This window comes from Notamacropus eugenii, chromosome 2 (genome assembly GCF_028372415.1).
Source record: "Notamacropus eugenii isolate mMacEug1 chromosome 2, mMacEug1.pri_v2, whole genome shotgun sequence".
Taxonomy (NCBI): domain Eukaryota; kingdom Metazoa; phylum Chordata; class Mammalia; order Diprotodontia; family Macropodidae; genus Notamacropus; species Notamacropus eugenii.
Genome location: NC_092873.1, coordinates 386131214 through 386203302, shown reverse-complemented (window position 1 = coordinate 386203302; position 72089 = coordinate 386131214). Strand labels below are relative to the sequence as shown.

At 40.1% G+C, this 72089-nt stretch overlaps 2 protein-coding genes and 1 pseudogene across 4 annotated transcripts; all 3 read left to right on the top strand.

The window, feature by feature from the left end:
• The first annotated feature begins 4432 nt into the window (after positions 1 to 4432).
• Positions 4433 to 13695, top strand: LOC140524087 (intelectin-2-like). Its single transcript, XM_072638591.1, has 7 exons — positions 4433 to 4481; positions 4935 to 5030; positions 6763 to 7011; positions 8653 to 8810; positions 8913 to 9033; positions 9419 to 9522; positions 13465 to 13695. The coding sequence occupies exons 1-7, from the start codon at positions 4433 to 4435 to the stop codon at positions 13615 to 13617; spliced, it is 930 nt and encodes a 309-aa protein (XP_072494692.1). The 3' UTR covers positions 13618 to 13695.
• A 7777-nt stretch (positions 13696 to 21472) lies between these two features.
• LOC140529038 (intelectin-2-like) lies at positions 21473 to 30219 on the top strand (annotated as a pseudogene).
• Positions 30220 to 35259: 5040 nt separating this feature from the next.
• LOC140529037 (intelectin-2-like) lies at positions 35260 to 50616 on the top strand. Of its 3 annotated transcripts, XM_072647432.1 has the most exons (8): positions 35260 to 35332; positions 41842 to 41906; positions 42350 to 42451; positions 44226 to 44473; positions 46112 to 46270; positions 46373 to 46493; positions 46879 to 46982; positions 50337 to 50616. In XM_072647432.1, exons 1-8 carry the CDS (start codon positions 35280 to 35282, stop codon positions 50487 to 50489), a joined length of 1005 nt encoding a protein of 334 aa, XP_072503533.1. In that variant the 5' UTR covers positions 35260 to 35279; the 3' UTR covers positions 50490 to 50616. The 3 variants fall into 3 exon arrangements, with proteins under 3 accessions (XP_072503533.1, XP_072503535.1, XP_072503534.1); XM_072647434.1 differs by lacking the exon at positions 35260 to 35332 and having other exon boundaries at positions 41758 to 41906; positions 42356 to 42451; XM_072647433.1 differs by lacking the exon at positions 35260 to 35332 and having other exon boundaries at positions 41758 to 41906.
• The last annotated feature ends 21473 nt before the right edge of the window (positions 50617 to 72089 follow it).

Here is a 72089-nt window from a genome sequence, read left to right as displayed (position 1 = left end):
AGAATTGACTAGTGGCTGTCTCCAGAGTTCCCAGCCCACAGTTGGTAAGGGGGATGGAACACCTGGCCATAAGATGAAAAGAGGGGTCTTTTGCTAGCATTAAGGCAGCACTCTATTACTTTAGATGCAGTTTGCAGTCCTGGGTGGCAGTCCCAGTGAGAGGAGGTGTACTAGCACAGCAGAGCTTGTAGCCACAGTGGAGGGGGGACCCTCCTCAGAATTCCAGAGCAGAAAAGTGTGCCTGTGGTCAATCACAGACCAGAACACAGGCCAAAAGAGTAGTAAATACCTCTCATTAGGTCATACCACCTTGAAAGAACTTCTGAGAATTTATGGGTTCCTAGAAGTATCTTTGAAAACAGCTGCACAAAATCCCTGAAAATTTGGAACAGTGCACTCTCCAACATGGAAATACAACCTACTTTAACAAAGATTCAAAAGTCCTGTAATAGACTGGGAATGTGAGCAAACAATCAAGAAAACACCCACTTTGACTGTGGAAAGTTACTATTTTGAAAGTGAAGATCAAAGCACAAAATCAGAAAAACAGAACAATGTCAAAGCTTCTACATCCAAAGCCTCCAAGAAAAATAGAAATTGGTCTAGTAGATCCAGGAGAGAAAATTTAAAAATTATTGGATTGCTTGAAAGCCGTGATAAAAGAAGGAGCCTAGACATCATCTGTCAAGAAATTGTCAAGTAAGACTTCTAGAACTCAAGGGTAAAATAGGAATTGAAAGAAATCTAAAAAACATAATTCCACCAGAGACTGATTTTGAGGACACATAAAGCCTTGCGGATATCAGTCACTTTCAGAAGAGTCTAGCAGTATGTCTTCCACTCCATCTCCTAAGACATTTGGAACCCATCTAGCTTTGTTAACATGAATTGGCAAAACATGGAATTTGCACCCTAAAATCAGAATAGTTGGTATTAAGGTGTGGTTAGCAGCACTTTCAACATGTAAAGTCCAAATATTCCTGGTTTTGGATTTTTTCTGGGTTGTCTTTCTATACCAGTTTAGGAATGCCAGAAAGTTGGAGACCTGGATTCCAGACAGCTACATCTGGTCAACTGAGAGTGAAATTCTATCTTATCAAGTTTCTGAATGGTCCTTTACTCATGCATTATGCAAGACAAGGTCAAGCTACTTTGGCTAGTAATATTTTTAATCTATTTCATTTAGTCAAATTCTATTGGTTGATGTACTTCAAATAATTTTAGCAGAATGCTTCATTTCCAATACTATATTATGATACTAATTTTGTTGTAGGCATGTAAAATCTGTTTATAGGGCATTTAATTCTTTACTGATGGCCTCCATATCATAAGAATTCACAATGCCCCTTCCAGTGCCCATATCCCCCAAAATAATGTCTAAAAGATATGTCCCAACACAAGAGTAGATAATTAGAGCTCCTCTCTGATGAGTTCCACAATTCTGTTGCCCAGGTCCTACAGGAAGAATTACATCTAGATATATTACCCTGAGAGGCATTCAAAAGGAAAGGTCCACTTATTTATGGCTGGAGCCACTAGGACGAGAATGGGCTCCTGCCATGACGTGAATAAAGCAAGAGGTGCCATAGAGGAATTGTTTGAATTGTCAGGGTGGGTAGTAGTTTTGCAGGAAACTTGTTGAAAGAACTGCCTTTGTTATCTTTATGTATTATTTATTCATTATATATTATTTTTATTAACTTTCCCTCCATCTGTGACTCAATTTAACAAAGGTAAGAGCTTTGGAACAGGAGGGGGATGGAAGGTTCCAGTATTATGAACTTCATTGGAGTTAAGTTTGGTTTTATGATAATATAATAGCCATCTGATGTTAGTTCATTCAGTTACACAATGTTGGGAAACTTTTAGACCCCAAGCTTTGGAACTGGCCTTATTCAGAGTAATATTATGTAACTTGGGAGCAAATAGAAAACAAGAAAATGATCCTGTGCAATTGACCTCAAGAAACAGTTCTAAACGAATCAGGTGCAGTCTAAGTGCACAGAACATTCCCAAGAGTGATATAATTGGAGGGAAATATGAATTTACATATTTAATTCTAGAAATTTAAGGTTTCAAGGCAAAGGATTGATAGTATAATTATTCCCACACAGAGTTCCATATTTATTAGTTTAAAAGACCAATATAAAATCCTAATATTCTCTAATAACCAAAAACATTATTGTTGTTATGTCATTTTCATTCACTTCCAAGATTTCATGAACCCCCCATTCAGGGTTTTATTGGCAAAGATCCTGAAGTAGTTTGCCATTTCCTCCTCCAGCTCTTTTAGAAGAAGAAGAAACTTAGGCAAACAGGTTAAGTGACTTGCCTAGGGCAACACAGCTAGTAAATGTCAGAGGCCAGATTGGAACTGAGGAAGATGAATCTTCTGCATTCCAGGAGCAGCACTCTATCTACTACATCACCTGTACTTAACACCAACGAGACTGTAAACCACTAAAATTAGTATATCTTCCAGACCTTGTTTGAATCCTTTATACAACCTTTTAGCCATTATTTTCAATGTAGGAATTTAGACACCATCCAAGTATAAATCCTGCCACTGTTAAACAATCACACATGTTACTACAGAAAAAGATATGCAAGGATGGGTGACTCTGTGTCTGAATCTCTGAGGTTCAGTTGCTCAAGGTAGCAGAGGGGTCCCTCCTTGAGATGGTCCCTTTTGCCTTTCCTCAGTGTTCAGGGCACTTCCATTAGGATCCCAGTGGTGGCTTGACATGTGCTGCAGGGGTCCAGGTGGGCTTCTCTGCCACTGGAGGAGCAGTGTTGATTATGAATAGCACTTCATGGGTTCCTTCTGACAAAATAATTTTTTATGGAGCTAGCAATAAAAATAAAATTCACTTGGAAGAACAAAAAGTCAAGAATATTGACTGAAGGGTATCAAGGAAGAAAAAATATGAAGGAAGGAAGCCCAGCAGGACCAGATTTCAAACTACATTACAAAGTGATGATCATGAAAACAGTTAGGTACGCAATATACAGGAATAAATATTCATAGTCATCTAGTGCTTGATAAACCCAAAGATTCAAGTTGGTGGAAGGGGCAAAATCTTAGTATTGTCAAAATTGCTGTGAAAACTGGAAAGTACTTTGGGAAAAACTAGAACAGAGCAGTGTCTCTCATTATATACCAAAATTACATATGTGTTTAATATGCAATTTCTCAAAATGGATCAAAGATTTAAACATAACTGGTCATACCATAAGTTAATTGGGAGAGCCCACAAAAACATACCTGTTAGATCCGTGGAAAATAAGGGAAGAGTTACTGACCAACCAAGAGATAGAGTGGATCATGAAAGTAAAATGAATCATTTTGATTATGGGAAATTAAAGAGGTTTTGAACAAAGAAAATCAATGTAGCCACAACTGAAAAGAAAGCAAGAAACTCAGAAAAAATTTAAAAGGTTCTTTGATAAAAACCTCACCCTTCTGCATCCTGAATTCTAATAAGTTTGATCCTATGAAAATCCATTCAAGTTTCTCTCTTTACCTACTGCCTCCTCTAAGTACAATATGCTACTTAGCATAAAGGAAAACCCTGAGGGTAGACAGTTTCTGGCTTCCCCCACAAGACCATACTAGTTCCCCTAGAGTGGAGCTTTGGGACAGATGCCTGCCAAAGGGGATTAGACATGCTGGACAGAGTTATGTCTGGGAAGCCCAGAGTTAACTCTCTTTATTGACAAGTTTCCAAGGGGTGAGGCAGCAGCACACTTTGGGGCAGAGCTCCATAAAAAGGCTCAGTTTTTTCACACCTAACAAAGGCTAGAAGAGGGTAAAGCAGAAAACATTAGTCTCTCTGAAGCTGTGAGGAGGGACCTGGCTAAGAAGGAGGAGGTATTTGGGCTCCGGTACTGGAAGGACACAGATGGTGATGGCCTAGGTTTCAGGTCTGGCTTAGCTCCAGGGTAAAAGAGAGTGTGAAGCAGAGGGTCCAGGCAGGGAGATGCTCTAGACACTTACAGTAACTTCAGTTGGTAAATCTTCAGTCTGTGCATTTATTCCCTGGAAATCTGCAAACACCAAAAATCAGACTGATTTATTGTTTTGTTGATTGTGTAGACTTGTAAAAGTGTTAGAGAAAAAGTGAATAAGGCAGACTAAACTTCAAAGTATGTCTGGCATATGTAATATGAACATCATATTATGTATTCTAGACATAGTTTTCAGTATGCGTATTCATACAGACACATAGAGACACATACATATATTTCCTAAGAACAAGTTCTTAAACATTTATCAGCACACCTGTGTTATGGACCAGTATGGGAGACCAAGGGCTTTGCATGCTCAGAACTTGCTAGTCTGGAGTGAGAGCCTAAGAAGTAGTTTGGGACATGGGAGATAATGGTGTGTGGCCTCTCTTTGTTTTGACAAATATTTGTATTTAGAAAGAAAATGATCTGGCTTTGTACATTATTGTTCCTGATCCTGGTGACCAAAAAGGGTAGTGCTGATAAGTTAAATTTTCTGCTAGTAAATTTCCCTCTTCCCTCCATGGTGGGTTTATTGAAATCATTAGAGAGGCAATGACCTGGAACTGTTCTGATTGTGATGGAAGGGGTTTCTTAACAGCACAGTCTTCATTGCCTATATTAGATTTGAAACAGACAATTTTTGAGTCCTGGGATAAGATGGGGTGGGGGGAAGTTGAGGTACCAGTCCAAAAGTATGCATAATCTTGTATGTGACCTATGTTGTAGATGAGGAATTTGGCTTTTCTCACTATCTGACATTTCTTAAAGCTTCATGGGGCTGGATGCCCCATGAGTTGGAAATGAGGGTGATCCCTGACCTCTTCAAGAAGTACAGATGAAACCAGTACCTTCTGTTGTGGAGGGAACTTGCACAATTTGTTACAGGAAACCAAAAGCATTCTCTGCATGTTTTTGAGACTCAGGCCTCCCTCTGATCTTAGAAGAGACCTGTGCTTCTTCCCCTGGATTCATCCCTCGAAGCTGCAAGGAAATCAAAGAAAGATGTCCAGAGTCAGATGGTGAGTGAAGACAGGTCAGGATGGTCCCTGGGTGAATGGCTCCTCAGTAGTGCAACCTGAGCTATGCTTTAACCCATGTCAGTAAAACTGACAACCATTTGTTTCCCTGAGGGTCAAGCACTAGAGAAGCTGCAACAGACTGAAGCCAGTAATGCCAGAAACTGCTTGATCCTCATGTTTTGTTTTCTTTTTCATTTTATTTCTTTCCACAATCACCTATCCATTTGTCCTCTCTTTCTTGCTTACTGTCATTGTCGTTGTTGAGTAGTTTGTGTCAAGTCTAGCACTCTGTGTCCCTATTTGAGGTTTTCTTAGCAAAGATATTGGAGTGATTTGCAATTTTCTTCTCCAGCCTATTTTATAGATGAGGAAACTGAGGGTTAAGTGATGTGGCCAGGTTCACAGAGCTAGTAAGCATCTCAAACCACTGCCCTTTGGTTGCTCTAGATCCATGAAATTGAAGAGCCAAGGGTACAGCACCAATGCAATTTTCACAGCACCTAAGGCAGTCATGAATGTGCTGGCACAATTCTGAATGGAGAAAGACAACACACTCTCCATGTAGAGGACAGACTCAAAACATTTATTCAAACACCAGAAAGCCAAATCCATCATAGTAACAAAGAAATCTATACACAATAACGATGCAGAGGGTAACCCATCCCCAAGCCTTCCCTCTGTTGGGCTTCCTACAAACCAGCTTCCTTAAACAAAATGCTCTTTTCTCATTCACAAGGAGCAGCTTGCTTGCCTGTGTCCTTCGCAACTCTGATTGCTCTCTGACTAACTTCCTCTCAGCTCTGCTCCATTGCTTCCTGTTTCAGCCTTTCGGCAGACTCTTCCCACCACTGTCTCATGTGACTCAGGCTTGCCTGTGACCCAAGCAGGTCACCTTGGCCTAGTAATGTATGGGAAAAGTCTCCCCATTTAAATGACCTTTACAGAGTGTCACCAGTTCTTCTCTGCCGTGTTCTCCACACAGCACCATCATTCCAGGAGAGAGCCTTTCAGGTTAGGGTCCTCTGAGTAAAGTTAAGAGAGTAGAAGATTCACAAGTCTGTGATCCCAAATGGAAGAAAAACTAGAAAGTCAGTCATCATGCGTCATGGGACCCTGCCTCTCAGGGTGAGTATTAAAAGCTCTGTGGTGCAGAACTTCACATTTACAAGGCCTGAAGTGTTGGTTCAGGCTTCAAATCACTAATATTATTCAGTCCATTCTTTGCTGACTTCTATAGGAGTGGGCAAGGGAGAACATGTGTGACATAGTGGAAAGAATTGTGGACTTAGAACCAATTAATGTAGGTTCAGAGCTTTGTCCTGACACTAATCAGCTGTGTGACTATAATAAGCAGGAATTTCTCTGAAGCTTAAGTTTAAAATCCGTAGAAGGAGAATCACAATATATGCATTCTCCATCTCACTGAATAGTGTCTAGGAAAGTTATTTGCAAAGTCTTAAATACTGTGCAAATGGGAGCTATCATGAGGCTGACCATAGTCTTAAATAAGAGATTTCTAGTAGGAACTCTTGTTTCTATGCCCTCCTTCAGCCTCAACTCAGAAACATTCTCCCAGCTTCAGGAAAAAATGAGTTTCTCTAGTAAAGAATATCCCAAGGCTAAGTCTGGGTGAATCCTAGAAGGTGATTCCTCTGGTTTTCAGGTGTTTTCAAATCTCTAAGATTACTCATGTATTGTCAGTGAGTGAGCCTTTGTGGTTTTTCCTCTGCAGATGGCCTATACTTCCTTCATACTGGGAATGGGAACATCTACCAGACCTTTTGCGACATGAGGTCTGGGGGAGGTGGCTGGACCCTGGTGGCCAGTGTGCATGAGAATCACTTGGCAGGGAAGTGCACCCAGGGGGATCGTTGGTCCAGCCAGCAGGGTAACAGAGAAGACTACCCTGAAGGTGATGGGAATTGGGCCAATTATGCCACCTTTGGATCTGCAGAAGGTGCTACCAGTGATGACTACAAGATACGCCCAGAGTGCCTGCTAGACCTTCTCTGACTATCAAATATTTCTCATTTGAATGAGTGAGAATTACCTCTAGAAGGTCCCTGAGTTCTTGTCCCCTGGAGTTTGTGGTCCTTTGATTTTTCATCGAATGAGTTTCACTTGATAGGACTAAACTACTTATGTTTGTGAAGAGAGATTTGATGTGTTTGGTTTGATTCCAGCAGCTAGAAGCAGGAACAGCAGGTGTTACCTGAAAAGTGGTCACTTTAAACTTGATGTCAGAAAACTAAGAGCTTTCTAACAATTGGAATTATTCAAAAGTGGAGTGGGCTGCCTTGATCATTGGTGAGTTCCCCTTCATTGAAGGTCATCAAGCTAGACACTACCTTGCATATATGTTAAATACTGATTTTTCTGTGTACCCATTAGACAAGTTGACTGTTGAGGTCTATCCTGTCTTCGAAATTCTGTGTTTTGTAAGCTTTGCCACACATGTGATCAGTGTGACTCCAACACTCACATGCTAATAATAAATAAGGGCCTTTAGTTTCAGTTCTGGTCTTAATGTGTCTTCCCAGAAGGCTGTTGAGAAGATGAAATTGATTATCATTTTTATTGATGCTATTTACTGTTAGTTCATTTTATCCTCTTACTGTGTGACACCGTAGTTCTTTCCTTCTGAATTTACTGCAGAAGTTCAGCTGTTCTGTGATGAATCAAGTTTAGACATCCAGTTATACTAATGACTATTTTGTTCTTCCCTCAAGGAATTATGCTATCCTTGGGAAATGTGAGTGGACCCAGAAAGTCTCGTATAGAATCTTTACAACACCAAGCTATCCTTCAAGGATGTCTGGTTTGCTTTCCAAAAAGTCTGGTTCACTGCCATTGAAACTTCCAGCTTGACTTAACCAAATACTTCTTAGTCACAGGAGGATAGGAAGGGTTGTTGCTAGCCCCTACTCCCAACTTCTATCCAATCATATTGTCCCGCCATAGTTCAGCTATCTAACTAGTCATGTTACCCTCAACCCCATCATGTCACCCAATCTTTTCTCTTTTTATTGTAACCCTATAGAAATGAGGTAAGTTCTCATCTTTGGTCAACTGAAGAAAATCCATTTACCCATTCTATTGGCAGGTAGCCTCCCTACTTTTTTTTATGGAGAGCTAAAACAGGGTAAGTGTTCACATGGTAGCCAGAGGAAGTAATACAAGGGCACTCTCAAGATTTCTCTTAACAACTTTGAAACTGAATGTTTGCCATGGGATACTCTGTCACAGGACCACCCTGTGTGGTGTTACGTCATCATAGAAGGTGCTGTGTTCTATGAGCAAAGCAGAACTGAAGTACCTTAAAAGAAAATATGAGATACAGAAATTTAGAGCATCCACTCCAGGCATTCAAGTAGACTATTTGTGCCTGAGCTGTGGTAGAGCATTGTGAGCTCATATTAGTCATATCAACCACAGTTCGACATATTGTAACTTGATCCTAGTATATTGAGTTTATTTTGGTCCTCTTTTAGAATGAAGGACAACCACCAGCATCCCTATTTTCAATAAAATGTTGCCTTGCTCAAAGAGAATATGACTCAGTCTACCTATGTGGAATTGTACTTATGGTACCATTGGGCTAAGTTGCCTGTTGCCCTCTAGTACCCAGGTTACTATGACATCCAAGCCAAGGACCTGGCCATCTGGCATGTGCCCAACAAGTCTCCCCTGCAGCAATGGCGAAATAGCTCCCTGCTTACATATCGTACATCCACTTACTTCTTCAGTCATGAGGGAGGGAACCTGTTTGGCCTTTATCAGGTAAACTGAGTTGTGGGCACCAGATGAGTAACGAGCATGGGAAATGGGCTCAACAAGATCCCCAACACCTGTCCTCATGATGTTGCTTTATGTCTCCTGAAGAAGCATCCAGTGAAGTACAGGACTGGTAAGTGTTGGACTGACAATGGCCCAGCTGTGTCCGTCATCTATGACTTTGGTGATGGAGAAAAAACTGCCAAGTATTACTCTCCAGTGGTCCAGAGTGAGTATTTTTTATCTGAGCTCCCCAAAATAATATTACCTCCTATCCTCATCCCTGTGAGCTTTGTACTGTAATGGTGACATGCCTGTAAAAGGAACATCATCATTTTCCTTCATTCCTCAGACAAGTAAGTGAATGTCACTGAGGCCCAGTTGGAATCTCTTGTGCTATCTTTGACTATTCTTAGTCCCATCTGTCTGTGTCTGTGGTTGTAATGCATGAGTCCCTACTCCCAGATTAGCTTGTTCTAAATCATTATAGTGTTAAGGCATAGTTCGGGTTTTATGGTACACCACTCAGGGAATTCCAGGCCTGCTCCTCTGAAACTGGTTTCTGAATTTTTGTCTTTCACAATGACCATCCAAATTCTCTTGTGTATTACCAGATGAACTTGTTGGAGGCTTTGTCCAGTTCCGGGTATATAATAATGAAAGAGCAGTCAATGCTCTGTGTGCTGGAGTGCGAGTCATTGGATGTAACACTGACGTTGTCAGTCATGGGACCATCAGAGGGTTGGAGAGCAGCCACTGAGGAATCTCTGAACCTAGTGGGGTGAAATTAGAGCCATACACCATCTCTCCCTCTTTTCAGTCCATTGAAGAGAGAGTCCCAGTGAAACAGATAGAAACACATAAAGAGAAAAATACAGAGAAAAAGGCTTGAGCCGATGCAATTAATGATTGCAACAACAGTACAAGCTCACATTTATATGATGTTTTAAGATTTACAAACTGCTTTATACATATTGTTGCCTTTAACCTTCAGGACGACCCTGTATGGTAGGTGGCATTGCCTCTTTACTGATGAGGAAACTGAGACTGAGAGAGTTGTGGAGACCTATGCAGAATCATAGAGCTAGGAAGTGTGTGTGTGTGTGTATGTGTGTGTGTGTGTTTATGTGTCTGTCTGCATGTGTGTATGCATCTGTGTGTGTGTTTGTCTGTGTCTGTGCGTGTGTCTGTGTGAATGTGGATGGGGCAGGTAGGAGAGAGAAGAAGAGTAAGGATAAACTTCAGAAAGATAGCAGTGAGAGATAAGTAGGGGAGTAAATCCATGTTCCTGGGAGAACTCATAGCTCTGGACACAGGTTCTGATGCCTTTGATCTCTTCGGGGGAGAGGTTGCTCTCTGTGTTACCTGCTGGATGGGAGCCCTCCTCTTTGGGGCCTCTCCACTGTCCTGTTTCATGAAATCCCTTCTATACTACTCCTGGACTATGGAAAGACTGTGAAGCACTCTTAGTGAACCAGCAGCATTCCATTCTTTTTGTGACAAGCAATTCCCTTCAACTCAATAAACCTCTGATTTCAACATAGTAATACAGATCTATGCAATTAGCTTTCTGGGCTAATTATCTCCTCTCCAACTAGAGAAGTCAGAGAGGATAATTTAGATGAGACAGTCTTTAAATAAAAGGTTTCCCCTCTCTCAAGCTGCAAATGGTGCTAAAGAACAAGGCAGACAAGAACAGATAGGTCATTACCAGTCAATATGCATTGACCTTTCCTCCAATCACTTCTCAGCATTAGAGTTTCTCTCCAATCAGTTCCCAGAAGCAAGGAATACCTTCCCCACCCTACCCACTCCCCACCCCATCCCATCCTTATATCTGCAGTGTAGACTCTAAGTAATTTTTTTAGTTCTGTTTAGTTGTACTTCTCTTTGTCTCAATCTCTTCCCCACTTATTCTGGTCTTTGGACTCCTTTCTTCTGACTGACTGTTCTCAAAGTTAGCATTTATTTAGGTTTTTTATTCCTTGTTTATCCTACTTCACAGCAATGTGCTTCCTAGCGTGAAATGGTTTGTATCTTCCTAATGATTTAACAAGTCAAAACCCATGTTTCTATGAAGCATGAAACGGATAATTATCATTCACTCATTCAAAATAGCTTTTTTGCTGTTTTCCAGAAATAGAAAGAAATGTCCTAGAATAAGTCATATTCAGATTAATTGCTGACAAACATTGCACTGCAGTCCTCTTTATACCACTGTGTTCTTGCCCTTTAAGTTGTTTTCAAGGACATCCTCTGATAATGTTTAATATAAAATTTTGAAATAATCTCTTTGTTCTCTCTGAAGCAAACTCAGAGAATGCTTCTTCCTATGTCAGCAAAAGCCAGCCAAGGCTGACTCTACAATCCTTAAGGAGACCTTTAACCTAAGACACTATATCTTATTATCTATAAACTTCTTAGGTCTAATTTCTATTGAACTTTGTTTACCCTTTCCTATGTCAGTTATCTGTTTAGGGCAGGAATCCTGCCACTTACTAGTGGTGGGATTTCCTTCTCTATCACCGAGACATATGTTTACCCAGCTGGAATCCCAAGGCCTGACCAACATTGCTTTGTTAATTGTCTTGTCTTACTAAATTTATGATTTGTTCAACTAGGAGAGTTCCTTTCTCACGGCAAAATGTATATAAGCCAGAAGATTTCTGCACTGGGTAGCCAGAACATTTCTGGCTCCATAATGCATTATGTTACCGTTGTCTTTAATAGGGAATTGATTAATTAATTAATTAAATTATAAAATTTATGCATTTAGCCTGTTGCCTTTTTTCTCTAACCAAGTTTTCAGGTCAACACCTCTCAATACATTTATATAAGTAACTTCCTGCCCTTTCCCCTTTGGGTTCTGTTCGTCTAACAAAAATGCCCATTTTGGGCCTTTTAGACACAGTGTCCCTATAAGAAAGGACCAGTACCTTCTACTGCAGTGGATTGCATCATTTAGTAGGAAACACTCATCACTCAAGGTATATCAACTGATCTACCTATTATCAGGAGGATTATGAATATATTTTCAGCATTAAATGGGAACAAGAATTCTGGGACCTTTAAGCTCCCTTTCAGCTCCTATATTTTCTGCTTCCTCCTGCCTTCTCGCTAATGGTTTCATTCTAAGAATGTAAATCCTCTATCCTGGCAAATGTCTTCATCCATCCAACTCTATGACTTTTAGCTTTTCTTCACACAATGAATTCCCACTTCTCAATCAGGGTGGTAATAGGATGTCAAAATTTCAAAATGTAGTCTTCAAACATGAAGTTGAGACAACCAACTGTACCTGAGTTTGGAAGAAGGAAAGAGATGCCAGGTCCCCTTCCAGATCTCAGAGGGCTCTAACACTGGGGCACAAACTTTGGTCATACTGAATCACAGTTGAGAACCATAACTTCTGACTTGGCAATGTATCTTTCTGGGCATCTGCAAACTACTCATAACTCCAGATTTTGGGGACACACCAAAGTCAGAGTGTACATATATACATATACAGCAGAGAATATATACAGAGCATAAGTGTGAGCTCAGTGTCCAGACACAAGATGAGAACTATTGAAGAGACTAATGCTTTCAGGATTTTTAATTTTCCTTTCAAAAGTATCAGATTTGAAGATTGCATACTTCTGTGGTTAAGTTTTCTTTTAAACTTGGCAGATGATGGAAATAAAGCTTCACTGGAAATTTATTCTAAACTTTTCATCTCAAAATTGTTAACTCCTGATTTCCATTTTGTATCAGTTTTGTTCAAAGTCTTTTAAATTTGTTGCCCAAACTTTTGATTTCATCTTTGTGGGAATTCCTAGTGTAAAAATAACCTTTCCTGACTCAGATACCTCTCTATAGTTTAAAATCTGAAAGCATTACCTGTGAACACTGAGAGTATAAACCCTCTGAACAGTTTAACACATCAAGTAAGTGCCAGAGGCAGGACCTGAACCTCTCACCCCAATGCCAGCCTTTTGTTCAAACTGCTGCTGTTGCTTCTGGGCAAGGTAGTATGCTATAGGAAGAGAATAGGTTGTTTTTGTTTAAAAAGTGCTTACAATCTTGGGAAAATAGTAACAATGCAAGGGAGCATGTGGTAATTTTTCGTTTTGACTTTAACCTAGTATAAGGTGTTCATTTAAAAAATAATTTTCATTTCATTTCATTTGTATTCTGAACTTAAACACCAAATAGGATATCTAATACAAGTCATTCTACAGAGAAGGAAATTGAGGTCCAGAAAGAGGAAATTGACTTAATTGAGGTCACAAACACAATAAGAAATGGAGTTGAGATTTTAACCAAGTTTTATAATTCCATAATCCAAGGGCTTTCTCCTGTGTCTGGGAGAGTCATTAAAACGATTAGCTACATGGGTAACTCGTACTAACTGAAAGAATCACCAAGGTCTGGGTTGTTGGGAGAGTCTTCCCATAAGTGGCAGTATTTGAACTAGGTCTTGAGGTAATCATTATATGTAATCAAGGAGGAGAGGTGTGGGTAGTACAGGCATGGGGACAGCTAGCATGTTCAGGAGACTAAGGATCATTTTTTAAGTTCCGTAACATATCTATGAGACAAAGGGATTCCATGTATTTCCTCCCCTTAAGTAAGATTCTCTTAGTTAATATAGTAATCCTGCTGTCTTTCTCCTTTGCAGCACTGCATTGGTGGAGGAGGATTCTTCCCCAAAGGGAATCCCAGGCAGTGTGGGGATTTCTCTGCCTTTGACTGGGATGGCTATGGAACTCATGTTGGTTATAGCAGCAGTGGAGAGATAACAGAGGCTGCTGTGCTCCTGTTCTACAAATGACCATTGTGCCATTCTAGGACCTGATATTGGCAGATTCAGAAATGGGTAGCCTCCCTCAAGAACTGACATGACATGATTTCACTGGGCATGGAGATTAAAGAGAAAAATAAATTCCACTAAATCATGACTCTTGATTCTGGGGCCTTGATCCAATCTCAACTTCTCTGAGTCTTCTTTTCCTTATGTATACAGTGAGGGAATTGGATTAGATATCCTCAGAGATCCCTCTAGCTCTAGACCTATGATCCTATGACTGTGGCTGGATAGTTACAGCATCTATTAAGGACTTACTGCATACCAGACACTGTGCTAAGGACTGGGGATACAAATCCAGCTGCAAAACAGCCCACACTTGTAATGGGAGTAGGGGTGGGATGAGGTATAATAAATAAAGTGAAAGTAGAAGCCAGTGGGGTGGGAGGCTAAGTTTTGCTGGAAAGTGATGTGGAGACTTGGTGCTAGGCAAAGTGAGATGAAAGCTTCCACATCAGAGCTCAGAGTGAGTGTAGAGCCAGAGTCCAGGGTTCTGGTTGGGGGAAAGGAGGATGATGGTCACATTGGAAGCCTGATTTGGGAAAGGTAGCCTTTGATGTGTCTTCTGGCTCTCCATCTTTGAGTTCCTTACATTAGTGTATCTATTCATAGCTCATTCTTTGAGGTGAGAGACTGGATTTCCTTTCTGTCTTTGACTCCTCAGAGTTTAGGCCAATAACTTGCACACAGTAGATGCTTAAACAGTATTTATTGGACTTTATTATATTTTTCCTCTCCTGCTATTCCCCAATATCATTTCTTCTTTCAAATTTGTGTAATTTCATTATAAAACCTTGACCTCATTGTCAATCTTCAGGTCATCCTCCCACTTTCTCCCATGGCTCTAGCCCTTGGCTTCAAGTCAGTCTCTCCACTTATGACTCAGCACTTAGGTGATGCAATGAATAGAAGACTGGGCTTAGAGTGAAGAAGACTTGAATTCAAATCCAGCCTCAATACACTTACTAGCTGTGTTAGCCTGGACGAGTCACTGTACCTGTTTGCCTCATTTTCCTCATTTATAAAATAAGCTGCAGAAGGAAATGACAACCTACTCCAGTATCTTTTCCAAGAAAACTCCAGATAGGATCATGAAGTGTCAGACATGACTGAAATGAGTGAACAGTAACACTCATGATTTGCATCCTCTCCAGAGGTTTTAGGGTTTATGTACCAGAACTCTGTAATATGCTGGTTTTATGATTCCCTGAACTCCAATGACTTCTTTCTGCACCCTAATGTAGCTACTTGCTGCCATGGCCATACCTTACACCTTACTAGGAGTAGCAAACACATTCCCTACAAATTCAAGAACTTTGTCATTTCTTTGTAATACAATTTCCTCTCTTTTTGTCTTCCCACTTAAATGAAACTTACATATTTCACCCTCACTTTGAACATCTCGGACCTTTACTGCTCCCTATTCTTTCATGTTCTCTATTTGCCCAATTCTGGTTCTTTTGCCTCCTTCCCTAGTCTTGACTTGTTTGTCATAAGATCAAGTATTTACTGAATTTACCAAGGTAGTTCTGATATTGACCTATTTCATCTGTATATTCTTCTTATCTTCCTTCTGTTCTATTCTGTGCTAAGTTCTCTCATTTCTGTTTTTCCCCATATCATTATCTCTACCCTTCTGCCTCCCTCCCCAACTCTTTTAAAATAAAAGCCCTGCTTGGTCACAAATAAATAAAGTCAAACAAAATAATCTCATACATTAGTTGTGTCTGAAAATGTGTATCTCATCCTTCACATGTAATCTATCATCTTGCTGTAGAGATGAAAATATGGAGAAACTGTCTGCTGGCAGAGATGAATCTCTCTCTCCCTTCCTCTCAGGCCAAATGATGAGCTCTGGTGATACTTCTGACTACTCACAGCTCACAAAGTCATAATCCATTCTCTTCCATTTCTAGTACTCATTTGTCTAAGATTAAGGAAGAATAGACACAACATACAGAAAAGGAACAGAGGTAGTAATGCATTTGTGACCATATGGGGGTCTATGCAGGTGGGAAGATGAGATAGCCACTCCTGCTAATACTACTTCTCCCATTGCATCCTGGGACATCTCCAGTCATCCAGATGAATATCAGGCCAGTGGATCCAGATGGCTCAGGAGAAGAAAGAGAGGTTGGTGACCCTGCACAGCCCTCCCTCACTCAAAGCAAAGTCAACTGCAAGTCATGTCATCATCTTGATGCCATGGTCCTCTTTGAGAATGAAGGACAAACACAACAACAACAAGAACACAACTTCTCTCAGTGTTTCTTTCTTCTGAAATGAGAGGAGAGAAACAGAAAGAGAGAGAGGAGTAGAGAGAGAGTGAGTGAGAGAGAGAGAGAGCAAGAGAGAAACAGAGAGAGAGAGAGAGAAAGAGACAGACAGAAAGATAGAGAAACAGACAATGATAGAGAGAGAGATAGACATGGACATCCACACACAGAGACAGAGAGAGAGAGAGAGAAAGAGACAGAGACAGAGATAGATCTTACTTGTTGATGCCTTTTGTATGAACATTCATTTCCACCATATCACCATAACACAACAAGAAAATATCCAAAATATACTTGCAGGTGTTGTGTCAGGGGGCATCTGTCCCTCCACCATACACTTCTGGAAGCAGGCTCACCAAATCTGGTGAGAATCTGGCAGAGTAGTCCAGGGAAGCCTCATAGAACAGTCTGCTCTCTGCGCTCTATGTATGTAGGGGGTCATACCATCCTGAATGCGCTGATCTTGTCTGACATTAGAAGCTAAGTAGGGTCTGGGAGACTGTCTGGGAATACTGGGTGATGTAAGCTTTTTTTCTTTTCCTCCTTTTCCTGGAGGTCCAGTCATGCCCGCCCACATGGATTCTCTGGTCAGACACCTCCACACTCCCTCTCTCTGGCCCTGGCACCTGGGGTCCCCACGTCCACGTGGCCCCACCTTCCACCCAGACGTGCCCCAAGCCCTGCACTCCTTTTCTGGATGGAGTTCTTCACTCATTCGATAAAGCCCCTCCCCTCTCACTTCGGGCAGCTAGGTGGTACAATGGATAGAGCACCTGTGTAGGATTCAGGAGGACCTGAGTTCAAATTTTACCTCAGACACTTGAGATTCACTACCTGTGTGACCTTGGGCAAGTCACTTGACCCCAATTGCCTCATCCTGGGTCATCTCCAGTCATCCTGATGAATATCTGGTCCCGGGATTAAGATGGCTGTGGAGGAGAAATGAGGCTAGTGACCTACACCAGGAGACAGATAAGGGATGTGCTCTTGTTACTACACCTACTAAATACAAAGGGACTTATTGGTAGGCTAGGCAAGGGAGGCAGACAGAGACTGGAATCCTCCCCTACACACTTAAAAAGAAAGCCATTAATCTTTTAGTTCCAATTAGGGGAGAAACATGGCATGGAAGGGAACCAGGTATTACAGGTGCTTCTTGCATTTATTGAATCTGTCACATAAAGCAAAGTGTCTAAGAAAGAACAAAATGCAATTGGTTATGTTATTCCCAAAATCTGCTTTCAGCAGAAGTTAGTCCAGAAATTTTCTTGTATCACTGGGTTAGTCCACTTAACTGCTGTTTATCTAAATTTTGTCAGCTATAAAATTAGGATGAGAATAACACCCACCTTACAGCTCTAGACAGAGGATGAAATGAGATGTTTGTAAACCTCTTAGGTAAGTGCCTGCGACCTATTAGTTGCTTAATGTATGCTTGTTTTCTGCTTTCCAGGGTACCACACATCTGTCCTAATTTGTAGAAGTTTTGGAGAACTAGACCAATATTTTTGTGAGCAAATAGTAATTTAAATAGTAACGCTGTATTGTTGTATATGGTTAGATATAATTAGATTATTAGATTCTGTACAGAATGAGAAAGGAAATGGTACAACTCAATTCAATGAGATGGCCTGACCAGATCTGGTGCATCATATTTTGTTGCATGTACATGCATGTAAGGGTGTTATCAAACGAAAACATATACAGAGCAGGCTAAGGAATCATAAGATCATAGATTTAGAGTTAGAAGGGCGCACACAACACTTCACTTTCATCTTGACTTCTTGTCTCTTAACAGTTCCCTCTTTTCCCAAACAATTTCCCCAACCCTGGCCTCTTTTATATACTTAACTTATACTTGGATTTCTTGAATGTAATGATAAAACAAAGAGCCTAGACATCATCTGTCAAGATATTATCAAGTAAAACTTCTAGAACTCAAGGATAAAATAGAAATTGAAAGACATCTAAAAAACATAGTTCTACCAGAGACAGGTTTTGAGGACACATAAAGCCCTGTGGATGTCAGTCACATTCAGAAGAGTCTAGCACTTTGTCGTCCACTCCATCTCCTAAAACATTTGGAACCCATCTAGTTTTATAAACATGAATTGGCAAAACATGGAATTTGCACCCTAAAATCAGGATAGTTGGTATTAAGGTGTGGTTAGCAGCACTTTCAACATGTAAAGTCCAAATATTCCTGGTTTTGGATTTTTTCTGGGTTGTCTTTCTATACCAGTTTAGGAATTCCAGAAAGTTGGAGACCTGGATTCCAGACAGCTACAACTGGTCAACTGAAAGTTAAATTCTATCTTTGCAAGTTTCTGAATGGTCCTTTGCTCATGCATTATGCAAGACAAGGTCAAACTACTTTGGCTAGTAGTATTTTTAAGCTATTTCATTTAGTCAAATTTTATTGGTTGGTGTACTTCAAATAATTTTAGCAGAACACTTCATTTCCAAAACTATATTATGATACTAATTTTGTTGTAGGCATGTAAAATCTCTTTCTAGGGCATTTAATTCTTTACTCAAGGTCTCAATATCATAAGAATTCACAGTGCCCCTTCCAGTCCCCTATCTCCCAAAACAATATCTAAAAGATATCTCCCAATACAAGAGTAGACAATTTGAGCTCCTCTCTGATGAGTTCCACATTCTGTTGCCCAGGTCCTACAGGAAGAATTATATCTAGATATATTATCCTGAGAGGCATTCAAGAGCAAAGGTCCATGTCTTTATGGCTGGAGCCAATAGGATGAGAATAGGCTCCTGCCATGATCTTAATAAAGCAAGAGGTGCCATAGAGGAATTGTTTGAATTGTCAGGGTGGGTAGTAGTTTTGCCAGGAAACTTGTTGAAAGAATTGCCTTTGTTATCTTTATGTATTATTTATTCATTATATATTATTTTTATTATCTTTCCCTCCAACTCTGACTCAATTTAACAAAGGTAAGAGCTTTGGAACAGGAAGGGGATAGAAGGTTCCAGTATTATTAACTTCATTGCAGTTAAATTTGGTTTTATGATAATATAATAGCCATCTGACGTTAGTTCATTCAGTTACACAACGTTGGGAAACGTTTAGACCCCAAGCTTTGGAATTGGCATTATTCAGAGTAATATTATGGAACTTGTGAGCAAATAGAAAACAAGAAAATGATCCTGTGCATTTGACATCAAGAAACAGTTCTAAACGAATCGGGTGCAGTCTAAGTGCTCAGAACCTTCCCAAGAGTGATATTATGATCAGCATAATTGGAGGGAAATATGAATTTACACATTTAATTCTAGGAATTTAAGCTTTCAAGGGAAAGGATCAATAGTATAATTATTCCCACACAGAGTTCCATATTTATTAGTTTAAAAGACCAATATAAAACCCTAAATTTCTGTAATAACCAAAAGTATTATTATTGCTATGTCAGTTTTCATTCACATCCAAGTCTTCATGAACCCCCATTCAGGGTTTTCAAGATCCTGAAGTAGTGTGCCATCTCCTTCTCCAACTCTTTTTGAAGAAGAGGAAACTAAGGCAAACAGGTTAAGTGACTTGCCTAGGGCTACACAGCTAGTAAATATCTGAGGCCAGATTGGAACTCAGGAAGATGAGTCTTCAGGATTCCAGGATCAGCACTCTATCTACTACATCACCTGTACTTAACACCAACGAGACTGTAAACCACTAAAATTAGTATATCTTCCAGACCTTGTTTGAATCCTTTAAACAACCTTTTAGCCATTATTTTCAATGCAGCATTTTATACACCATCCAAGTATAAATCCTGCCACTGTTAAACAATCACAAATATTACTACAGAAAAAGATATGCAAGGATGGGTGACTCTGTGTCTGAATCCCTTAGGTTCAGTTGGTCAAGGTAGCAGAGGGGTCCGTCCTTGAGATGGTCCCTTTTGCCTTTCCTCAGTGTTCAGGGCACTTCCATTAGGATCCCAGTGGTGGCTTGACATGTGCTGCAGGTATCCAGGTGGGCTTCTCTGCCGCTGGAGGAGCAGTCTTGATTTTTAATAGCACTTCATGGGTTCCTTTCCACAAAATAATTTTTATGGAGTTAGCAATAAAAATAAAATTCACTTGGAAGAACAAAAAGTCAAGAATATTGATTGAAGGGAATCAAGGAAGAAAAAATGTGAAGGTAGGAAGCCCAGCAGGACCAGATTTCAAACTACATTACAAAGTGATGATCATCAAAACAGTTAGGTACACAATATACAGGAATAAATATTCATAGTCATCTAGTGCTTGATAAACCCAAAGATTCAAGTTGGGGGAAGGGGCAAAATCTTAATATTGTCAAAAATTGCTGTGAAAACTTGAAAGTACTTTGGCAAAACCTAGAACAGAGCAGCGTCTCACATTATATACCAAAATTTAATATGCAATTTCTCAAAATGGATCAATGATTAAACATAGCGGGTCGTATCGTAAGTTAATTAAGAGAGCACACAAAAAATATATCTGTTAGATCCATGGAAAAGAAGGGAAGAGTTAATGACCAACCAAGAGATAGGGTGGATCATGAAAGTAATATGGATAATTTTGATTATGTGAAATGAAAGAATTTTTAAACAAAGAAAATAAGTGTAGCCATAACTGAAAAGAAAGCAAGAAACTCAGAGAAAAATTTAAAAGTTTCTTTGATAAAGACTTCATTCTGCTGCATCCTGAGTTGTAATGGGTTTGATCCTATGAAAATCCATTCAAGTTTCTCTCTTTACCTACTGCCTCCTCTAAGTACAATATGCTACTTAGCATAAAGGAAAACCCTGAGGGTAGACAGTTTCTGGCTTCCCCCACAAGACCATACTAGTTCCCCTAGAGTGGAGCTTTGGGACAGATGCCTGCCAAAGGGGATTAGACATGCTGGACAGAGTTATGTCTGGGAAGCCCAGAGTTAACTCTTTTCATTGGCAAGTTTCCAAGGGGTGAGGCAGCAGCACAGTTTGGGGCAGAGCTCCATAAAAAGGCTCAGTTTTTCCACAGCCAACAAAGGCTAAATCTCACTCAGAAGAGGGAAAAGCAGAAAACACTTTTCTCTCTGAAGCTGTGAGGAGGTAACTAGCTAAGAAGGGAGGAGGTATTTGGGCTCAGGTACTGGAAGGACACAGATGGTGAAGGCCTAGGTTTCAGGTCTGGCTCAGCTCCAGGGTAAAAGAGAGTCTGAAGCAGAGGGTCCAGGCAGGGAGATGCTCTACACACTTTCAATAACTTCCAGTTGGTAAATCTTCAGTCTGTGCATTTATTCCCTGGAAATCTGCAAACACCAAAAATCAGAGATTGACGTATTGTTTTGTTGATTGTGTAGACATATGAAAGTGTTAGAAAAAAAGTGAATAAGGCAGACTAAACTTAAAAGTATGTCTGTCATATGTAATATAAACATTATATTATGTATTCTAGACATAATTTTCAGTATGTGTATTCATACACACCCATAGAGACACATACATATATTTCCTGAGAACTGGTTGTTGAACATTTATCAGCACACCTGTTATATGGACCATTATGGGAGACCAAAGGCCTTGCATGCTCAGGACTTGCTAGTCTGGAGTCAGAGCCTAAGAAGTAGTTTGGGACATGGGAGATAATGGTCTATGGCCTCTCTTTGTAGTGACAAGTATTTGTATTTAGAAAGAAAATGATCTGGCTTTGTACATGCCTGTTCCTGATGTTGGTGACCAAAGAGGGCAGTGCTATTAAGTGAAAATTTCTGCCTGTTAATTCTCCGCTTCCCTCTGTGGTGGGTTTATTGAAATCATTAGAGAGGCAAAGATCTGGAACTGTCCTGAAGGTGATGGCAGGGGTTTCTTATCACCACAGTCCTCTTTGCCTGCATTAGATTTGAGACAGACAATTTTTGAGTCCTGGGATAAGATGGGGTGGGAGGAAGTTGAGGTACCAGTCCAAAAGTATGCATAATCTTGTATGGGACCTATGTTGTAGGAGAGGAATTTGGCTTTTCTCACTACCTGACATTTCTTAAGGCTTCATGGGGCTGGATGCCATACTGAATGAGTTAGAAATGAGGGTGATCCCTGACCTCTTCAAGAAGTACAGATGAAACCAGTTCCTTCTGTTGTGGAGGGAACTTACACAATTTGTTACAGGAAACCAAAAGCATTCTCTGCATGTTTTTGAGACTCAGGTCTCCCTCTGACCTTAGAAGAGACCTGTGCTTCTTCCCCTGGATTCATCCCTCGAAGCTGCAAGGAAATCAAAGAAAGATGTCCAGAGTCAGATGGTGAGTGAAGACAGGTCAGGATGGTCCCTGGGTGAATGGCTCCTCAATAGTGCAACCTGAGCTATATTTTAGCCCGTCGCAGTAAAACTGTGACAACCATTTGTTTCCCTGAGAGGCAAACACTAGAGAAGCTTCAGCAGACTGAAGCCAGTGATGCCAGAAACTGCTTGATCCTCATGTTTTGTTTTGTTTTTTTTTCATTTTATTTCTTTCTAGAATTGCCTATCCATTTGTGCTCTCTTTCTTACTTACTCTCATTGTTGTTGTTGACTTGTTTGTGTCATGTCTAGCACTTTGTGTTCTTATTTGGGGTTTTCTTGGCAAAGATATTGGAGTGATTTGCAATTTTCTTCTCCAGCTTATTTTATAGATGAGGAAACTGAGGGTTAAGTGATGTGGCCAGGTTCACAGAGCTAGTAAGCATCTCAGACCACTGCCCTTTGGTTGCTCTAGATCCATGAAACTGAAGAGCCAAGGGTACAGCACCAGTGAAATATTCACAGCACCTAAGGCACTCATGAGTGTGCTGGCAGAATTCTGAATAGAGAAATACAACACACTCTGCATGTAGAGAAGAGACTCAAAACATTTATTCAAACACCAGAAAGCCAAATCCATCATAGTAACCAAGAAATCGATACACAATAACAATGCAGAGGGTAACCCATCCCCAAACCTTCCCTCTGCTGGACTTCCCACAAACCAGCTCCCTTAAACAAAATTCTCTTCTCTCACTCACAAAGAGCAGCCTGTTTGCCTGTGTCCTTCCCAACTCTGATGGCTCTCTGACTAACTTCCTCTCAGCTCTGCTCCATCTTTTCCTGTTTCAGCCTTTCAGCAGACTCTTCCCACCACTGTCTCACGTGACTCAGGCTTGCCTGTGACCCGAGCAGGTCACATTGGCCTAGTAATGTATGGGAAAAGTCTCCCCATTTAAATGACCATTACAGAGGGGCACCAGTTCTTCTCTGCCTTGTTCTCCACACAGCAATGTCCTTCCAGGAGAGAGCCTTTCAGGTTAGGGTCCTCTGAGTAAAGTTAAGAGAGTAGAAGCTTCAAAGGTCTGTGATCCCAAATGGAAGAAAAACTATGGAGTCAGTCAGTATGCCTCATGGGCCTCTGCATCTCAAGGAAAGTGTTAAAAGCTCTGTGGTGCAGAACTTCACATTTACAAGGCCTGAAGTGTTGGTTCAGGCCTGCAAATCACTAGTATTATTCAGTCCATTCTTTTCTGACTTTTATATGGGTGGGCAAGAGAGAACATGTGTGACACAGTGGAAAGAATTCTGGACTTGGAACCAATATGTAGGTTCAGAGTTTTGTCCTGACACTAATCAGCTGTGTGACTATAATAAGCAGGAATTTCTCTGAACCTTAGGTTCAAAATCTGTAGAAGGAGAATCACAATATATGCATTCTCCATCTCACTGAGTAGTGTTTAGGAAAGTTATTTGCAAAGCCTTATATCCTGTACAAATGGGAGCTATCATGAGGCTGAACATAGTGTTAAATAAGAGATTTCTAGTTGGAACTCTTGTTTCTATGCCCTCCTTCAGCCTCAGCTCAGAAACATTCTCCCAGCTTCAGGAAAAAATGAGTTTCTCTAGTAAAGAATATCCCAAGGCTAAGTCTGGGTGAATCCTAGAAAGTGATTCCTCTCGTTTTTAGGTCTTTTCATGTCTCTAAGATTACTCATGTGTTATCAGTGAGTGAGCCTCTGTGGTTTTTCCTCTGCAGATGGCCTATACTTCCTTTATACTGGGAATGGGAACATCTACTAGACCTTTTGTGACATGAGGTCTGGAGGAGGTGGCTGGACCCTGGTGGCCAGTGTGCATGAGAATCACTTGTCAGGGAAGTGCACCCAGGGGGATCGTTGGTCCAGCCAGCAGGGGAACAGAGAAGACTACCCTGAAGATGATGGGAATTGGGCCAATTATGCCACCTTTGGATCTGCAGAAGGTACTACCAGTGATGACTACAAGGTATGCCCCCAGTACCTGCTAGACTGTCTCTGACTATCAAATATTTCTGATTTGAATGAGTTCTTATCCCCTGGAGTTTGTGGTCCTTTGATTTTTCATGGAAGGAGTTTCACTTGATAGGACTAAACTACTTATGTATGTGAAGAGAGATTTGATGTGTTTGGTTTGATTCCAGCAGCTAGAAGCAGGAACAGCAGGTGTTACCTGAAAAGTGGTCACTTTAAACTTAATGTCAGAAAACTAAGAGCTTTCTAACAATTGGAATTATTCAAAAGTGGAGTGGGCTGCCTTGATCATTGGTGAGTTCCTCTTCATTGAAGGTCACCAAGCTAGACACTACCTTGCATATATGTTAAATACTGATTTTTCTGTGTACCCATTAGACAAGTTGACTGTTGAGGTCTCTCCTATCTTCCAAATTCTGTGTTTTGTAAGCTTTGCCACACATGTGATCAGTGTGACTCCAACGCTCACAGGCTAATAATAAATAAGGGCCTTTAGTTTCAGTTCTGGTCTTAATGTGTCTTCCCAGAAGGCTCTTGAGAAGATGAAATTGATTACCATTTTTATTGATGCTATTTACTGTTAGTTTATTTTATCCTCTTAGTCTCTGAAGTCCTGGTTCTTTGCTTCTGAACTTATTGCAGAAGTTCAGCTGTTCTGTGATGAATCAAGTTTAGACATCCAGTTCTGCTAATGACTATTTTGTTCTTCCCTCAAGGAATTCTGCTGTCCTTGGGAAATGTGAGTGGACCCAGAAAGTCTTGTATAGAATCTTTACAACACCAAGCTATCCTTCAAGAATTTCTTGTTTGCTTTCCAAAAACTCTGGTTCACTACCATTGCAACTTGCAGGTTGACTTAACCAAATACTTCTTAGTCACAGGAGGAAAGGAGGGCATTGTTGCTAGCCCCTACTCCCAACTTCTAACCAAACGTATTGTCCCCCAATGGCTCAGCTATGTAATCAGTCATGTTACCCTCAACCCCATCACGTCGCCCAATCTTTTCTCTTCTTTACTGTAACCCTATAAAAATGAGTTAAGTTCTCATCTTTGGTCAACTGAGGAAAATCCATTTACCCATTCTATTGGCAGGTAGCCTCCCTATTTATTTTATGGACAGCTCAAACAGGGGAAGTGTTCACATGGTAGTCAGAAGTAATACAAGGACACTCTCAAGGTTTCTCTTAAGAACTTTGAAATTGAATGTGTGACATGGGATACTCTGTCACAGGACCACCTTGTATAGTGTACCCTCATCATACAAGGTGTTACCCTCAATGAGCAAAACAGAATTGAAATAGCTCACAAGAAAATGTGAGATACGCAAATTTTGAGAATCCAACCCAGATATTCAAATGGATATTTGTGTCCGAGTTATTGTAGAGCATTCTGAGCTCTTATTAGTCTGATCAACCACAGTCAGACATGTTGTAATTTGACTCTAGCATAGTGAGGTTATTTTGGTCTACATTGAGAATGAAGGACAGCTACCAGCATCCCTATTTGTAATAAAATGTTATCTTGCTCAAAACGAATATGCCTCAGTCTACCTTTGTGGAAACTGACTCATGACAACACTGGACTAAGTCAACTGTTGTCTTCTAGAACCCAGGTTACTATGATATCCAGGCCAATGACCTGGCCATCTGGCATGTGCCCAACAAGTCTCCCCTGCAGCAATGGCGCAGGAGATCCCTGCTTAGATATCGTACATCCACTGGGTTCTTCAAGTATCTGGGAGGGAACCTGTTTGGACTATATCAGGTAAATTGGGTTTCCTGTGCTAGATGGGTAAGGGGCGTCCCTGGGATGTGGGCTCAACAAGATCCTCAGACATCCGTCCTCATGCTGTTATTTTATGTCTCCTGAAGAAATATCCAGTGAAGTATGGGACTGGTAAGTGTTGGACTGACAATGGCCCATCTGTGCCCGTCATCTATGACTTTGGGGATGCAGAAAAAACTGCCAAGTATTACTCTCCAGTGTGCCAGAGTGAGTATTTTTCATCTGAGCTCCCCAAAATAATATTACCTCCTATCCTCATCCTTGTGAGCTTTTTACAGTAATGGTGGCATGCCCGTAAAAGGAACACCATAGTTTTCCTTTGTTCCTCAGACAAGTTAGTGGATGTCACTGAGGCCCAGTTGGAACCTCTTGTGATAACTTTGACTATTCTTAGTCCCATCTGTTTTTGTCTGTGGTTGTAATGCATGAGTCCCTGCTCCCAGATTAGCTTGTTCTAAATCACTGTAGTGTTTAGCCATAGTCTGGGTTTTAAGGTGCACCATTAAGGAAATTCCAGGCCTGCTCCTTTGAAACTGATCTCTGAATTTTTGTCTTTCACAATGATCATCCAAATTCTCTTGTTTCTTACCAGAGGAATTGGTTGGAGGCTTTGTCCAGTTCCGGGTATATAATAATGAAAGAGCAGTCAATGCTCTGTGTGCTGGGGTGCGAGTCACTGGATGCAACACTGAATATGTGAGTCCTGGGACCCATTAGAAGGTTTGGAGAGCAGCAATTGAGGAATCCCTGAACTTAGTGGGGTCAAATTAGATCCATATAGCAACTCTCCCTCTTTTCAGTCCATTGAAGAGAGAGTCCCAGTGAAACAGATAGAAACATACAAACACAGAAATACAGAGAAAAAGGTTTGAGCCGATGCAATTAATGATACTAACAACAGTACAAGCTCACATTTATATGATGTTTTAAGATTTACAAAGTGCTTTATACATATTATCTCATTTAACCTTCAGGACGACCCTGATAGTAGGTGGCATTCCCTCTTTACTGATGAGGAAACTGAGACTGAGAGAGTTGCTGTGACTTGTGCAGAATTATAGAGCTAGGAACTGTGTGTGTCTGTGTGTGGGGCAGGTAGGAGAGAGGAGAGTAAGCACAAACTTTAGAAAGATACCAGTGAGAGGTAAGTAGGGAAGTAAATCCATGTTCCTGGGAGAACTCATAGCTCTGGACACAGGTTTTGATGCCTTTGATCTCCTCAGGGGAGAGGTTGCTCTCTGTGTTACCTGCTGGGTGGGAGCCCTCCTCCTTGGGGCCTCTCCACTGTCCTGTTTCATGAAATCCCTTCTATAACACTCCTGGACTATGGAAAGACTGTGAAGCACTCTTAGTGAACCAGCAGCATTCCATTCTTTTTGTGACATGCAATTCCCTTCAACCCAATACACGTCTGTATTCAACATAGCAGTACAGATCTATGCAGTCATGCTTTCTGGACTAATTATCCCCTCTCCAACTAGAGAAGTCAGAGAGGATAATTTAGATGAGACAGTCTTTAAATAAAAAGTTTCCACTCTCTCAAGCTGCAAATTTTGCTAAAGAACAAGGCAGACAAGAAAAGGTAGTTTATTACCAATCAATATGGATTGACTTTTCTCCAATCAGCTCTCAGCAAAAGTTTCTCTCCAATCAGTTCCCAGAATTAAGGAACGTGTTCCCCACTCTACCCCATCCCCACCCCATCCCATCCTTATATCTGCAGTGTAGGCTCCAAGTTATTTTTTTAGCTCTCAGTTTAGGTGTATTTCTCTTTGTCTCAATCTCTTCCCCACTTATTGTGGTCTTTGGACTCCTTTCTTCTGACTTACTGTTCTCAAAGTTAGCATTTATTTAGGTTGTTTATTCCTTGTTTATCCCACTTCAAAGCATTGTGCTTCCCAGTGTGAAATGATTTGTATCTTCCTAATGACTGAACAAGTCAAAACCCACGTTTCTATCAAGCATGAAATGGATAATTATTATTCACTCATCAAAATAGTTTTTTGCTGTTGTTTCCAGAAATAAAAAGAAAAGTACTAGAATAAGCTATATTCAGATTAATTGTTGACAAACATTGCACTGCAGTCCTCTATATACCACTGTGTTCTTGCCCTTTAAGTTGTTTTCAAAGACATCCTCTCACTACGTTTATATAAGTAAGTTCCTGTCCTATCCCCTTTGGGTCCTGCTTTTCTAACAGAAATGCCCATTTTTGACCTTTTAGAGACAGTGTCCCTATAAGAAAGGACCAGTACCTTCCACTGCAGTGGATTGCATCATTTAGTAGGAAGCACTCATCACTCAAGGTATATCAACAGGTCTACCCATTATCAGGAGGATTATGAATATATTTTCAGCATTTAATGGGAACAAGAATTCTGGGACCTTTCAGCTCCCTTTCAGCTCCTATATTTTCTGCTTCCTTCTGCCTTCCCCGTAACAATTTCATTCTAAGAAAGTAAATCCTCTATCCTGGCAAATGTCTTCATCCATCCAACTCCATGACTTTTAGCTTTTCTTCACACAATTAATTTCCACTTCTCAATCAGAGTGGTAATAGGATGTCAAAATTTCAAAATGTGATTTTCAAACATGAAGTTGAGACAACCACCTGCTCCTGAGTTTGGAAGAAGGAAAGAGATGCCAGGTCCCCTTCCATATCTCAAAGGGTTCTAACACTGGGGCAAAAACCTTGGTCATACTGAATCACAGTTGAGAACTATGACTTCTAACTTGGCAATGTATCTTTCTGGGCATCTGCAAACTACCCATGGCACCAGGTTTTGGGACACACAAGAAGCAGAGTATACATACATACATATACAGCAGAGTATATAGACAGAGCATAAGTGTGAGCTTAATGTGGCCAAGCACAGGATGAGAACTATTGAAGAGACTGATGGTTTCAGTTATTTTCATTTTTATTTCAAATGCATCTGATTTGAAGTTTGCATACTTCTATGGCCAAGTTTTCTTTTAAACTTGGCAGATGATGGAAATAAAGCTTCACTGAAAATTTTTTCTACATACTTCATCTCAAAATTATTAACTCTTGATTTCCATTTTGTATCAGTTTTGTTCAAAGTCTTTTAAATTTGTTGTCCAAACTTTTGATTTCATCTTTGTGGGAATTCCTAGTATAAAAATAACGTTTCCTGACTCAGATAGCTGTCTGCAGTTTAAAATCTGAAAGTATTACCTGGGAATACTGAGAATATAAAGCATCTGAACAGTTTCACACATCAAGTATGTGCCAGAGACAGGACCTGAACCTCTCACCCCAATGCCAGCCTTTTGTCCAAACTGCTGGTATTGTTTCTCAGCAAGGTGCTATGCTATAGAAAGAGAATAGGTTGTTTTTGTTTAAAAAGTGCTTACAATCTTGGGGAAAATAGTAATAATGCAAGGGAGCACGTGGTAATTTTTTGTTTTGACATTAATCTAGTATTAGGTACTCATTTAAAAAAGTAATTTTCATTTCATTCCATTCCATTTCATTTCATTTGTATTATGAACTTAAACACCAAATAGGATCTCTAAGACAAGTCATTCTACAGAGAAGGAAAGCGAGTCCCAGAAAGAGGAAATTGGCTTAATTGAGGTCACACAGGGAATAAGGAATAGAGTGAGATTTTAACCATTTTTATAATTTCATGATCCAAGGGCTTTCTCCAGTGTCAGGGAGAGTCATTAAAATTATTAGCTAGATGGGTAACTCATACTAACTGAAAGAATCACCAAGGTCTGGGTTGTTGGGAGAGTCTTCCCATTAATGGTAGCATTTAAACTAGGTCTTGAGGGTGATCATTATATATAATCAAGGAGGACAGGCATGGGTAGTACAGGCATGGGGACAGCTAGCATGCTCAGGAGACTGAGGACCATTTTGTAAGTTCTATAACATATCTATGAGACAAAGGGATTCTATGTATTTCCTTCCCTTAAACAAAATTCTCTTAGTTAATATAGTAATCCCATGGTTCTTTCATTGCTGTCTTTCTCCTTTGCAGCATTGCATTGGTGGAGGAGGATTCTTCCCCGAAGGAAATCCCAGGCAGTGTGGGGATTTCTCTGCCTTTGACTGGGATGGCTATGGAACTCACATTGATTCTAGTAGCAGTCGGGAGATAACAGAGGCTGCTGTGCTCCTGTTCTACAAATGACCATTGTCCCATTCTAGGACCTGATATTGGCAGATTCAGAAATGGGTAGCCTCCCTTAAGAACTGACATGACATGATTTCTCTGGGCATGGAGTTAAAGAGAATAATAAATTCAATTAAATCATGACTCTTGATTCCTGTGGCCTTGATCCAATCTCTTAACTTCTCTGGGTCTTCTTTTCTTTATGTATACAGTAAGGGAATTGGATTAGATATCCTCAGAGATCCCTCTAGCTCTAGACCTATGATCCTATGACTGTGGCTGGATAGTTACAGCATCTATTAAGGACTTCCTGCATGCCAGACACTGTGCTAAGGACTGGGGATACAAAGCCAGCTGCAAAACAGCCCTCAGTTGCAATGGGAGGGGAAAGGGGAAAGTATAATACATAAAGTGAAAGTGGAAACCAGTGGGGTAGGAGGCTATGATTTTTTCTGGGAAGTGATGTGGAGACCTGGTGCTAGGCAAAGTGAGATGAAAGCTTCTAGATCAGAACTCAGTGAGAGTTTAGAGCTAGAGTCCATGGTTCTGGTTGGGGGAGATGAGGATGGTGCTCAGATTGCAAGCCTGATATGGGAATGGTAGCCTTTGATGTGTCTTTTGGCTCTCCATCTTTGAGTTCCTTACATTAGTGTATCTATACATAGCTCATTCTTTGAGGTGAGAGACTGGATTTCCTTTCTGTCTTTGACTCCTCAGAGTTTAGGCCGATGACTTGCACTCAGCAGATGTTTAAACAATATTTATTGGACTTTATTTTATGTTTCTTCTCCTGCTCTTCCCCAATATAATTTCTTCTTTCAAATTTATGTAATTTCATTATAACATCCTGACCTCATTGTCAATCTTCAGGTCATCCTCCCACTTTCTCCAGTGAGTCTAGCACTTGGCTTCAAGTCATTCTCTCCACTTATGACTCAGCAATTAGCTGATGCAGTGAATAGAAGGCTGGGCTTAGAGTGAAGAAGACTTGAGTTCAAATCCAGCCTCAGGACACTTATCAGCTGTGTTAGCCTGGACGAGTCACTGTACCCTGTTTGCCTCATTTTCTTCATTTATAAAATAAGCTGCAGAAGGAAATGACAACCTACTCTAGTACCTTTGCCAAGAAAACTCCAGATAGGATCATGAGATGTCAGACACGACTGAAATGAGTGAACAGTAACACTCATGATTTGCATCCTCTCCAGAGGTTTTAGGATTTATGTCCCAGAACTTTGTCATACGCTGGTTTTATGATTCCTTCAACTCCAACGACTTCTTTCTGCACCCTAATGTAGCTACTTGCTGCCATGGCCATACCTTACACCTTACTAGGAGTAGCAAACACATTCTCTACAAATTCAAGAACTTTGTCATTTCTTTGTAGTACAATTTCCTCTCTTTTTATCTTCCCAGTTAAATTAAACTTACATTTCACCCTCACTTTGAACATGTAGGTCCATGTCTGCTACTGTTTCATGCTCTCTATTTGCCCAGTTCTTATTTCCTTTGCCTCCTTCCCTAGTCTTGACTTCTTTGTCATAAGATCAAGTATTTACTCAATTTGCCAAGGTAGTTCTGATTTTGACCTATTTCATCTGTATCCTCTTCTGACCTTCCTTCTGTTTTCTTCTGTGCTACGTTCTCTCATTTCTGTTTTTCCCCATATCATTATTTCTACTCTTCTTCCTCCCTCCCCAACTCTTTTAAAATAATAGCCCTCCTTTATCACAAATAAAGTCAATCAAAACAATCTCATACATTAGTTGTATCTGAAAATGTGTATCTCATCCTTCACATGTAATCTATCAGCTTGGTTTAGAGATGAGAATATTGAGAAAGGTGTCTGCTGGCACAGATGAATCTCTCTCTCCCTTGCTCTCAGGCCAAATGATGACCTCTGGTGATACTTCTGACTACTCACATCTTATAAAGTCATAATCCATTGTCTTCCATTTCCAGTACTCATTTGTCTAAGATTAAGGAAGAATAAACACAACAAAAAGAGAAGAAACAGAGGTAGTAATGCATTTGTGACCATATGGAGGTCTATGCAGGTGTGAAGATGAGATAGCCACTCCTGCTAATGCTTCTCACATTGTATCCTGGGCCATCTCCCACTGTCCTGATGAATATCAGGCCAGTGGACCCAAATGGCTCAGGAGAAGAAAGTGAGGTTGGTGACCTTGCACAGCCCTCCCTCACTCAAAGCAAAGTCAACTGCAAGTCATGTCATCATCTTGATGCCGTGGTCCTCTTTGAGAATGAAGGACAAACACAACAACAACAAGAACACAACTTCTCTCAGTGTTTCTTTCTTCTGAAATGAGAGGAGAGAAACAGAGAGAGAGAAAGAGAGGGAGGGAGCGAGAGAGAGAGAGAGAGAGAGAGAGAGCAAGAGAGAAATAGAGAGAGACAGAGAAACAGATAGTGACAGAGACAGAGAGACAGACACGGACACACACACACACACACATACACACACACAGAGAAAGAGAGAGAGAGAGAGAGAGAGAGAGAGAGAGAGAGAGAGAGAGAGAGAGAGAGAGAGAGAGAGAGATCTTACCTGAAGTGTTGGAATGGAAACATGGTGAAAGTTGGGATACAAGTGGCAAGAGTGTGTACCTTAAGAAAGGATTTGGTTGAAAACAGGTGTTTGGTGAAAGATGTAGGAGAAGGCATTCCTCATCAGAACTGGATGTGCTAGAAAAGTTATTGGAGTGCTTTATCCATTCCAAGCTAGGATGAAGCTCTGGTAAGAGGATGTTGTTTATCAGGACCCCAAACTGGTGGGAGGGTCTCACATTAAGGCAGCAGAAGGAGAATGACTCAAGACCACTGCCACAGGTCATGAGTTCATTAAACTAAAAAGGTGCAAGCCTTATCTGTCTGATCAGAATTAGTAGCAGAAAAGCACAAGCTGTCTGTTTGCCTGTTGTTTCTATGGGCATTTCCACCATTTAACTCAATTGAATATATATTGGAATTCTCCTGTCAATAAAAACTAATTAAATTATTTAAACTATCAATATAAATAGATATTTATAGCAATATAAATCTAATTGTGACACAATGTAATCCTGCCTTTCTGATTATATTTTGATGATGGTGTTCCTGCATCAGTCTGTTGGGATCTCCAGACTTTTAGAAGACCTGTTTGATTTCCATGGCCCACATACGACAAGCATTTTCTGAGGTATTTAGAGTTGGGTTTTTATGGGGTAAGCTATCTCATGCACCCACACCCAAAGTCTGAACACTTTCATGAGGTCTATCAACTTATCCTAAGTCCATGATTGTTTCATTGCTATAATAGTCTTTTGGTAGACCCTTACATCAAACCTACTCCACAGCCCTTCCATTATGTGAGTCAGTCTGGTCATGACTGCTCTTTTGGGGTACTCCTCCTCCTCTTACGTACCTCATTAGTTGGTCATCTATCTCTAACACAAATTTAGATGGTGTTTGTCCTTTGTGTTGAAAGGTATCACCAAATACAATAAATACAATCTCAGTTATTAGGTCAGCACCATTAGCATCACTTAGCTTTTGTAACCATCTTGATACGTGATTCTTAGCTTTCTGTTCCTCAGAGCCTGCAGCTGTTGAATCACAAGTCCTCTGACATGTGCATGAAACAATTCGCCTTGTCTCTGTCAAATGCCTAATCACTCTACTCTGTTTTATGGTGAGCTCACAGGTCTCCTGAGACTTCTGTAGGAAGACAAAGGTCCTTTTTTGAGAAAATTATTCTCTTGGGTCTATTAGATCTGTGTGTAGTGAGATAGTTAATCTTGTCTTAATCATGAGCAAGCCCTGTGAAATCTGGGATATCTAGTCCTTGCCTTACCCCCAAGTGATAATGGCTTCTACCCCTTGTCTTATGCACAGGTAGTGTACAACTCAGGAATTAGTCTGCGTGTTAGTCACAAATGAGCAATCTTTTCCTTTTTTATAGAATAACCATCTTTGTCAGTATCTGTAAATGAGATGATGGGGCAGCTAGATGTCTCAGTGGACAGAGTGCCCTCTTCTCAGACTCTCTTGGCTCAGTAAGGCTTCTATTTTTGTGATCAATTCTTCTTCCAGTGGAAGAATTGTAGATTGGTTCCATGGTATTTTCTCTTAACCCAGTATTGTAGTTCATATTTTTCAGTGGTTCAATAGGTCAGATAATTTACAGAGTACTAATTGAGCCATATCCCTAGTAGTGACTGTGTTATTAAAGAACTTTCACTCTTCTTATTCTTGACTTGTATTTTCTTTTTAAAAATTAACCTCTGTATTGTGAACTTAAACCAAAGAAGAGCACTATCATTTACAGAGCAGAACACAAAAAGAGAATTGTATATAAACTGTGTGTTTTATATCACTTTGTCCTTGATGAAAAGTAAAATCCACATGTTGCTTTCAAAATTGTCTTTCTTTTCTATGTTTCCTCATGAACTTGCTTCCACATTTTTTCTATATTAAAAAGAATGCAGTGTTTCAGTGGTGCTCTTTTTTTTTTGGCTTTCCTATTACTGATTTCCCTTTGCCCCCTTAAGAGAAAGAAAAACCCTTATACTATAAAAGTGTAGTTCGCTAAAGTGAATACACGTGTCCACATGAGTGACCTGGTAACAAGACAAGCATTACAAATGCACATTTACATAGACTATAAAGGGTAACTGGGTCATTCAGTGGAGATTTAGGTACTTGGAGTCAGGAAGACTAAGCTCAAATCTGGCCTCAGACACTAGCTGTGTGACCCTGGGCCAGTCACTTAACCCTGTTTGACTCAGTTTCTTCATTTGTGAAATGAGATGGGGAAGGAAATGGGAAACCAGTCCAGTATCTCTGCTAAAAAATTCCTAAAAGAAGTCATGAAGGGAAGGACAGACTAAGAACAAACAACAACCTAGAATATAAAAACCTGAATGCATATACATTGGGAAGGGAAGGGTTGTCATAAAGTGTTAAGGTGTGACGTTTCTATCATATTTGTAAGTGTGTGTGTGTGTGTGTGTGTATGTGAGAGAGAGAGACAGAGACAGACAGATAGACAGACAGACAGAGAGAGGGAGGGAGAGAAAGAGACAGAGAGAGAGATGAGGATTTGAAAGATTTATCAATTCTTCTTCTTGTTTATTCTTCCTCTAGGTAAGATATATTGCCACCAGGTGATGATAAGCACCTTGTCCACAGCCATGCACTTGAAACAAGACTTTTGCCAAAGGTTTCACAGAAATTAATATACACTTAGTCATATGTGTCTTCATTAAAACAGATTAGAGGAAATAGCTCTCTTCATACCATATACAAAAATATATATAAAGAATTACAGGGAAATTGATTAGAATACTCCCATCCTTATTAACCTGAACCCTATCTTGAAATCACGTTTCTCCTTGTTCTTGAAGGGTTCAGTTTTTTTGTTTGACTACAAGGAAAAATGATTTGTGCTGATCCATAGAGCTGTAAAGCAGAAAATAAGAAGCTTTAGAGTTATTGATAAACTGTAGGATTGCTTGTACAGGAGACTCTTGGGTGTTCTCATAAACAATTTCTTCAGGATAAGAAAAAGAACTCACATCAATATTATGTCAGTTGGGGAAGAATATTTGCTAAAGAGAACAATCCAGAGTTGTTTGATCACCCACTTTGATTGTGGAAAGTTACTCTTGTGACAATGAAGATCAAAAATTGGGGAGATTCAGGGGGAATTTCGTAGCCTCTTGCATGGCCTACCTGCAGATTTGTATTCAGCCTTATATGTATGCATTCCAGCTCATGCATGTGATCTTGATAACTTGAGATAATTTCTGCCTCCTAATTTTTATGACCTACCAGTCTTGTGGGACAATTTGATTTCAGAAGCCCAAAACAATGTGAATATTTTCATCTGGTTGATTAATTTGCATAATTGCTCTAAAATATCCTCTCTAGGATCCTCAACATTTAAAATGTGGTATATGTTTATGTGTGACTATTTGAATGAGTTTATGAAGTATATTATGGGCAGCTAGGTGGTGCAGTGGATAAAGTGCGAATCTTTTCAAGTTTTCAAATCTAGCTTCAGACATTTACCAGCTGTGTGACCCTGGGAAAATCACTTAACCCTATTGGCCTCAGTTTCATCATCTGTGAAATGAGCTAGAGAAGGAATTGGCAAACCTCTGCCATATGTTTGCCAAGAAAAACATAAACAGGGTCACAAAGAGTGAGACATGAATGCAAATGACTCAATAAAAACAAAATGAAGGATATTATGTCTTTCAACTAAGCAGTGGTATAAAGAACTCCAGGTGAGGAAACTCCTTCACTTAAGGCATTTTCTCTTCAACTTACAGTTTTGTAAGGTTGACAAGGTACTGAGAGGCTAAGTGACTTCTCTCATATGCTAGCCAATGTCTATCAAAGCAGTACTTCTACCTAGATCTTACTGAGTCTTATGCTAGCTTTCTCTTCCATATAGTATGCTATCTCTTTAAAAAAAAGGAGATTGCATGGTAGAATGGAAAGACTGCTGGGATTTGAGTCAGAGGCAGTGGGTTCAAGTCCTTGATCTTCCATTTACTGCCTGTGTGTTCTCTGGGCATCTTACTTTATGTTTTTGTGTCTTAGTTTCATCATTTGTAAGATGGTGAGATTGGAATAGACGAATCCAAAGATCCCTTCCATCTCTAAATCTATGGCTCTATGAACCTACAAAGTAGCTTAAATTTTTAAAAAGTAGATAAGGGGCTTTAAAAGATCAATCAATAAACATTTACTAAGCACCTACTATGTGTCAGGCACTGTGCTAATAAGCACTGGATTATTGCCTTGAAACTGTGGATTAAATTCCACACTTAGCAATGCAGGCATAAATGAGCAACAAGAAAATGATAGACGGGGCATAGCCAAGATGGTGGAGTAAAGGTAGAGACTTGCCTGAGCTCTGTCCCCAACACCTCCAAATATCTTTGAAATGACTAAGAAATTCTAGAGCAGGAGAATCCAGAGAACGATGGAGTGAAATAAATTTCTAGCCCAAGGCAACTTGGAAGGTTGGCGGGAAATGTGTGTTGCAACGGGGTGAGAGAGGAACCCAGTCAAGCACAGGACATACCAGTGCTGACTTGGCTGAATCACTGGCAGCAGTGGTGATTTTCAGATCTTTTAGCCCACAGATGCCAATGATGATTTAGAAGGTCAGCAGGAAAGGTCTGTTGCACTTGAGTGAGAGTGGAGTGCAATCTAGAACAAGATGTGCCAGCATAGCCCTGGACAGAGCAAACCAGGAACAGGTCTTGGGTATGACAGAATTGGCTAGTGGCTGTCTCCAGAGTTCCCAGCCCACAGATAGTAAGGGGAATGGAAGAACTGGCCATAAGATGAATACAGGGGTCTCTTGCTAGCATTAAGGCAGGACTCTGTTACTTTGGATCCAGTTTGCAGTCCTGGGTGGCAATCCCAGTGAGAGGAGGAGTACTAGCTCAGCAGAGCTTGTAGCCACAGTGGAGGGGGCACCCTCCTCAGAATTCCAGAGCAGAAAAGTGTGCCTGTGGTCAATCACAGACCAGAACACAGGCCAAAAGAGTAGTAAATACCTCTCATTAGGTCATGCCACCTTGAAAGAACTGAGAATTTATGGGTTCCTAGAGGTATCTATGAAAACAGCTGCACAAAATCCCTGAAAATTTGGGACAGTGCACCCTCCACCATGGAAATACAACCCTACTTTAACAAAGATTAAGAAGTCCTGTAATAGACTGGGAATGTGAGCAAACAATCCATAAAACACCCACTTTGACTGTGGAAAGTTACTATTTTGACAATAAAGATCAAAGCACAAGCTCAGAGAAAGAGAACAATGTCAAAGCTTCTACATCCAAAGCCTCCAAGAAAAATACAAATTGGTCTAGTAGATCCCGGAGAGAAAATTTAAAAATTATTGGATTGCTTGAAAGCCATGATAAAACAAAGAGCCTAGACATCATCTGTCAGGAATTTATTAAGTGAAACTTCTAGAACTCAAGGGTAAAAGAGAAATTGAAAGAAATCTAAAAAACATAATTCTACCAGAGACTGGTTTTGAGGACACATAAAGCCCTGTGGCTATCAGTCACATTCAGAAGAGTCTAGCACTTTGTCGTCCTCTCCAGCTCCTAAAACATTTGGAACCCATCTAGTTTTGTTAACATGAATTGGCAAAACATGGAATTTCCACCGTAAAATCAGGATAGCTGGTGTTAAGGTGTGGTTAGTAGCACTTTCAACATGTAAAGTCCAAATATCCCTGGTTTTGGATTTTTTCTGGGTTGTCTTTCTATACCAGTTTAGGAATTCCAGAAAGTTGGAGACCTGGATTCCAGACAGCTACAAGTGGTCAACTGAGAGTGAAATTCTATCTTATCACTTTTCTGATTGGTCCTTTGCTCATGCATTATGCAAGACAAGCTACTTTGGGTAGTAATATTTTTAAAATATTTCATTTAGTCAAATTCTATTGGTTGGTGTACTTCAAATAACGTTAGCGAATACTTCATTTGCAACACTATATTATGATACCAATTTTGTTGTAGGCATGTAAAATCTGTTTATAGGGCATTTAATTCTTTACTCAAAGTCTCAATATCATAAGAATTCGCAATACCCCTTCCAGTCCCCATGTCCCCCAAAATAATATCTAAAAGATGTGTCTCAACACAAGAGGAGATAATTTGAGCCCCTCTCTGAAGAGTTCCACAATTCTTTTGCCCAGGTCCTACAGGAAGAATTACATCTAGATATATTACCCTGAGAGGCATTCTAAAGCAAAGGTCCACTTATTTATGGCCGGAGCCACTACAACGAGAATGGGCTCTTGCCATGACGTGAATAAAGCAACAGGTGCCATATCGGAATTGTTTGAATTATCAGGGTGGGTAATAGTTTTGGCAGGAAACTTGTTGAAAGAACTGCCTTTGTTATCTTTATGTATTATTTATTCATTATATATTATTTTTATTATCTTTCCCTCCAACTCTGACTCAATTTAACAGGTAAGAGCTTTGGAACAGGAAGGGGATGGAAGGTTTCAGTATTATTAATTTCATTGGAGTTAAGTTTGGTTTTATGATAATATAATAGCCATCTGAAATGAGTTCATTCAGTTACAGAATGTTGAGAAACTTTTAGACCCCAAGCTTTGGAACTGGCATTATTCAGAGTAATATTATGGAACTTATGAGCAAATAGAAAACAAGAAAATGATCCTGTGCAACTGACCTCAAGAAATAGTTCTAAATGAATCGGGTGCAGTTTAAGTGCTCAGAACCTTCCCAAGAGTGATATTTTGATCAGCATAATTGGAGGGAAATATGAATTTACATATTTATTTCTAGGAATTTAAGCTTTCAAGGAAAAGGATCAATAGTATAATTATTCCCACATAGAGTTCCATATTTATTAGTTTAAAAGACCAATATAAAATCCTAATTTTCTGTAATAACCAAAAACATTATTGTTGTTATGTCATTTTCATTCACATCCAAGACTTCATGAACCCCCCATTCAGGGTTTTCTTGGCAAAGATCCTGAAGTAGTTTGCCATTTCCTCCTCCAGCTCTTTTTGAAGAAGAGGAAACTTAGGCAAACAGGTTAAGTGACTTGCCTAGGGCTACACAGCTAGTAAATGTCTGAGGCCAGATTGGAACTCAGGAAGATGAGTCTTCAGGATTCCAGGATCAGCACTCTATCTACTACATCACCTGTACTTAACACAAACGAAACTGTAAACAGCTAAAATTAGTTTATCTTCCAGATCGTGTTTGAATCCTTTAAACAACCTTTTAGCCATTATTTTCAATACAGGATTTTAGACACCATCCAAATATAAATCCTGCCACTGTTAAACAATCACAAATGTTGCTACAGAAAAAGATATGCAAGGATGGGTGACTCTGTGTCTGCATCCCTGAGGTTCAGTTGCTCAAGGTAGCAGAGGGGTCCATCCTTGAGATGGTCCCTTTTGCCTTTCCTCAGTGTTCAGGGCACTTCCATTAGGATCCCAGTGGTGGCTTGCCATGTGCTCCAGGTATCCAGGTGGGCTTCTCTGCCACTGGAGGAGCCGTGTTGATTATTAGTAGCACTTCATGGGCTCCTTTCCACAAAATAATTTTTTATGGAGCTAGCAATAAAAGTAAAATTCACTTGGAGGAATAAAAAGTCAAGAATATTGATTGAAGGGAATCAAGGAAGAAAAAATGTGAAGGAAGGGAGCCCAGCAGGACAAGATTTCAAATTACATTACAAAGCGATGATCATCAAAACAGTTAGGTATGCAATATACAGGAGTAAATATTCATAGTCATCTAGTGCTTGAGAAACCCAAAGATTCAAGTTGGGGGAAGGGGCAAAATCTTAGTATTGTCAAAAATTGCTGTGAAAACTGGAAAGTACTTTGGCAAAAACTAGAACAGAGCAGCGTCTCACATTATATACCAAAATTACATATGTCTTTAATATGCAATTTCTCAAAATGGATCAATGATTCAAACATAACAGGTCATATCATAAGTTAATTAGGAGAGCACACAAAAAATATACCTGTTAGATCCGTGGAAAATAAGGGAAGAGTTAATGACCAACCAAGAGATAGAGTGGATCATGAAAGTAAAATGGATAATTTTGATTATGTGAAATGAAAGAGTTTTTAAACAAAGAAAATAAGTGTAGCCATAACTGAAAGGAAATCAAGAAACTCAGAGACAATTAAAAAGTTTCTTTGATAAAGACTTCATTCTGTTGCGTCCTGAGTTCTAATAGGTTTGATCCTATGAAAATCCTTTGAATCTTCTGTCTTTACCTACTGCCTCCTCTACCTACCATATGCTACTTAACATGAAACAAAACCCTGAGGGCAGACAGTTTTTGGCTTCCCCCACAAGACCATACTAGTTCCCCAAGAGTGGAGCTTTGGGACAGATGCCTGCCAATAGGGATTAGACATGCTGGACAGACTTATGTCTGCGAAGCCCAGAGTCAACTCTCTTCATTGACAAGTTTCCAAGTGGTGAGGAAGCAGCACAGTTTGGGGCAGAGCCCCATAAAAAGGCTCAGTTTTTCCACACCCAACAAAGGCTAAACCTCACTCAGAAGAGGCAAAAGCAGAAAACACTTCTCTCTCTGAAGCTGTGAGGAGGTAACTAGCTAAGAAGGGAGGAGGTATCTGGGCTCAGGTACTGGAAGGACACGGATGGTGAAGGCCTAGGGTTCAGGTCTGGCTTACCTCCAGGGTGAAAGAGAGTCTGAGGCAGAGGGTCCAGGCAGGGAGATGCTCTAGACACTTACAGTAACTTCAGTTGGTAAATCTTCAGTCTGTGCATTTATTCCTTGGAAATCTGCAAACACCAAAAATCAGAGATTGATTTAGTGTTTTGTTGATTGTGTAGACTTGTAAAAGCGTTAGAGAAAAAGTGAATAAGGCAGACTAAACTTAAAAGCATGTCTGGCATATGTAATATGAACATTATATTATGTATTCCAGACATAATTTTCAGTATGTGTATTCATACATACACATATAGACACACCAACATATATTCCCTGAGAACTCGTTAAGCATTTATCAGCATACGTGTTGTAAGGACCTGTATCGGAGACCAAGGGCCTTACATGCTCAGGACTTGCTACACTGGAGTCAGAGTCTAAGAAGTAGTTTGGGACATGGGAGATAATGGTCTATGGCCTCTCTTTGTAGTGATAAATAATTGTATTTAGAAAGAAAATGATCTGGCTTTGTACATCATGGTTTCTGATGTTGGTGACCAAAGAGGGCAGTGCTGGTAAGTTAAATTTTCTGCTTGTAAATTTTCCTCCTTCCTCCAAGGTGGGTTTATTGAAATCATTAGAGAGGCAAGGACCTGGAACTGTCCTGATGGTGATGGCAGGGGTTTCTTAACAGCACAGTCCTCATTGCCTATATTAGATTTGAGACAGATAAATTTTGAGTCCTGGGATAAGATGGGGTGGGAGGAAGTTGAGGTACCAGTCCAAAAGTATGCCCAGTGTTGTATGTGACCTATGTTGTAGGAGAAGAATTTGGCTTTTCTCACTACCTGATATTTCTTAAAGCTTCACGGGGCTGGATGCCATACTAAATGAGTTAGAAATGATGGTGATCCCTGACCTCTTCAAGAAGTGCAAATGAAACCTGTACCTTCTTGTGTGGTGGGAACTTGCACAATTTGTAACAAGAAAGTAAAAGCATTGATTGCATGTTTTTGAGACTCAGGTCTCCCTCTGACCTTAGAAGAGACCCGTGCTTCTTCCCCTGGATTCATCCCTCGAAGCTTCAAGGAAATCAAACAAAAATATCCAGAGTCTGATGGTGAGTGAAGACAGGTCAGGATGGTCTCCAGGTGAATACCTCCTCAATAGTGCAACCTGAGCTATATTTTAGCCCGTCTCAGTAAAACTATGACAGCCATTTGTTTCCCTGAGAGGCAAGCACTAGAAAAGCTTCAGCAGATTGAAGCCAGTGATGCCAGAAACTGCTTGATCCTCATGTTGCTTTTTCATTTTATTTCTTCCCACAATCACCTATCCATTTGTGCTCTCTTTCTTGCTTATTCTCATTGTTGATATTGAGTAGTTTGTGTCATGTCTAGCACTTTGTGTTCTTCTCCGGGGTTTTCTTGGCAAAGATATTGGAGTGATTTCCAATTTTTGTTCTCCAGCTTACTTTATAGATGAGGAAACTGAGGGTTAAGTGATGTGACCAGCTTCACAGAGCTAGTAAGTGTCTCAGAACAGGTGTCTTCTTGAATTCAATCCCAGCATTCTTTCCGTTGTGTCACTTAGCTGCCCTTTGGTTGCTCTAGATTGGAGATTGGAGCCAAGGGCACAGGGCCAATGCAATATTCACAGCACATAAGGCAGTCATGGATATGCTGGCACAATTCTGAATGGAGAAATACAACACACTCTCCATGTAGAGGACAGACTCAAAACATTTATTCAAACACCAGAAAGCCAAATCCATCATAGTAACCAAGAAATCTATACACAATAAGAAAGCACAGGGTAACCCATCCCCAAGCCTTCCCTCTGTTGGGCTTCCCACAAACCAGCTCCCTTAAACAAAATGCTCTTCTCTCACTCACAAGGAGCAGCCTGCTTGCCTGTGTCCTTCCCAGCTCTGATTGCTCTCTGACTAACTTCCTCTCAGCTCTGATGAATCCTTTCCTGTTTCAGCCTTTCAGCAGACTCTTCCCACGACTGTCTCACATGACTCAGACTTGTCTGTGACCCAAGCAGGTCACGTTGGTCTATTAATGTATGGGAAAAGTCTCCCCATTTCAATGACCATTACAGAGCGGCACCAGTTCTTCTCTGCCCTGTTCTCCACCCAGCAGTCTCGTTCCAGGAGAGAGCCTTTCAGGTTAGGGTCCTCTGAGTAAAGTTAAGAGATGAGAAGCTTCAAAAGTCTGTGATCCCAAATGGAAGAAAAACTATGGAGTCAGTCAGTATGCCTCATGGAGCTCTGCCTCTCAAGTCGAGTGTTAAAAGCTCTGTGGTGCAGAACTTCACATTTACTAGGCCTGAAGTGTTGGTTCAGGCCTGCAAATCACTAGTATTATTCAGTCCATTCCTTTCTGACTTCTGTAGGAGTGGGCAAGGGAGAACGTGTGACATAGTGGAAAGAATTCTGGACTTAGAACCAATTAATGTAATTTCAGAGCTTTGTCCTGATGCTAATCAGCTGTGTGATTCTAATAAGCAGGAATTTCCCTGAACCTTAGGTTCAAAGTCTGTAGAAGGAGAATAACAATATATGCATTCTCCATCGCACTGAGTAGTGTTTAGGAAAGTTATTTGCAAAGCCTTATATCCTGTACAAATGGGAGCTGTCATGAGGCTGAACATAGTCTTCAATAAGAGATTTCTAGTTGGAACTCTTGTTTCTATGCCCTCCTCCAGCCTCAGCTCAGAAATATTCTCCCAGATTCAGGAAAAAATGAGTTTCTCTAGGAAAGAATATCCCAAGAACAAGTCTGGGTGAATCCTAGAAGGAGATTCCTCTGGTTTTCAGGTGTTTTTATATCTCTAAGATTACTCATGTATTGTCAGTGAGTGAACCTTCTGTGGTTTTTCCTCTGCAGATGGCCTATACTTCCTTCAGACTGGGAATGGGAACATCTACCAGACCTTTTGTGACATGAGGTCTGGAGGAGGTGGCTGGACCCTGGTGGCCAGTGTGCATGAGAATCACTTGGCAGGGAAGTGCACCCAGGGGGATCGTTGGTCCAGCCAGCAGGGGAACAGAGCAGACTACCCTGAAGGTGATGGGAATTGGGCCAATTATGCCACCTTTGGATTTGCAGAAGTTGCTACCATTGATGACTACAAGGTATGCCCAGAGTGCCTCCTAGACCCTCTCTGACTGTCAAATATTTCTGCTTTGAATGAATGTGAATTACCTCCAGATATTTCCTGAGTTCTTATCGCCTGGAGGTTATGGTCCTTTGATTTTTTGTGGCAGGAGTTTCCCTTGATAGGTCTTAACTAATTATGTACTTGAAGAGAGATTTGATGTGTTTGGTTTGATTCCAGTAGCTAGAAACAGGAACAGTAGGTGTAACCCGAAAAGTGGTCACTTTTAACTTGATGTCAGAAAAATAAGAGCTTCCTAAAAATTGGAATTATTCACAAGTGGAGTGGGCTGCCTTGATCATTGGTGAGTTCCCCTTCATTGAAAGTCACCAATCTAGACACTACCTTGCATGTATGTTAAATACTGATTTTTCTGTGTACCCATTAGACAAGTTGACTGTTGAGGTCTATCCTATCTTCCAAATTCTGTGTTTTGTAAGCTTTGCCACACATGTGATCAGTGTGACTCCAACGCTCACAGGCTAATAATAAATAAGGAGCTTTAGTTTCAGTTCTGGTCTTAATGTGTCTTCCCAGAAGGCTGTTGAGAAGATGAAATTTATTACCATTTTTATTGATGGTATTTACTGTTAATTTATTTTATCCTCTTACTGCCTCAAGTCCTGGTTCTTTGCTTCTGAACTTACTGCAGAAGTTCAGCTGTTCTGTGATGAATTAAGTTTAGACATCCAGTTCTCCTGCTAATGACTATTTTGTTCTTCCCTCAAGGAATTCTGCTGTCCTTGGGAGATGTGAGTGGACCCAGAAAGTCTCATATAGAATCTTTACAACACCAAGCTATCCTTCAAGGATGTCTGGTTTGCTTTCCAAAAAACTCTGGTCTACTACCATTGAACCTTGCAGGTTGACTTAACCAAATACTTCTTAGTCACAGGAGGAAAGGAGGGCGTTGTTGATAGCTCCTACTCCCAACTTCTAACCAATCGTATTGTCCCGCCATGGTTCAGCTATGTAACCAGTCATATTACCCTCCCCCCTATCTCATCACCCAATCTTTACTCTTATTTACTGTAACCCTATAAAAATGAGTTAAGTTTGGTCAGCAGAGAAAAATCTATTTACCCATTCTATTGGCAGGTAGCCTCCCTATTTTTATTTATGGACAACTCACCCAGGGTAAGTGTTCACATGGTGGTCAGGAGAAGTAATACAAGGACACTCTCAAGGTCTCTTAGTTTCTTTGAAATTGAATGTATGACATGAGATACTCTGGCATGGGACCACCCTGTATGGTGTGCCCTCATCATAGAAGTTGCTGTGCCATATGAGCAAAGCAGGAATTGAAGTACCTTAAAAGAAAATGTGAGATACAGAAATTTAGAGAATCCACCCCTGGAATTCAAGTGGAGTATTTGTGCCTGAGTTGTGGTAGAACATTCTGAGCTCATATTGGTCTGATCAACCACAGTCAGACATATTGTAACTTGACTCTAGCATGGTGATGTCATCTTGGTCCTCTTTGAGAATGAAGGACAACCAGCAGCATCCCTATTTGTAATAAAATGTTATCTTGCTGAAAGAGAATATGCCTCAGTCTATTTTTGTGAAATTGTACTTATGACACCATTGGGCTAAGTTGTCTATTGTCCTCTAGAACCCAGGTTACTATGACATCCAAGCCCAGGACCTGGCCATCTGGCATGTGCCCAACAAGTCTCCCCTGCAGCAATGGCGGAATAGCTCCCTGCTTAGATATCGTACATACATTCACTTCTTCAGTCATGAAGGAGGGAACCTGTTTGGCCTTTATCAGGTAAACTGAGTTGTGGGCACCATATGAGTAACTAGCATGGGAAATGGGCTCAACAGTATCCCCAACACCTGTTCTCATGATGTTGCTTTATGTCTCCTGAAGAAGTATCCAGTGAAGTACGGGACTGGTAAGTGTTGGACAGACAATGGACCAGCCGTGCCTGTCATCTATGACTTTGGGGATGCAGAAAAAACTGCCAAGTATTACTCTCCATTGAGCCAGAGTGAGTATTTTTTGTCTGAGCTACCCAAAATAATATTACCTCCTATCCTCATCCCTGTGAGCTTTGCACTGTAATGGTGACATGCCCATAAAAGGAACATCATCATTTTCCTTCATTCCTCAGACAAGTAAGTGGATGTCACTGAGGCCCACTTGCAATCTCTTGTGATATCTTTGACTATTCTTAGTCCCATCTGTCCGTGTCTGTGGTTGTAATGCATGAGTCGCTGCTCCCAGATTAGCTTGTTCTAAAACATTATAGTGTTAAGCCACAGTCTGGGTTTGAAGGTACACCACTGAGGGAATTCCAGGCCTGCTGCTCTGAAACTGATCTCTGAATTTTTGTCTTTCACAATGATCATCCAAATTCTTTTGTGTCTTACCAGACGAAGTTGTTGGAGGCTTTGTCCAGTTCCGGGTATATAATAATGAAAGAGCAGTCAATGCCCTGTGTGCTGGAGTGCGAGTCACTGTATGCAACAATGAACATGTGAGTCCTGGGACCATCAGAGGGTTGGAGAGCAGCAATTGGGGAATCTCTGAACCTAGTGGGGTCAAATTAGAGCCATACACCAACTCTCCCTCTTTTCAGTCCATTGAAGAGAGAGTCACAGTGAAACAGACAGAAACACACAAAGGGAGAAATACAGAGAAAAACGTTTGAGCCTATGCAATTCATGATACCAACCATAGTACAAGCTTACATGTATACGATGTTTTAAGATTTACAAAGTGCTTTGTACATATTGTCGCATTTAACCTTCAGGACGACCCTGTATAGTAGGTGGCATTCCCTCTTTACTGATGAGGAAACTGAGACTGAGAGAGTTGTAGAGACCTATGCAGAATCAGAGAGCTAGGAAGTGTGTGTGTGTGTGTGTGTGTGTGTGTCTGTGTGTATGTGTGTGTGTGTCTGTGTGTCTGTGTGTGGGGAACAGGTAGGAGAGAGGAGAGTAAGCATAAACTTCAGAAAGATAGCAGTGAGAGGTAAGTAGGGAAGTAAATCCATGTTCCTGGGAGAAGTCATAGCTCTGGACACAGGTTTTGATGCCTTTGATCTCTTCAGGGGAGAGGTTGCTCTGTGTGTTACCTGCTGGGTGAGACCCCTCCTCTTTGGGGCCTCTCCACTGTCCTGTTTCATGAAATCCCTTCTATACCACTCCTGGACTATGGAAAGACTGTGAAGCACTCTTAGTGAACCAGCAGCATTCCACTCTTTTTGTGACAAGCAATTCCCTTCAACCCAATAAACCTCTGTATTCAACATAGCAATACAGAGCTATGCAATCACGCTTTCTGGGCTAATTATCCCCTCTCCAACTAGAGAAGTCAGAGAGGATAATTTAGATGAGACAGTCTTTAAATAAAAAGTTTCCACTCTCTCAAGCTGCAAATGGTGCTAAAGAACAAGGCAGACAAGAACAGGTAGTTCATTACCAATCAGTATGGATTGACTTTTCCTCCAATCAGCTCTCAGCAATAGTTTCTCTTCAATCAGTTCCCAGAATCAAGGAATGTGTTCCCCACTCTACCACACCCCTCACCCCATCCCATCCTTACATCTGCAGTGTAGGCTCCAAGTTATTTTTTTAGCTCTCAGTTTAGTTGTATTTCTCTTTTGTCTCAATCTCTTCCCCACTTACCGTCGTCTTTGGACTCCTTTCTTCTGACTGACTGTTTTGAAAGTTAGCATTTATTTAGGTTTTTTATTCCTTGCTTATCCTACTTCACAGCAATGTGCTTCCTAGCATGAAATGGTTTGTATCTTCCTAATGGTTAAACAAGTCAAAACCCACGTTTCTATCAAGCATGAAACAGATAATTATCATTCACTCATTCAGAATAGTTTTTTGCTGTTGTTTTCTAGAAATAAAAAGAAAACTCCTAGAATAAGCCATATTCAGATTAATTGCTGACAAACATTGCACTGCAGTCCTCTTTATATCACTGTGTTCTTGCCCTTTAAGTTGTTTTCAAAGACATCCTCTCACCACATTCATATAAGTCACTTCCTGCCCTATCCCCTTTGGGTCCTGCTTTTCTAACAGAAATGCCCATTTTTGACCTTTTAGAGACAGTGTCCCTATAAGAAAGGACCAGTACCTTCCACTGCAGTGGATTGCATCATTTAGTAGGAAGCACTCATCACTCAAGGTATATCAACAGGTCTACCCATTATCAGGAGGATTATGAATATATTTTCAGCATTAAATGGGAACAAGAATTCTGGGACCTTTAAGCTCCCTTTCAACTCCTATATTTTCTGCTTCCTCCTGCCTTCCCCCTAAAAGTTTCATTCTAAGAATGTAAATCCTCTATCCTGGCAAATGTCTTCCTCCATCCAACTCCATGACTTTTACCTTCTCTTCACACAATTAATTTCCACTTCTCAATCAGAGTGGTAATAGGATGTCAAAATTTCACAATGTAATCTTCAAACATGAAGTTGAGACAACCACCTGCACCTGAGTTTGGAAGAAGGAAAGAGATGCCAGGTCCCCTTCCAGATTTCAGTGGGCTCTAACACTGGGGCACAAACCTTGGTGATACTGAATCACAATTGAGAACTATGACTTCTGACTTGACAATGTATCTTTCTGGGAATCTGCAAACTACCCATGGCTCCAGGTTTTGGGACACACAAGAAGCAGAGTATACATACATACATGTACAGCAGAGTATATAGACAGAGCATAAGTGTGAGCTTAATGTGGCCAGGCACAGGATGAGAACTACTGAAGAGACTAATGCTTTCAGGAATTTTCATTTTCCTTTGAAATGCATCCAATTTGAAGATTGCATACTTCTATGGCCAAGTTTTCTTTTAAACTGGGCAGATGATGGAAATAAAGCTTCACTGAAAATTTTTCTGCATACTTCATCTAAAAATTAACTCCTGATTTACATTTTATATCAGTTTTGTTCAAAGTCTTTTAAATTTGTTGTCCAAACTTTTGATTTCATCTTTGTGGGAATTCCTAGTATAAAAATAACCTTTCCTGACTCAGATACCTGTTTGTAATTTAAAATCTGAAAGTATTACCTGGGAATACTCTGAGTATAAATCATCTGAACAGTTTAACACATCAAGTAAGTGCCAGAGGCAGGACCTGAACCTCTCACCCCAATGCCAGCCTTTTGTCCAAACTGCTGCTATTGTTTGTGGGCAAAGTACTATGCTATAGAAAGAGAATAGGTTGTTTTTGTTTAGAAAGTGCATGTAATCTTGGGAAAATAGTAATAATGCAAGGGAGAACATGCTAATTTTTAGTTTTGACATTAACCTAGTATAAGGTACTCATTTAAAAAAATAATTTTCATTTCATTTCATTTCATTTATATTCTGAACTTAAACACCAAATAGGATGTCTAATACAAGTCATTCTACAGAGAAGGAAATTGAGGCCCAGAAAGAGGAAATTGGCTTAATTAAGGTCACAGAGACAATAAGGAATAGAGTGAGATTTTAACCAAGTTTTATAATTCCATGATCCTAGGGCTTTCTCCTGTGTCTGGGAGAGTCATTAAAACGACTAGCTATACGGGTAACTCGTACTAACTGCAAGAATCACCAAGGTCTGGATTGTTGGGAAAGTCTTCCCATCAGTGGTAGCATTTGAACTAGGTCTTGAGGGTCATCATTATATATAATCAAGGAGGACAGGCATGGATAGTACAGGCATGGGGACAGCTAGCATGCTCAGGAGACTGAGGATCATTTTGTAAGTTCCATAACATATCTATGAGACAAAGGGATTCCATGTATTTCCTTCCCTTAAGTAAAATTCTCTTAGTTAATATAGTAATCCCATGGTTCTTTCAGTGCTGTCTTTCCCCTTTGCAGCACTGCATTGGTGGAGGAGGATTCTTCCCCGAAGGTGATCCCAGGCAGAGTGGGGATTTCTCTGCCTTTGACTGGGATGGCTATGGAGGTCATGATGGTTGTAGCAGCAGTCGGGAGATAACAGAGGCTGCTGTGCTCCTGTTCTACAAATGACCATTGTGCCATTCTAGGAACTGATATTGGCAGATTCAGAAATGGGTAGGCTCCCTTAAGAACTGACATGACATGATTTCTCTGGGTGTGGAGTTTAAAGAGAATAATAAATTCCATTAAATCATGACTCTTTATTCTTGTGGCCTTGATCGAATCTCTTAGTGTCTCTTAGCTTCTTCTTCTTTTTGTTATGTATACAATGAGGGAATTGGATTAGATATCCTCAGAGATCCCTCTAGCTCTAGACCTACCATCCTATGACTGTGGCCGGATAGTTATAGCATCTATTAAGGACTTACTGCATGCCAGACACTGTGCTAAGGACTAGGGATACAAATCCAACTGCAAAACAGCACTTAGTTGTAATGGGAGGGGAAAGGGGGAGATATAATACATAAAGTGAAAGTGGAAACCAGTGGGGTGGAAGGCTATGATTTATCTGTGAAGTGATGTGGAGACCTGGTGCTAGGCAAAGTGAGATGAAAGCTTCCAGATCAGAGGTCAGAGTGAGTTTAGAGCCAGAGTCCAAGGTTCTGGTTGAGGGAGATGAGGATGGTGCTCAGATTGCAAGCCTGATTTGGGAATGGTAGCCTTTGATGTGTCTTCTGGCTCTCCATCTTTGAGTTCCTCACATTAGTGTATCTATTCATAGCTCATTCTTTGAGGTGAGGGACTGTTTTTCCTTTCTGTCTTTGAATCCTCAGAGTTTAGGCCAATAACTTGCACACAGTAGGTGTTTAAACAGTATTTATTGGACTTTAGTGTATTTTCTTCTCCTGCTATTCCCCAATATCATTTCTTCTTTCAAATTTGTGTAATTTCATTATAACACCCTGACCTCATTGTCAATCTTCAGATCATCCTCCCACTTTCTCCAGTGGCTCTAGCACTTGGCTTCAAGTCATTCTCTCCACTTCTGACTCAGCAATCAGGTGATGCAGTGAATAGAAGACTGGGCTTAGAGTGAAGAAGACTTGAGTTCAAATCCAGCCTCAGGACACTTACTACCTGTGTTAGCCTGGATGAGTCACTGTACCCTGTTTGCCTCATTTTCTTCATTTATAAAATAAGCTGCAGAAGGAAATGACAACCTACTCCAGTATCTTTGCCAAGAAAACTCCAGATAGGATCATGGGGTGTCAGAGATGACTGAAATGAGTGAACAATAACTCTCATGATTTGCATCCTCTCCAGAGGTTTAAGGATTTATGTCCCAGAAGTCTGTCATATGCTGGTGTTATGATTCCTTCAACTCCACGACTTCTTTCTGCACCCCAATGTAGCTACTTGCTGCCATGGCCACACTTTGCACCTTACTATGAGTAGCAAACACATTCCCTACAAATTCAAGAACTTTGTCATTTCTTTGTAGTACTATTTCCTCTTTTTTTATCTTCCCAGTTAAATTAAACTTACATTTCACCCTCACTTTGAACATCTAAGTCCATGTCTGCTCCCCTTTCTTTCATGTTCTCTATTTGTCCAATTCTGGTTCTTTTGCCTCCTTCCCTAGTCTTGACTCCTTTGTCATAAAACCAAGTATTTACTCAATTTACCAAGGTAGTTCTGATTTTGACCTATTTCATCTGTATCCTCTTCTGACCTTCCTTCTGTTCTCTTCTGTGCTAAGTTCTCTCATTTCTGTTTTTCCTCATATCATTATCTCTACCGTTCTGCCTCCCTTCCAAACTCTTTTAAAATAAAAGCCCTGTTTGGTCACAAATAAATAAAGTCACGGAAAATAATCTCATACACTAGTTGTATCTGCATATGTGTATCTCATCCTTCATATGCAATCTATCAGCTTGCTGTAGAGATGAAAATATTGAGAAACTGTCTGCTGGCACCGATGAATTCTCTCTCTCCCTTGCTCTCAGGCCAAATGATGACCTCTGGTGATACTTCTGACTACTCACAGCTCATAAAGTCATAATCTATTCTCTTCCATTTCCAGTACTCATTTGTCTAAGATTAATGAAGAATAGAGACAACATACAGAAAAAAAACAGAGGTAGTAATGCATTTGTGACCATATGGGGGTCTATGCAGGTGGGAAGATGAGATAGCCACTCCTGCTAATACTACTTCTCCCATTTCATCCTGGGCCATCTCCAGCCTTCCTGATGAATATCAGGCCACTGGACCCAGATGGCTCAGGAGAGGAAAGTGAGGTTGGTGACCTTGCACAGCCCTCCCTCACTCAAAGCAAAGTCAACTGCAAGTCATGTCATCATCTTGATGCCATGGTCTTCTTTGAGAATGAAGGACAAACAGAACAACAACAAGAATACAACTTCTCTCAGTGTTTCTTTCTTCGGAAATGAGAGGAGAGATACAGAGAGAGAGAGGGGGAGAGAGAAAGAGTGAGTGAGTGAGAGAGAGAGAGAGCAAGAGAGAAATAGAGAGAAACAAAGTCAGAGAAAGAGACAGTGATATAGAGAGACGAAGATGGACATCCACACACAGAGACACACACACACACACACACACACACAAACAGAGAGAGAGAGAGAGAGAGAGAGAGAGAGAGAGAGAGAGAAAGAGACAGAAATACATCTTATCTGTTCACACCTTTTGTATGAACTTCCATTTCCACCATATCACCATAACATAACAGGAAAATGTCCAAAAAATGTTTGCGGGTGTTGTGAAAGGGGCATCTGTCCCTCCACCATAGACTTCTGGAAGCAGGCTCACCAAATCTGCTGAGAATCTGGCAGAATGGTCCAGGGAAGCCTCATAGAACAGTCTGCTCTCTGCCCTCTACATATGTAGGGGTCATCCCATCCTGAATGAGCGCATTTTGTGTGACATTAGAAGCTAAGCAGGGTCTGGGAGACTGTCTGGGAATACAGGGTGATGTAAGCTGTTTTTGCCTTTCCTCCTTTCCTGGAGGTCCAGTCACGCCTGCCCACATGAATTCTCTGGTCAGACAACTCCACATGCCCTTTCCCTGGCCCTGGCACCAGTGGTCCCTGCGTCCACCTGGCCCCACCTTCCACCCAGACGTGCCCCAAACCCTGCACTCGTTGTCTGGATGGAGTTCTTCACTCACTCGATAAAGCCCTTCCCCTCTCATTTGGGGCAGCTACGTGGTACAGTGGATAGAGCACCTGTGTAGGATTCAGGAGGACCTGAGTTCAAATCTTACCTCAGACACTTGACATTCACTACCTGTGTGACCTTGGGCAAGTCACTTGACCCCACTTGCCTCATTCTGGGTCATCTCCAGTCATCGTGATGAATATCTGGACCCTGGATTAAGATGGCTCTGGAGGAGAAGTGAGGCTAGTGACCTACACCAGGAGACAGAGAAGGGATGTGCTCTTTTTAGTACACATACTAAATACAAGGGGACTAATTGGTAGGCTAGGCAAGGGAGGCAGACATTCCAGAGACTGGAATCCTCCCCTACACACTTAAGAAGAAAGCAATTAATCTTTTTATTCCAATTAGGGGAGAAAAATCGCATTGAAAGGAACCAGGTACTACAGGTGCTTCTTGCAGTTAATGAATCTGTCACATACAGCAAAGCGTCTAATAAAGAACAAAATGCAATTGGTTATGTTATTCCCAAAATTTACTTTCAACAAAAGTTAGTCCAGAAATTTTCTTGTATCACTGGGTTAGTCCACTTAACTGCTGTTTATCTAAATTTTTTCAGCTATAAAACTAGGATGAGAATAACACCCACTTACAGCTCTAGAGTGAGGATGAAATGAGATGTTTGTAAACCTGTTAGGTAAGTGCCTGCCACCTATTAGGTGCTTAATGTATGCTTGTTTCCTGCTTTCCAGGGTACCACACATCTATCCTAATTTGTAGAAGTTTTGGAGACCTAGACCAATATTTTTGTGAGCAAATAGTAATTTAAATAGTAACGCTGTATTGTTATATATGGTTAGATATAATTAGATTATTAGATTCTGTACAGAATGAGAAAGGAAATGGTACAACTCAATTCAATGAGATGGCCTGACCAGATCTGGTGCATCATATTTTGTTGCATGTACATGCATGTAAGGGTGTTATCAAATGAAAACATATACAGAGCAGGCTAAGGAATCATAAGATCATAGATTTAGAGTTAGAAGGGCGCACCCAACACTTCACTTTCATCTTGACTTCTTATCTCTTAACAGCTCCCTATTTTCCCAAACAATTTCCCCAACCCTGGCCTCTTTTATATACTTAACTCGGTATAGTTATCCCATTGTTCATTAGGTCATAAAATTTTAGGATTGAAAGGGAATTTAGGTATCATCTAGTTCAACACTCTCAAATTAGAGAAAGGAAACCAAAGTTTAGAAAGATGAAACTGATCTCCCAAGGTAACATCGTTGCAGGATGTATTGGCAAATGTTTAACAACTTGTTCTAAAAAATGCACATAATACACTTTAATTTGACTTTGCCTTATTGACATTTTTTCTACATCATTTTATTATATCAGATCTGGGACATAAACATCGATCTTCTAAGTTCAGATGAAATGTTGTTTTGACTCCACCATGATTTGTCATTTCATTTTTGCTAGTGTTCTACTTTGTTTTTCTTGCCCTGTTATTCTTCAATTGTGGGTAGCCGTGATCATCTGATTGTTCTACTTATTTTCTTTTTTAAAAAAATATAATTTATTTATTTTCAATTTTCAGCATTCACTTCCACAACATTTTGAATTCCAAAATTTCTCCCCATTTCTCCCCACTCCCACCCCAGGACAACATGCACCCTACCAACCCTTCCCACAATCTGTCCTTCCTTCTCTCACACCCCTTCTCCCATCCTCCTTCACTCTATAGCCCTAGATTGATTTCTATGTACCATTGCCTATGCCTCTTATTTCCAAGTGGCATGCAAAAACAATTTTTCACATTCATTTTTAAAGCTTTGAGTTCCACATTCTCTCACTTCCTCCCTCCCCACCCACTCTCATTGAGAAAGCAAGCAATTCATTATAGGTCATACATGTGTAGCCATGCAACACACTTCTATAACATCCATATTGCCAAAGACTAATATTTCCCTCTATTCTTTCCTGCTCTCCATTTCTTCCATCGTCTCCCTTGACCTGTCCCCCCACAATAGTGTTTGCTTCTGCTTACCCCTTCCCCCAATCTGCCTTTCCTTCTATTATCTCCTTCTCCTATCCTCTTCCCCCTTCCCTTCCTGCAGGGTAAGATAGATTTCCATACCCAGCTGAGTCCGTGTTATTCCTTCCTGAAGCCAAATCCAATGAGAGCAAGGCCCACTTACTCCCTTTCACTCCCCCACTCTTCCCCTCCATTGTCAAAACTCTTGACTCTTTTATGTGAGATGATTTGTTCCATTCTATCTCTCCCTTTCTCTCTCTCCCTCTACATTCCTCTCAACAGTTAATTTTATTTTTTCGATATCTTCCCTTCATATCACCCTGTGCCCTCTGTCTATATACATCTATATCTATCCACACACATATGCTTATACATACTTAGACACATATCATACACACGTATACACTTCCACCCCCCACCCCCACACCCACACCTACACACCCACACACCCACACCCACACACTCATAGAGATACACACACACACACACATACACACACACACACATATATATATATTCCCTCTATCCACCCTTATACTGAGAAAGGTCTCTTGAGTAACAAATATCATCTTTCCATGTAGGGATGTAAACAGTTCAACTTTAATGAGTCTCTTATGGCTTCTCTTTCCACTTTACCTTTTCATGTTTCTCTTGATTCTTGTATTTGAAAGTCAAATTTTCTATTCAGCTCTGCTCTTTTCAACAAAAATGGTTAGAAGTCCTCTATTTCACTGAAGTTCCATTTTACCCCTGAAGTATTATACTCAGTTTTGCTGGACAGGTGATTCTTGGTTTTAATCCTAGATCCTTTGACCTCTGGAATATTATATTCCAAGCCCTTTGATCCCTTAGTGTAGAAACTGCTAACTCCTGTGTTATGCTGATTGTATTTCCACAATACTTGAATTGTTTCTTTCTGGTTGCTTGTCATATTTTCTCCTTGACCTGGGAAATCTGGAATTTGGCTAGAATATTCCTAGTTATTTTCCTTTTGTGATGTCTTTCAGGAGGTGATCAGTAAATTCTTTCCATTTCTATTTTACCCTGTGGTTCTTGAATATCAGGGCAGTTTTCCTTGATAATTTCATGGAAGATCATTTGTAGGCTTTTTTTTTTTACTGTAGTTTTCAGGTAGACCAAAATCTTTTAAATTATCTCTCCTGGATCTATCTTCCAGATGAGTTGTTTTTCTAGTGTGATTTTTCATATTATCTTCTATTTTTTCATCCTTTTGATTTTCTTTTATAATTTCTTAATTTCTCATAAAGTCATTAGCTTCCATTTGCTACCGTCTAATTTTTAAAGAGCTATTTTCTTCAGTGAGCATTGGATCTCCTTTTCCATTTGGCTAATTCTGTTTTTGAAAGCATTATTCTCCTCAGTGTATTTTCAGATTGCTTTCGCCATTTGAGTTAGTCTATTTTTAAAGGTGTTGTTGGCTTCAGCACTTTTTGGATCTCCTTTAGCCAGCTGTTGATTCGTTTTTCATGATTTTCTTGCATCACTCTCATTTCTCTTTCCAATTTTTCCTCCACCCCTCCTACTTGTCTTTCAAAGTTCTTTTTGATCTCTTCCATAGCCAGACACCATTTCATATTGTTTTTGGAGGTTTTGGATGTAGGTGCCTTAACTTTTCTCCCTTCTTGAAGCTGTATGTTTTGGACCTCCTCTGGTGTATACTTTCACTTCCTCATCCAAAAAGATAGAAGAAAATACCATTTCACAAAGAAAGTAACCTTTTATAGTCTCATTGTTTCCCAATTTAGGCAATCTTCCCTGTTAATTACTTGCCTTTTGAGTTCTTTGTCAAGTGGAGGAAATACTACCCTGGGCTTCAGAGATTTTGTGCAGCTATTCTCTGAGGCATCTCTAGATAACTGTAAGTTGTTAGTTCCTCCAAAGTGGCAGAGTAAAGGGAGAGGTGTTTCCTCATCTCCTGGCCTGTGCTCTGGTGTAAGAGCAAACATAAGCAGTTTTTTCTGCCCTGCATCTGCGAGAAGGATTCCCTCTCCACAGCTGCCACCAGCTCTGCCTTGCCAGACCTCCTCTTCACCCAGGATCACCACTCAGGACTGAGACTCATATCAGCTGATCAATTCCCCCAGCTTCTGTAGGCCAAGAGTTTGAGAAGCACCTGCTGATACAGCAGTGGCTGCCACTGCCCTTTGCTGGACCTCAGGACAGACGTGCTCTCTTCTCACCCAGATGAAAGAGCTCTCTCACTGACCTTTGAAGTTGCGTTTAACATTTTTGGGTTGAGAAATCTGGAAATGAGCAGGAGTGATTGAGTGCCCTGAAGGCTACTCCAGTCTCTTCTCTGCCAGCATGGCCCATGCTGGGTTGTGCTCCCCTCCACGCTGTACTCCCACTACAATATGTCTTTCCTGGTGACCTTTCAGCCTGTCTTGGGCTAGAAATCTGTTTCACTCTGCCATTTTGTGGCTTCTGTTGCTCTAGAATTTGTTTAGAGTCATTTTCTACACGTGTGTTGAGGGCTTTGGGAGGAAAGCTTGAGCAGGTAGTTGCTTTCACTCAACCATGTTGACTCATTGGACAACATTTTCAAAATGGTGCTTTCCTGCACTGCACCCCCAGGCCCATGGAAGCAAATTGGGGAAAAACCAATAAATAACCGATTTGATTACTTGTGATTAATATAGCCAATGCAAAATTAAATCAAAATCTATGTTATCAGTATCTTGGTCTACAAACCTTGGTAAAATTTGACCATTCTTTGTATTTCAAGGACGGCATTGCCCTTTGAATAAATCACCTCCCTAGCACTGGAACAGTATCAATATTAGCCTTCAATCTTTAGTTCTTCATTTTTGACTTATCAAAATATCACAGTAATTGAGACAAAAAATTAAAAGTGGATCAAAGTATCATTCATGATTCCTGGGAATTTTCTAGAAGTCATTCTTTTGCCTTAGAATCTAGGACTTATGATTCCCAACTGCCAAGGTCCAGGGGATGCTGGTGGTCTTTCCTTGGAAACAATTGAAGCGTACCTTTATTTTCTGATTTTAAACGAAGAAATTAATTCCTTATTAAATCATCAAATTATTTTTTGATTTGCTCCAGTGAATAAAACTATTTATTTAAAATAAAAAAAGAGATGGGTTTCCCTTTTGATTTAGACAGTTCTTTCAAAATTTTTCCCAGCATCCCCAGCTCCTGTATGACGTTTTGATAAAACTCTAAAAATACTTTTTGGACAATAAAATCTAAACCCATATTAAAATACATCTTGGGCAAGAAGAAACTTTATACACATCTTCAGGTGGTAGTTAGCAGCCATCTCTAGAGAGGTATAATCTACACAACCACAAGGAAAACTTTTCCAGCTTCTCCATTAGGTTTTTGAGCTGAGTCTGCAGTTCAGGTTGAATTAGATGCTAACTTCCTCCTGTTGTTCAGAGGAATCTTCAAGTTATCAGCAGAAGCCTTGGAATGGACCCCATGAGTGGGCATTGTCAGCCTCCTGTGAGTCCCAGGCTAATTCACAGGGCTCAGGGTCGGAGAAATCTTTGAAGGGCTTGTTCTTCTCCAACCTTCTGCTTGAAGGGATTGCAATACCTCTTTCCCAACCTGCCTTATTTTGGTGGTAGGCAGATGGCAGCAGATTCCAGGAGAGATTTTTAAGGGGATTTACTGTCTTCGAAAGTGCAGAAAACTCAAACAGGGTTCTTGGCAGGAGTCAGTGCAAGAGTTTCTATACCTTATTTTTAGGAAGATATTTAGCAGGCTCATGTCAAAGGTTAGGGCATCACCAGTCTTACAGGCTAGGTTGTTTTCTTACAAGGGAAACAGTAATGAAATCCCTTACAAAAACCCTATACTTTTGTTTACATTGTTGTTACTGTCTGTCCTTATTGTTTGACTCTGGTATGATGAAGACAGTTGTCTAATACAGAACAGTATCCCTACTCTGGGGAAGAGGCAGCAGGCTTTACAACTCACAAGGAGCTCAAAGGTCACTGTTTTCTCTTTGTTCAAATTTATTTATTTATTTTTATTTTTCAGCATTCACCTCTATAATATTTTGAGTTCCCAGTTTTCTCCCCTCCCTGACTTTCCCCCACTCAAGATGGTGTGCAACCTGTTACAGGCTTTACATATACATTCATATTAAACATATTTTCACATTAGTCATGTTGTGAAGAAGAATTAGAAGCAATGGGAGGAAACACAAGAAAGGAGAAACCAACAAACAGAAAGGGAGCAAACAGTATGCTTTGATCTGCATTCAGACTTCATGATTCGTTTTCTGGATGTGGATAGCATTTTCTATAGTGAGTTTTTTCTTAAATTCTGACATTGCTAAGAAGAAGTCTATCAGAGTTAGACATCTAACATCTAACAATGTTGCTGCTACTGCGTACAGTGTTCTCCTGGTTCTGCTCACTTCACTCAGCATCATTTCATGTAAGTCTTTCCAGGCTTTTCTCAAGTTTGCCTGCTCATCATTTCTTATGGAGCAATAGTGTTCCATTGCATTTATATACTACAGCTTGTTCAGTCATTCCCGAATTGATAGAAATCTCCTCAATTTCCAATTCGTGGCCACTACAAAAGGAACTGCCATAGATACTTTTGTATATGTGTGAGGGTTCCTGGTTTTTGCAACACACAATGCTGCCTGTTATATAAAAGGGAAGAACTCATTTAATTAAGTACAGCATCCCTTACAGTGTACTGATTTGTCTCCAAACCCTGGCAAAGTTATTCCAAATACTATTTTAATTCTTTCTTGTATACTTGGCCCCAAACCACTAATTCTTCTTCCTATTTTCTAGAAACTGAGTCTCTCCTTCTCACTAACAACTGTTTTATTAAGCTTCCGGACTCTGGTTAAACAAATACCTGGGTTCAGTATTTCTAGAAAATGGGTACTCAGGAACACAATAGGATACTGTGCAAAAAAAAAAATCGTGAGCTTCATTGTTATGTGATACAGAACGTAGACAAAATGTACATATACACTAACTCAATATGAATAGACAAAGGTTTGTCCTCAGATACAAGAAACTCATACTAACCTGAAGGTGACAGAGAAACATTGGGGAGGAAACATGCTGAAAGTTGGGATACAGGTGGCAAGAGTATGGACCCTAAGAAAGAATTTGGTTGAGAACAGGTGTTTGGTGAAAGATGTAGGAGAAGGCATTCCTAATCAGAACTGGATGTTCTGGAAAAGTTATTGGCGTCCTTTATCCATTCCAAGCTGGGATGAAGCTCTGGTAAGAGGACGTTGTTTATCAGGACCCCAAACTGGTGGGAGGGTCTCACAATTAGGGCAGCAGAAGGAGAATGACTCAAGACCACTGCCACAGGTCATGAGCTCATTAAATTAAAAAGGTACCAGCCTTATCTGTCTGATCAGAATTAATAGCGGAAAAGCACAAGCTGTTTGTTTGCCTATACGTTTCTATGGGCATTTCCACCATTTAACTCAAGTGAATATATATTGGAATTCTCCTGTCAATAAAAATTAATTAAATTATTTAAACTATCAATATAAATAGATATTTATATCAATATAAATCTAATTGTGACACAATGTAATCCTGCCTTTCTGATTTTTTTTTGATGGTGGTGTTCCTGCATCAGTCTCCTGGCATCTCCAGATTTTTATAAGACCTGTTTGGTTTCTGTGTCCCACATATGAGAAGCATTTTCTGAGGTATTTAGAGTTGGTTTTTTATGGGGTAAGCTATCTCATGCACCCACAACCAAAGTCTGAATACTTTCAGGATATCTATCAATTCATCCTACGTCCATGACTATTTCATTGCTATAATAGTCTTTTGGTAGACCCTTACATCAAACCTACTCCACAGTCCTTCTATTATGTGAGTCAGTCTGGTCATGACTGCTCTTTTGGGGTACTCCTCCTCGTCTTATGTACCTCAATAATTGGCCATCTATCTCTAATACTAAATTGGATGGTGATTCTCCTTTGTGTTGAAGGGTATCCCCAAACATAATAAACACAATCTCAGTCATTAGGTCAGCACCATTAGCATCACTTAGCTTTTGTAACCATTCTTCATACATGATTCTTAGCTCTCTGTTCCTCAGAGCCTGCAGGTATTCAATCACAAGTCCTCTAACATGCCCATGAAAATTCACCTTGTCTCTGTCAGATGCCTAATCACTCTACTCTGTTTTATGGTGAGCTCACAGGTCTTCCGAGACTTCTCTAGGAAGACAAAGGTCCTTTTTTGAGAAAATTATTCTCTTGGGTCTATTAGATCTGTGTGTAGTGAGATAGTGAATCTTGTCTTAATCATAAGCAACCCCTGTGAAATCTGGGATATCTAGTCCTTGCCTTACCCACAAGTGGTAATGGCTTCTACCCATTGTCTTATGCACAGGTAGTGTACGACTCAGGAATTAGTCTGTGTGTTACTCACAAATGAGCTATCTTTTCCTTTTTTATAGAATAACCATCTTTGGCAGTACCTGTAAATGAGATGATGGGGCAGCTAGATGTCTCAGTGGATAGAGTGCCCTCTTCTCAGACTCTCTTGGCTCAGTAAGGCTTCTATTTTTGTGATCAATTCTTCTTCCAGTGGAAGAATTGTAGATTGGTTCCATGGTATTTTCTCTTAACCCAGTATTGTAGTTCATATTTTTCAGTGGTTCAATAGGTCAGATAATTTACAGAGTACTAATTGAGCCATCTCCCTAGTACTGACTGTGTTATGCATGACCTTTCAATGTTTTTATTCTTGAATTGTATTTTCTTTTTAAAAATTAACCACTTTATTGTGAACTTAAACAAAAGAAGAGCACTATCATGTACAGAGAAGAAGACAAAGAGAGAATTATATATAAACTGTGTGTTTTATATGACTTTATTCTAGATGAAAAGTAAAATCCACATGTTGCTTCCAAAACTGTCTTTCTTTTCTATGCTTCCTCATGAAATTGCTTCCACATTTTTTCTGTATTAAAAAGAATGCAGTGTTTCAATGGTGCTCTTTTTTTTTGGCTTTCCTATTACTAATTTCCCCTTGACCTCTTAAGAAAAAGAAAAACCCTTATACTACAAAAGTGTAGTGCACTAAAGTGAATACAGATGTCCAAATGAATGACCTGGTAACAAGACACTGGTAACATTACAAATGCACATTTACATAGAATATAAGGGGCAACTGGGTCATTCAGTGAATATTTCGGTACTTGGAGTCAGGAACACTAAGTTCAAATCTGGCCTCAGACACTAGTTGTGTGACCCTGGGCCAGTCACTTAATCCTGTTTGACTCACTTTCTTCATTTGTGAAATGAGATGGGGAAGAAAATGGCAAACCAGTCCAGTACCTCTGCTAAAAAAATTCCTAAAAAGGAATCATGAAGTGTTGGACAGAGTAAGAAAAAATAACAACCTAGAATATAAAAACCTGAATGCATATACAGTGGGGATGGTTGGGTTCTCATAAAGTGTCAAAGTGTGATGTTTCTATCAGATTTGTAAGTGTGTGTGTGTGTGTGTGTGTGTGTGTGTGTGTGTGTGTGAGAGAGAGAGAGAGAGAGAGAGAGAGAGAGAGAGAGAGAGAGAGAGAGAGAGCATGAGAGAGAGAGAGCATGAGAGAGAGAGATAGCAGGATTTGAAAGATTTATCAATTTTTCTTGTTTATTCTTCCTCTAGGTAAGACATTGCCACCAGGTGTAGGCATCTTGTCCATAGCCATGCACTTGAAACAAGACTTTTGCCAAAGGTTTCATTTGTCTGATATAGAAATTAATATACATTTCGTCATTTACAAACATATGTTTCTTCATTAAAATACATTAGAGGAAATAGCTTTCATCATACCATATATAAAAATATACATAAAGAATTAGAGGGAAATTGATTAGAATATTCCCATCCTTATTAACCTGAACCCTGTCTTGAAATCATGTTTCTCCTTGTTCTGGAAGGGTTCAGTTTTTTTGTATGACTATAAGGAAAAATGATTTGTGTTCATACACAGAGCTGTAAAGGAGAAAAAAAGAAGCTCTAAAATTACTGATAAACTGTAGGATTGCCTGTACAGGAGACTCATAGATATTTTCAAAAACAATTTTTTCAGGATAAGAAATAGAACTCATAGCAATATTATGTCAATTGGGGAAGAATATTTGCTAAAGAGAACAATCCAGAGTTGTTTGATCACCCACTTTGACTGTGGAAAGTTACTCTTGTGACAATGAAGATCAAAAATTGGGGAGATTTAGGGGGAATTTCGGTGTCTTGCATGGCCTGACTGCATATTTGTATTCAGCCTTACATGTATGCATTCCAGCTCATGCAAGTGATCGTGATAACTTGAGAGAACTTCTGTCTCCTAATTTTTATGACCCAGCAGTCTCATGGGACAATTTGATTTCAGAAGGCCAACACAATGGGAATTTTTTCATCTGGTTGATTCACTTGCATAGTCGCTCTAAAATATCGTTTCTAGGATCCTCAACATTTAAAATGTGGTACATGTTTATGTGTGACTATTTAAATGAGTTTATGAAGTATATTACGGGCAGCTAAGTGGTGCAGTGGATAAAGTGTGAATCTTTTCAAGTTTTCAAATCTAGCTTCAGACATTTACCAGCTGTGTGATCCTGGGAAAATCACTTAACCCTATTGGCCTCAGTTTCTTTATGTGTGAAATCAGCTAGAGAAGGAATGGCAAACCTCTGCCATATCTGTCCCAAGAAAATCATAAACAGGGTCACAAAGAGTGAGACATGAATGAACATGACTCAATAAAAACAAAATGAAGGATATTATGTCTTTCAACTAAACATTGTTATCAAGAACTCCAGGTGAGGAAACTGCTTCTCTTAAGTCATTATCTCTTCAACTGATAGTTTTGTAAATTTGAGAAAGTACTGACAGGCTAAGTGACTTCTCTCATATGCTAGCCAATGTCTATCAAAGCAGGACTTATACCTAGGTCTTCCTGAGTCTTATGCTAGGTTTCTCTTCCATATAGTATGGTATCTCTTTAAAAAGAGGAGAGTGCATAGTAGAATGGAAAGATTGCTGGATTTGGAGTCAGAGGCAGTGGGTTCAAGTCCTTGGTCTGCCATTTACTGCCTGTGTATCATCTGGGCAAGTTACTTTATGTTTTTGTGCCTTAGTTTCATCATTCGTAAAATGATGGGATTGGACAAGATGAACCCAAAGATCCCTTCCATCTCTAAATTTGTGGCTCTATCAACCTACAAAGTAGCTTAAATTTTTAAAAATAGATAAGGGGCTTTAAAAGATCAATCAATAAACATTTACTAAGCACCTACTATGTGTCAGGCACTGTGCTAATAAGCACTGGATTATTGCCTTGAACCTGTGGGTTAAATTCTCCACTTAGCAATGCAGGCATAAATGAGCAACAAGAAAATGACAGAGGGAGCATAGCCAAGATGGTGGAGTAAAGGTAGACACTTGCCTGAGCTCTGTCCCCAACACCTCCAAATATCTTTGAAATGACTAAGAAATTCTAGAGCAGGAGAATCCAGAGAAAGATGGAGTGAAACAAATTTCCAGCCCAAGGCAACTTGGAAGGTTGGCAGGAAGTGTGTGTTGCAACAGGGTGAGATGGGAGCACAGTGCAGCACAGGCACACCAGTGCTGACTTGGCTCAGTCACTGGCAGCAGTGGTGATTTCCAGAACTTTTAGCCCACAGATGCCAATAATAATTTAGAAGGTCAGCAGGAAAGGTCTGTTGCACTTTCGTGAGAGTGGAGTGCAGTCCAGAAGAAGATGTGCCAGCATAGCCCCGGACAGAGCAAACCAGGAACAGGTCTTGGGAATGACAGAATTGACTAGTGGCTGTCTCCAGAGTTCCCAGCACAGAGATGGTAAGGGTGAAGGAACAACTGGCCATAAGATGATGACGGGGGTCTTTTATTAGCATTAAGGCAGGACTCTATTACTTGGTATCCAGTTTGTAGTCCTGGGTGGCAGTCCCAGTGAGAGGAGGAGTACTAGCACAGCAGAGCTTGTAGCCACAGTGGAGGGGGAACCCACCTCAGAATTCCAAAGCAGAAAAGAGTGACTTTGGTCAGAACACAGGTCAAAAGATTAGTAAACACCTGTCATTAGATCATACCACCTTGAAAGAACTGAAAATGTATGGGTTCCTAGAAGTATCTATGAAAAAAGCTGCACAAAATCCCTGAAAATTTGGGACAGTGCACCCTCCACCATGGAAGTAGAACCCTGCTTTAACAAAGACTCAAAAATCATGTAATAGACTGGAAATGTGAGCAAACAATCAAGAAAATACTCACTTTGACTGTGGAAAGTTGCTATTGTGACAATTAAGATCAAAGTATAAACTCAGAAAAAGAGAACAATGTCAAAGCTTCTACATCCAAAGCCTCCAAGAAAAGTAGAAATTGGTCTATAGATGCACTAGAGAAAATTTAAAAATTATTGGATTTCTTGAAAGTTATGATAAAACAAAGAGCCTAGACATCATCTGTGAAGATATTATCAAATAAAACTTCTAGAACTCAAGGATAAAATGGAAATTGAAAGAAATCTAAAAAGCATAATTCTACCAGAGACTGGTTTTGAGGACACATAAAGCCTTGCGGATATCAGTCACTTTCAGAAGATTCTAGCAGTATGTCTTCCACTCCATCTCCTAAGACATTTGGACCCCATCTACTTTGGTTAACATGAATTGGCAAAACATGGAATTTGCACCCTAAAATCCAGATAGTTGGTATTAAGGTATGGTTAGCAGCACTTTCAACATGTAAGGTCCAAATATCCCTGGTTTGGGATTTTTTCTGGGTTGTCTTTCTATACCAAGTTAGGAACGCCAGAAAGTTGGAGACCTGGATTCCAGACTGCTACAACTGGTCAACTGAGAGTGAAATTCTATCTTATCACGTTTCTGAATGGTCCTTTGCTCATGCATTATGCAAGACAAGGTGAAGCTACTTTGTCTAGTAATATTTTTAATCTCTTTCAGTTAGTCAAATTCTATTGGTTGGTGTCCTTCCAATAATGTTGGCAGAATACTTCATTTCCAACACCGTATTATGATACTAATTTTGTTGTAGGCATGTAAAATCTGTTTATAGGGCATTTAATTCTTTACTCAAGGTCTCAATATCATAAGAATTCACAATACCCCTTCCAGTCCCCATATCCCCCAAAACAATATCTAAAAGATATGTCTCAATACAAGAGTAGACAATTTGAGCTCCTCTCCGATGAGTTCACAATTCTTTTGCCCAGGTCCTACAGGAAGAATTATATCTAAATGTATTACCCTGAGAGGCATTCAAGAGCAAAGGTCCACTTCTTTATGACTGGAGCCACTAGGACAAGAACGGGCTCCTGCTATGACCTGAATAAAGCAAGAGGTGCCATAGAGGAATTGCTTGCATGATTAGGGTGAGTACTAGTTTTGCAGGAAACTTGGGGAAAGAACTGCCTTTGTTATCTTTATGCATTATTTATTCATTATATATTATTTTCATTATCTTTCCCTCCATCTGTGACTCAATTTAACAAAGGTAAGAGCTTTGCAACAGGAGGGGGATGGAAGGTTCCAGTATTATTAACTTCATTGGAGTTAAGTTTGGTTTTATGATAATATAATAGCCATCTGATGTTAGTTCATTCAGTTACACAATGTTGGGAAACTTTTAGACCCCAAGCTTTGGAAATGGCCTTATTCAGAGTAATATTATGTAACTTGGGGGCAAATAGAAAACAAGAAAGTGATCCTGTGCAATTGACCTCAAGAAACAGTTCTAAAAGAATCAGGTGCAGTCTAAGTGCACAGAACCTTCCCAAGAGTGATATTATGATCAGTATAATTGGAGGCAAATATGAATTTACATATTTAATTCTTGGAATTTAAGCTTTCAAGGAAAAGGATCAATAGTATAATTATTCCCACACTGAGTTCCATATTTATAAGTTTAAAAGACCAATATAAAATCCTAATTTTTGCAATAACCAAAAGTATTATTGTTATGTCAGTTTTCATTCACATCCAAGACTTCATGGACCCCCATTCAGGGTTTTCTTTGCAAAGATCCTGAAGTAGTTTGCCATCTCCTTCTCCAGCTCTTTTTGAAGAAGAGGAAACTAAGGCAAATAGGCTAAGTGACTTTCCTAGGGCTACAAACCTAGTAAATGTCTGAGGCCAGATTGGAACTCAGGAAGATGAGTCCTCTGGATTCCAGGACCAGCACTCTATCTACTACCTCACCTGTACCTAACACCAACGAGACTGTAAACCACTAAAATTAGTATATCTTCCAGACCTTGTTTGAATCCTTTAAACAACCTTTTAGCCATTATTTTCAATACAGGATTTTAGACACCATCCAAGTATAAATCCTGCCACTGTTAAACAATTACAAATGTTTCTACAGAAAAAGCTGTGGAAGGATGGGTGACTCTGTGTCTGAATCCCTTAGGTTCAGTTCCTCAAGGTAACAGAGGGGTCCCTTCCTTTTGCCTTTCCTCAGTGTTCAGGGCACTTCTATTAGGGTCCCCGTTGTGGCTTGTCATATGCCACATGTATCCAGGTGGGCTTCTCTGACACTGGAAGGGCAGTGTTGATTATTAAAAACATTTCATGTGGTCCTTTACACCAAAGGCCTAGGTTATTCTTCTGAATATCTTAATATGGAATCAATCTCCTGGAACCAAAGAGTAATTCCATGATTTCCAAAGACATGTTTTCATATTTTTCATAGCTCCCCATTTCTTTTATGGAGCTTATGAGTTCCTGAACAAACTTTTCTTTTAGTGATAACTTTTTCTCCTTATCTGGAATCATAGGAGAGGGAATCATTAAAGGAAATGGAATCATTAAGAGCATCCTTTATATAAACAATTCAAATGAAGCATAATTTGACCTTCTATTTGGTGCATTTCTCACCTTTATTAATGCTAAAGTTAAGGCTTTTTCTCAGGTAAAGGAAGCACATTGACTAATTTTCCCTGAAGTTTCTTTTAAGGTTGCATTCCTTCTTCCCACCTTTCTAGAAGGTTGCTGGTGGTAATGAGTATGATTATGAATCTGAACTCTAAGAGCACTGCCCAACTGCTCAACTCTTGTTGCAGTGCAATGTGTCCCTTCAACTGATGATAAGTGATCCAGTGTTCCAAAAGTGGATACTATGTGATTCACAAAATCCTTTACTACTATGCATGCATCTGTCCTAGCAGATGGAAAGACTTCTGGCCATCCTGACATCAGACAAACAAAAACTAAATAATATTGCTTGTTTTCTGCTTTTGACAATTTCACATGATCCATCTGCCACTATGTTACCAGGAGTAAAGTTTGAGGTGTATTTCTGATGCTTACCTTTAGTGACCATCCATCATACTATTTGGATATTGTACAACTTGGTCGAAGAGTGTGAATCATTTGGTGCTTATCAACTATATGATACTTTCCCTCCATTTGTAGTATGCGATTTATATTTTGTTTCATTGCTAAGCAACCAGTAGCCCATCAATTCTGGCAGGAACAATTGGTCTTTGGCATCTCTCCATAAGACTAGTTGATCTTGAAGTCCATTGCCCACCTTTTGTTCCTATAACTCTAACTCCACCCATGAAACCAAAGGATAAAATATGGAAAGGGAATCCAACAAAAACTGTGCCAATTCATGACTTGGACGTCTATGTTCCTTTTCATAAAGAGATTCTGTCATCAGCTTTGCTGCCTCTCAATCCTAGAGCTTCGTAAAGATATTTGATCAGTCACACATGAACTTTATAATACATTAGAGAGATTTTAGCAGGAATCGTACATTTTCTAATGGGGCAGCTATTACTTTTCCATATACTACTGGAGTTCCGGAGAAGGTAAGGGATCCCCAATTTTTTGACCCCTGGCATGACAGATCCTAATAGCAGCCATTATAGTGACAGGATTAGGAAAAACTGCACTCAGGGGAATTACAAAGCTGTTACTGGCATGTCAATCCTCTATAAAGTGATAAATACTCCTCCTATCCTCATCAAATTTTCCTTATCTTTTTCCCTGGTAAGATAGAAGTGTTACATGGGGAATGTTTCATTTTAGTTATCCCCTGTTTAAGTAGCTCTTGAATTACTGTCCTTATTTCCTCAATTTGGGTACTGTTTAACATTTGGCCAATAGCCAATATTCTTAGTTTTGTAACTGTGGCATCCACTGCCAATTTTCCCATAAAGTTGCAGGAAGTGTTTATCCATTCCCTTCAGTGCTTGCCACCTGTCCTGCTGGTAATTCTGCATGAGTGCCTCTTTTGGTAAAGAATATAGTTCCTCTTAGCTTACATACCTGTCACATCTTTAAAAATTTTCTAGTCTTCCTAGTGACAATAGGAATACACGATTTTCAGATCACAGTTCCCTCTGAACAGTCACATCCTGTGTTACAAAATGGGTTTGAACTTGAACAGATATACCTGTAACCTCTTTGCTTTAATTCCCCCAGGTATGAATAAGTAAGGACTGAGAAATGGAAAGTAGGTTGCTCCAGTATCTATCAAGAAGGGAAGAGAAAATCTCTTTAGGGAAGCAAAAGAAAAAGTTCAATTTTTCTGGTTCTAAGACTTGGGCATCCCATCAATCAAAACCAATTGGACCCAGGAATTACAACTCCCCACCCTGATTCGCTAAAAATCTTCATATAGTTTCTTTTCCAGTGTCCTGGCTTTAAAAATTTTTTTTTTTAATAAAATTGATGTGATTCACTCTTTCACTTATTTTCTTTTTTTTTATTTTTTTATTTAACTTTTAACATTTATTTTCACAAAATTTTGGGTTACAAATTTTCTCCCCTTTTATCCCCTCCCCCCCCAAACCCAAGCATTCTAATTGCCCCTGTGACCAATCTGCTCTCTCCTCTATCCTCCCTCCCTGCCCTTGTCTCCATCTTCTCTTTTGTCCTGTAGGGCCAGATAGCTTTCTTGACCCCTTAACCTGTATTTCTTATTTCCCAGTGGTAAGAACATTACATTTGTTCCTAACACTTTGAGTTCCAACTTCTTTAGCTCCCTCCCTCTCCACCCCTTCCCCTTGGAAGACAAGCAATTCAATATATGCCAAATCTGTGTAGTTTTGCAAATGATTTCCATACTAGTTGTGTTGTATAGGACTAATTATATTTCCCTCCATCCTATCCTGTCCCCCATTAATTCTATTCTCTTATGATCCTTTCCCTCCCCATGAGTGTCGACCTCGGATTGCATTCTCCTCCCCATGCCCTCCCCTCCATCCTCCCCCCCACCCTGCTTGTGTCCCTGTCCCCCACTCTCCTGTATTATGAGATAGGTTTTCCTATCAAAATGAGTGTGCATTTTATTCTTTCCTTTAGTGGAATGTGATGAGAGTAGACCTCATGTTTTTCTCTTGCCTCCCCTCTTTATCCAAACACTAATAAGTCTTTTGCTTGCCTCTTTTATGAGAGATAATTTGCCCCATTCAACTTCTCCCTTTCTCCTCCCAATATTTCTCTCTCACTGCTTGATTTCATTTTTTTTAAGATATGATCCCATCCTCTTCAATTCACTCTGTGTACTCTGTCTCTATGTATGTGTGCGTGTGTGCATGTGTGTGTGTGTGTACTCTCACCCAGTACCCAGATACTGAAATGTTTCAAGAGTTACAAATATTGTCTTTCCATGTAGGAATGTAAACAGTTCAACTTTAGTAAGTCCCTTATGACTTCTCTTTGCTGTTCACCTTTTCATGGTTCTCTTCATTCTTGTGTTAGAAAGTCAAATTTTCTTTTCAGCTCTGGTCTTTTCATCAAGAAAATTTGAAAATCTTCTATTTCATTGAAAGACCATTTTTTCTCCTGAAGTATTATACTCAGTTTTGCTGGGTAGGTGATTCTTGGTTTTAGTCCTAGTTCCTTTGACTTCTGGAATATCCTATTCCATGCCCTTCGATCCCTTAATGTAGAGGGTGCTAGATCTTGTATTTTCCTGATTGTATTTCCACAATACTTGAATTGTTTCTTTCTAGCTGCTTGCAATATTTTCTCTTTCACCTGGGAATTCTGGAACTTGGCCACAATGTTCCTAGGAGTTTCTCTTTTTGGATCTCTTTCATGCGGTGTTCTGCAGATTCTTTGAATATTTATTTTGCCCTCTGGTTCTAGAATCTCAGGGCAGTTTTCCTTGATAATTTCACGGAAGATGATGTCTAGGCTCTTCTTTTGATCATGGTTTTCAGGTAGTCCCAGAATTTTTACATTGTCTCTCCTGATTCTATTTTCCAGGTCAGTTGTTTTTCCAATAAGATATTTCACATTATCTTCCATTTTTCGAATCTTCTCGCTATGTTCTGTGATATCTGTCTTTCTCATAAAGTCCCTAGCATCCATCTGTACCATTCCAGTTTTGAAAGATCTATTTTCTTCAGTGAGCTTTTGAATCTCCTTTTCCATTTGTCTAATTCTGCTTTTGAAAGCATTCTTCTCCTCATTGGCCTTTTGAACCTCTTTTGCCAATTGAGTTAGGCTAGTTTTCAAG

Coding starts and splice junctions, on each gene's coding strand:
- LOC140524087 (XM_072638591.1), top strand. CDS start 4,433: ATGATCTGGCTTTGTACATTATTGTTCCTGATCCTGGTGACCAAAAAG. Junction 7,012..8,652: donor TACCAGTGATGACTACAAGA/TACGCCCAGAGT, acceptor TTGCCCTCTAGT/ACCCAGGTTACTATGACATC. Junction 8,811..8,912: donor ACCTGTTTGGCCTTTATCAG/GTAAACTGAGTT, acceptor TGTCTCCTGAAG/AAGCATCCAGTGAAGTACAG.
- LOC140529037 (XM_072647432.1), top strand. CDS start 35,280: ATGATAAGCACCTTGTCCACAGCCATGCACTTGAAACAAGACTTTTGC. Junction 44,474..46,111: donor CTACCATTGATGACTACAAG/GTATGCCCAGAG, acceptor ATTGTCCTCTAG/AACCCAGGTTACTATGACAT. Junction 46,494..46,878: donor TTACTCTCCATTGAGCCAGA/GTGAGTATTTTT, acceptor GTGTCTTACCAG/ACGAAGTTGTTGGAGGCTTT.